Source organism: Dendropsophus ebraccatus, chromosome 5 (assembly GCF_027789765.1).
Source record: "Dendropsophus ebraccatus isolate aDenEbr1 chromosome 5, aDenEbr1.pat, whole genome shotgun sequence".
Classification (NCBI taxonomy): Eukaryota; Metazoa; Chordata; class Amphibia; order Anura; family Hylidae; genus Dendropsophus; species Dendropsophus ebraccatus.
In genome coordinates this window covers 65,480,341-65,552,429 of record NC_091458.1, presented here as the reverse complement: position 1 = coordinate 65,552,429, position 72,089 = coordinate 65,480,341, and the positions used below count along the sequence as shown (strand labels likewise).

Here is a 72,089-nt window from a genome sequence, read left to right as displayed (position 1 = left end):
GTACAGGGTTTGCTTAGTCTCTCACCGCTATGGAGGAATAATAAACTGCCAGAAGTTAATAAAATAGAGTTTCAGAGACGGTTATGGTGTGGTGGGATTCGCTCACTTGGGGATATATGGGGAGGAGGTCCTATTAAGAACTGGGATCAGGTAAAAAGAGAATATAATATCCCTGATTCAATGTGGCTTCAGTATGGGAGATTAAAAACTGCACTTGAAGCGGATATTGAATGGGCAAAGGTAGAAAACGGAGGTCAGGATTGGTTGATAAATAAAGTAAGAGATCAACAAATAAAAAAGAAAGAAATATCAACAGTCTATAAATATCTTGGACTGGAGAAAAAGATAGAGTTTATCTCCCAAAAGAAATGGGAAGAAGAGTTAGGAGGAAATCAAAAACTAGATTGGTTAGTGATATATAAAAATATAAGGAGAGTGTCAAAAGCAGGGAATCATAGGTTAATTCAATACAACATTGTGCATCGTCTGTACTACACCCCGTTGTTTCTTTGGAAAATTGGGAAATATACTCATGATAAATGTCCTAGATGTGGGGAGGAAAGAACGGATTTCATTCACTTACTATGGTCCTGCAATGAGCTTTTTAATTTCTGGTCTCAAGTTTATGGTAAAATAGAGGAGAGGACTGGATTTTGTATCCCTAGAGTGAGTTATCTGGCAGTACTGGGTGATACATCAGCGATTAAAACTTCTAAAGAAAATATCAATATTATAATAAGATGGTTGTTTTATGCCAAGTTGGTGATGGTCCGAAGATGGATCTCTAGGGAGACCCCTAGTGTAATGGATTGGGAGAGATCTGTATTAATATATCAACGGTTTTGGCAGTAAATTTGAGTAAAGAGTGTTGACTGGAGGATGGTTAGGTTTTTTTTTTTTTTTTTTTTGAGTTGTTTGAAGACCAGTGGATGGGGAGGAAGGGGGGGGGGGGATAAAGGAGGTTGTAACTTTGTCTCATTTATTTTCTTTTCCTTTCGCTGCCTTCCCTTCTTTATAAAACAAATCTTCAAAGAAAAATGATAACTAGTGGGGGGGGGGAAGGGGAAGAGAGAAATGTAACCTGTGGGGTACTTTCGGGGCGCCTGTAAGAACTTAATTATAATAGATGAATGGGTGGTTGAATGGGGTGGTCGGCTGGCTGCGTCCGCGTCCCTTCTGCGCTGGGGGGCGGGGGCTGGGGAGAGGGGTGTTCAGAACTACCTAATGTATTTATAGAAGAAGAGGAGTGTCATGAGGATGGCAGTGAGAGGGCCGGAAATCAAGACAATCGATTGGTAATTAAAAGAGAAGGTGTTGTATGGATGGGAGGTTGGAAGTGGAGGAGCCTGACCGCCCGGAAGTGGCTGCTGTTCATTATACGTGGGCGGTGGGACCTTTTGGACTGGTGGGGCCAGCTGCTCATGGGACCTGGGGGACCGGGTTCATGGGCAGTTGGGATGAATGAAATACAGCCTGCTCTTCCCTGGTGAAGCCCTTGACAGGGGTATATCTGGTGGAGGTAAAGAGCTAGAAGAGTGGATGAAATCAACACACTGAAATGGTAAATGCAAAGATTATTTTTTCTTTATTTATTTGTGTTATAGAATGGTGGCATTGGGTGGGGATGGATTTTGACCCGGCTTCGTGGCTCCTCGCCTCTCGGTGTCGGGGGGGGGGGGGGGGGGGGGGGGGGCGCGGCTGACCGGCGACCTGGGGGTGTGAATGGGATATAAGTGTTAGTATAAATTATAGAGGGTGGAGGGTAGGATATAGTTGATAGGAGTAGAAGTTAAAATAAAAGAATGGCGCCCTGCAGGTTTGACTCAACAGGAAAATAATGATATGTTGGAAGGGAAAGGGGGGGAGGGGTCAAGGGGGGAATGGGGTGGGAGATTGGTAAGGGAAAAATGATGTAATAAGTTGATAATTTGTTAATTTTGGTAATAATATATATTAATTATTAAAAACAAATTTAAAAAAAAAAAAAAAAAAAAGCACATTACAGAGTTATATAACTTTGTAATGTGCTTCAATTACTGGGAAAAAGGGTTTTCATGGCACTTGTCCTTTAACCCCATAAACTTGTATCTTGCTGAGTAATCAGATCACAGGATGTAAGGGGGGGGGGGAGCATTTGTCTGATAAGATAAATTACTAAATTTCTTATATTCATTCCAAATAATCAATCTATGCAAGGTTTGCTGAAACAACAGGGCTAATAATTTTATTGCTATACAGTGGTAAATGTTTTTTGTAAATAGTAAATGTAAGGTTCTTTTTACTACAAGCCCCATTCACATCATATTTATGGTCTCCACTAATGCTATTCTTTGCAATACCATCAAAGGTGTGTGTTTAAATGTGTGTCAGAGACTTGAATAGACCAAACATAGTGAACTAATACGTTTCCAGTGAAGGCAAAGCAGTCTGCACTACTTTTAGTATAACCCTCTATGCCCTGTGACCACTATCTGGCGTCTGCCAAGTGTTGTCCTGCGATGTGTGTTTGAATTCACTGGAAAAATTTGTTTGCAATAAAGAGTGGTTTAAGAAAACATTAGTGAGTTGCTGCTACACTCTTTTCTCTCTCATGTGGACTATAATGAACTAAGGGCCCTATTACACCAAAAGATTATCTGACAGATTTTTTTTAAGCCAAAGCCAGGAATGGATTTGAAAAGAGGAGAAATCTCAGTCTTTCCTTTGTTACCTGTTTTCTGTGTATAGTCCGTTCCGAGCTTTGGCTCAAAAAAATCTGTCAGATAATCTGTAGGTGTAATAGGGCCCTAATACACTGCTTTATGTTGGTATAAAGAGTTGAGTGAGCCTTTCAAACTGCTTGGGTTTGGCAATGTTCTCTGAACCTGATCAATCAGCATTTGATTCTCCATAGCTGCAGAAATTGGATAAAGTTCTAGGGGTGCCTGGAAAACATGGATCCAGCCAATGGCTATTTCCTGTTTTCCAAGACTGCTTAGGGTAGTATCAAACTTCTACAGTTGTGGAGAATCAAATGCTGAGCGATTGGGTTTGGAGAACATTGCCAAACCCAAGCAGTTTGACAGGTCCACTCCACACTTTTAGTATATGTTTTAGTCTACAAATGCACCAGATTCATCACAGTGGCTCATGCTTGGTGGTAAATTTGGCAAATATTTAGGCTTAGAGGCTTCAGCGTTTAAATCAGTGGCCTAGCTACCATGGAGACAGGGTAGGCAGTTGCTATGGGGCACGGGCCCCCCCTTGCAAAGCGTGACCTGTCTCCCCTGTCTCCATGGCGCTAAAGCCACTAGAGCCACTTCCCCTCCCCCTAACCAACACACACACACTGTCCGCCAGCCGCCTGAAGGGAGCAGGGTCAATCTCCCCTCTAGGCCCTCCCCCTCCCCTGGACACATTGTCCGACAGCCGCTGGCAGGGATGTCCCCTCTCCATAGTGTCAACAGTCCCAGGTAGGCCCCGGTAAGCCCCGCCCCCAGTGCTCACCACGGGGCTAACTAACCAGCAGAGTACACAGGGCCAGAGGAGGAGAGATGCTATGGACAACTGGAAGGATGGTAAGTGTAATGGGGTCACTCAGCTTCCCTGGCATCTTGTATAATGGGGTCACTCAGCTTTCCTAGCATCTTGTATAATGGGGTCACTCAGCTTTCCCAGCATCTTGTATAATGGAGTCACTCAGCTTCCCTAGCATCTCGTATTGTAAGAATAATGGGGTCACTCAGCTTCCCTAGCATCTTCTATAGTAAGTATAATGGGGTCACTCAGCTTCCCTAACATTTTGTATAATGAGGTCACTCAGCTTTCCTATCTTGTATAATTGGGTCACTCAGCTTTCCTAGCATCTTGTATAATGGGGTCACTCAGCTTTCCCCAGCATCTTGTATAATGGGGTCACTCAGTCTCCCTAGCATCTTGTATAATGGGATCACTCAGCTTTCTCAGCATCTTGTATAATGGGGTCACTCAGCCTCCCTAGCATCTTGTATAGTAAGTATAATGGGGTCACTCAGCTTCCCTAGTATCTTGTATAGTAAGTATAATGGGGTCACTCAGCTTCCCTAGCATCTTGTATAATGGGGTCACTCAGCTTTCCTAGTATCTTGTATAATGGGGTCACTCAGCTTTCCTAGTATCTTGTATAATGGAGGTCACTCAGTTATCCTAGCATCTTGTATAACAGTCGGTATAATGAGTGGCCCCCAGCGTTACCCTTCAGACTCAAAGGGGTCCCCACACCTGTAGGGATACAGAGCAGACCATAAATTCTGAGCAACCTGCTACTCCTCAGCTACCCTACCCTAGGGCACAGCGTCTCAGAACTGCCGCAGGGGGGCAGCTTCGGTACAGGTGAGCATGTTGGGGGGCCCCATACAGATCTTTTGCTATGGGGCCCCATAAATCCTAGTTACGCCCCTGGTTTAAGTTTACATCAAATATATAGATCAGTTGGCTTATTTTATGCAAAAATGTTATGACACAAATTTAGTGCAAGTAGTCACATGCAAGCCATGCCCCTTTCCCGTAAAGCAACACCCCTTTGCTAAGTAAGGCACAAATGTGCATTTAAAAACCTGTCCCATTTTCATGACACAATGTAAATCCAAAAGAAAATAAGCCTGTTTTAACATGGCAGCCAATGCCTACATGTTCCATCTGTATGAGATGTATGTCATGGGCAACAGATAGTTTATCCTGGGCTAACACACATATCAGCCAATACGTGATGTTTCAGCTGGAGGATCTGCAGGAGGCCGGCGGCTATTGGATGTAATTAAGGAAGAGCTACCCTATAGACAGGAGTGGAGCTAATTCTGGGAGAAGGCTGTGTTCACACAATGCGTATATCTGTTGCGTTTTAACATGCATTGTGATTGGTGAACTTATTAAGAGACTTGGGAGTTCACCGACCAAATTGTATCATAAATATCCAGGTAGGGATCCCCTTCTTCTCTATTCATTTCAGCAGCTTTATTAATAAAACTCTTTGGCAGCCCTTTCAACATACAATTACATCATATTGTCAGCAGTCTCCTTCATGTTACCAAATCACCGTATATAACCGTATACCAGTGGATTCTAGACCGAGTGACCGGAAATGCTGGGAATTGTAGTGTATAGAAATGTCTGTGAACTACAAGTGTCCCTCCAAAAAGGTGTGAGGTATGGAGAAAGGGCTGACTGCAAAGCATTATGGGGAAGCTTGATGCCATGTGTTTTCAGTCATCATTATCATGGGCACAAGTGTGTTTAGTGACCTCTGCAGTAAAGTGCATCACCAGTCATTAATGGGTTAATGCTCCAGTTGTGTTTACCTGCAGTAACCATGGCAACTGCGCATGCGCATGACAAGCGCTTATGTCATAAAAAAGGTTCCATAAAGCAATGTACCGCGCCCTGATCAGTGCCATCTTGGAGGTGCCAGAGGACCTTGAGCTTGACTACTTTACTGCCCCCTACCCTTGATGTAATTTGGAGGTTCTAGCAGGGGAAAAGGGGGTGGTCTGCTTTAGACTACCCCTTTATCAAGTCTCCATCTTCTTGAGAAGTGGACCTGGATCTATGAGGGAGAAGAGACACATCCGCCTAGGCATCAATAAGATGACAGATATTGCAGCTAGATTTCTCTCACATCAAGTTTATATTTATGGTATGGTATTACCCTCTAAGCCCAGGGCAGCTCTCCAGCCATGGCTCCCTCAAGGTTTCCCCCACAGGGGTTTTTTCCTCTCCTGAGTGCTGGAGGGTGACTCTTCATGAGTCGGGGGTCTGCCATTTGCAGTGTCATGTAATTTTAAATAAAATTGGGACCCTTTGACACCTGATTACAATGTGTTGTGTCTTTATTTCGCAATCTTTTGTTTAACTTATTATGCTTGGGAGTTGGGGGTCCATTACATATTGCAGAGTCATAAAGCCGGACATCTGCCTGCTACACAGATCTATCACCTGCACAATGAGCAGTATATAGTAGAACTCCTGCATGTATGTGCTTATCCCGGGATTAAAGGGAATTCAAATCTTGAAGTAAAAACATGCATTGCAAGGTTTATACCTACATATGCAAGGTTTATACCTACATCTGCAAAGTTTGTCAAAAGTTTTTTCAAGCAACAGGGTCACACCAATCATAGCATATCATAGCAACATGGACCCCACCATAAATATGTATATATCATATCATATATATGTTGCAGGGAAATGATGAAATCAGGAATTTGATTTGATCCCTAAGGATTTCATGTACATGGGTGTGTGTACTGTATATGCACATAGGTAATGTGCATTTTATTTTATATCTGTACTGTTTATGTCTGTATATATTGTGCATATTTGTATCTTATATGTATGTACACATTATGTTCAGTAAATTGTAGCTCCCCCTCCCATACCTAAACCTGCTGGGGACTGACAGATTCCCTAAAGGAGAAGTCCTGTGAAACTAACAAATGACAGGCAGCGTTGCTCTCGGGTCTCTCTCACAGCTGCCAGAAGTAATTTTCGCCCGGGTTCAGTGTACATCTCAGCCCTGGCTCCTCCAGCTGCAATGTCACGGAGCAGCTAATAGATATCTTGCTCAGACAGTCAGTGACTGCAGCGGTGTCCTGTCATAGTCACTGATTGGCTGAGCGGGCAATCTACTTTCAAGAAAATTAAGTGGCACACTATGCTGTTTGCATAGAGTGACTGACCAGTTACTAGCAGTGAGCTAGCATCGCTGGTCACATACACAGCTCTGTGCAAAGTCGCTATAGTAATGTGAAAGGTTTGACGCTGGTTACATCTGGTATATGTAGGGTGGGCCCCTAGAATTAAATTCCCTGGTGGGCCCAAGGTGCCCCAGTCCGACACTGCATACAGTCATCATGCCTTCCAAGTGTCCCTTAATAATAAACTGTTACCCAATAATCTGCCATCTGTGCTGCCCGCTTTTTCCCATGACTTCTGTGCCAGGTTGTTTAGTTATGCATTGAACCAGCCAGTTCAGTAAATAGAGAAGGAGAGCAAGGGGGAAACCAGCAAAAATAAGGCCACAGTAGACTGTCAGTGCTGTTCCAGGAGATGGGATTGTTTGCTGAAAAAAACATTCTTCAATGCTTACTGCCGGCCTCTGAGATCAAATCCCTGCACAGGAAGCTTTAGGGATTACCATTTTAGGGTCCATTTACACAGAAAGATTTTGCCAAAGATTTGAAGCCAAAGCCAAGAATGGACTATAAACAGAGATCAGGTAATAAAGGAAAGCCTGAGATTTCCGCTCTTTTCAAATCCATTCCTGGCTTTGGCTTCAAATCTTTGGCACAGAATCTGTGTAAATGGACCCTAAGAAACCTTGATTGAAGAACATTGTGCATGCATTATATTTGCATGCAAACTGCTCATCTGGGGGAATTTATCAATCCTGTGCTGAGGGGACAGCATACTGTATGACCTGCTCACCTGATGGGCAGGCAGGAGGGGCGCAGTAATGGTCCCTTTACACGGAGCGATAATTTGCGCACACTAACGACTTCGAAGTAACAATGTGTTTTTATAACGATCAGTGTTTAGATGGAACGATAAATCGTTTGAAAAATTCGTTATTACGATCGTTTTAAGATCGCTTAAGCCCATCACAAACATTGGATGAATCGTTGAAAGACTGTCTAGACCAAGCAATCTGCTAGTTTTCTGCGAACGACAATTTTAGAACACGTTTACATGATGAACAATTTATTGCTTGTCGCTTGATCACGCGCAGTGTTTACACGAGCCGATTATAGCTCAAATGCGATTGTTATCGGGAATATTTGAATGATAATCGCTCCCTGTAAAGGGACCATAGGTATGCAGAGGGTGTGGCCTCCACTATTATAAAAATCACGACTTCTTTCTAGCAAAAACAGCACTGCGCCTAAGCCTGGATAACCTCCTTTTACTCATGCTAGTAACTAAAAATCTACACCAGAGCTGGTGTGGATTTATGAGACGTGCAACTCTTACTAAATCTGGTGTAAGGCATGGGGTTAGGGATTTAGCTAACACTGGCATAGATGTACGCTGATAAATTCTTATTCTTATGTATGCTGATAAATTGATATGCTATATGTCTAAAATTGGTATTATGCTTATTATCTTAACTGAGGTACATGAACTCCTTCAGTGTGACAGTATTTCTTTTTTTCCTTTTTCATTAAGCTTCTACCAAATATTCTTAATTTTCCTCTCTTTCTGGATTTGCCATTAGGGAACTATCTGCCATAACTAAGGACTAGAGATGAGCGAACCGGGTTCGGGTTCGAGTCGATCTGAACCCGAACATTCGGCATTTGATTAGCTGGGGCTGCTGAACTTGGATAAAGCTCTAAGGTTGTCTGGAAAACATGGATACAGCCAATGACTATATCTATGATTTCCACATAGCCTTAGGGCTTTATCCAACTTCAGCAGCCACCGCTAATCAAATGCCAAAAGTTCGGGTTCGGATCGACTCGAGCATGCTTGAGGTTCGCTCATCTCTACTAAGGACATTTTTTTTAAACAAAATGAGCTAATATGTTAAAATAATAGTGCTGCATATGTCTATTTTACCTACCTGCACTAGTGCAGCTGCAGCAGGGTGTGTCTGCACTGGTGCTAAGAGGCCAGCACCAGCAAATCGAGTGGTTTATAGATAAACCTGGAAAGGATGGTAGGAGTTTTCCCTGTTATAAAAGGACACAGTCAAAGAGCAGCCAGGGATGGATGGTTGTGAAGATTTGTGCTGAGAACAGTTGGTCTGGAAACACACACAAAAGCTTTTGGAAACTGCAGTATTTGTGCTAAAACAAGAAGTGGATTAAAATGGAATGGAACATATAAAGGGAGGACTTGTACTTTTCTTTTCTATTGGATCCACTTTTGGTTTTGGCACAAAAACTGCACTGGCAGTTTTACCCAAAAGGTTGTGTGTGTTCAGTGTAGCAATGTCACACATAAGGGCTCTGGTAGGCCCCCTTCACATATCAGGCGGTCCGGTTATGTTGCCCTCCTATTAGCAAAGCTGATTGCTGGACAGCAGGAAAGAAGAAAGTATGTTGCAGTGTTCCGTCTGTCCTCTCCCACAACTGATGGTTAAAGGGGTTGTTGAGCAAAAAAATATTTCTTTCAAATCAACTAGTGTCAGAAAGTTATATAGATTTGTTATTTACTACTATATAAAAATCTCAAGTCTTCCAGTACTTATAAGTTGCTGTCTTTTTTTATTACTATATATGGATAGTTGACCTGTGGGTCTCTATGGGAAGTACTGTAGGATTTTTTCCTTTTGGACTAGCCTGTAGCAGAGTGAGGGAGCATATAGCTGTCCTTCACTGCGTACACTGCTACAAGCTGCTTCCCCAGTTTTGATGACCATGCTAATACTAAATAGATAACCCATTTAAAAGGGTGTACTCAGTATTAGAAAAAACATTGCTGCTTTCTTCCTGAAACAGCACCACTCTTGTCCTCAGTTTGAGTTTGTAAGTGGTATTGCAGTCACATCTATTAAAGTGCCACTGTAGTTTGTAAAAACCTTTAACATGCCATAGAGACATGTCAAAAGTTTTGATCGGTCTGGATCTAAGTGTTCAGACCTGTACCTAAGCGCAATCCTCTTCCAGCTGTGTGTCACGTGATCAGTCGGGCTCTATGGAGCCTGACTAATCAAAAAACACCAAGCAAGGAGAGGATTGCACTTGGCGTGGTCTTCTCCCAGCTCGTTCTCTCAACACTTGGACCCGGACCGGTCAACGTTTTTGACATGTCTCTATGACAAGTTGTAGTATCCCACAGTTAAGTGTCTTAGGCACCTGTCATAAAGTTCTCTCTTCCGTTTAGTAGTGATGAAGGTAGCATTCTATAGTTTCACCACTAGGTGTCAGTGTTACTTTTCAGTTCTGTTATGAATTGCACAGCTGTAGTTACTAAAGGGTTACTGTTCTTATTGTACCATGTGGTCTGTGCTGACCCATAGAAGATACTCTCTTTTCTCTTACCTATCCCTGCTCTCCACACATACACACAGCCCTGGGGAAGTAACTAGTAGCCCTGTGTGGACAGGAAGTCAGTTCAGAGTGTGTTAGTGAGTTGGTGAGAGACACACGTGTATGAAACAGCAAGAGACACTCAGCACTTCCAGTTTACCTATATCCATTATGCAGTGCTAGACACTAAAGGAGGAGGACAAGTCGGGGATCATCTCAGCCCACGCTGAGAACCACTCTACAAAGTGCAGGGCAGTATCCTAGTCTACAGAGGAACTAGCCTGGATAGGACAAAGCAACCAGAGGGTCTACGTATCCTAATTCGCAGTGCAGGTAACACCGGGGAACCTCGGACATTTAGCTTTGCCCAGGTAACCACAACTGGGACTTGTGTCTGGCTCGACACTGTAGGGCAGAAGGTGGTCAGACAACAGTCTAAAAATGGGCACAAGTAAACTTCTAACTCTCAAGTATCTCTCAAGTATTCTTCTAAAGTTCCGGCAGAGCACAGTACTCTATAAAGCAGGTATCATCATCACACCTGTGTGCTGTGCTAGCACTGGCGTCATGACATTTACACCTTTGGCTGCTCTGTATCAAGCACAACATCATCACGGTGGTGGCATGCCACAAAGTCAAAAGCTTTTACAAACCACAGTGACACTTTTAAATGGAGCTGATTTGTAATACCACACACAACCTGAGTATAGGTGTGGTGTTTTTTTTTTTTTTATAAACAAAGCGCCTATATTTTTCTAATTGTGGATGACCCCTTTAAAAATTCTTTTATCATTTTTTTCACACAGAGGTTGTCTGCTCAGTATCTTCCACCTCAAGGCTATGTTCACACAGAGTATTTTTGCTCAGTATTTTTAAACCAAAACCAGGAGGGGATTGAAAACACACAAAGGCTATGTGTGCACACACTGTTAAAATTTAGTGGATGGCCGCTATTTAACAGCAAATGATTGCAGTTATTTTAAAACAACGGCTGTTGTTTGTCATTAACAGAAAAAAATTCCCTGAAAAAATTCCATTAAGAACTACAGCACTCCTATACATAGACCTATACAAGGTCTTATTATCAAATAGTAATTGGATGCAAAATGTTACCAGCCCCCCTGTCTTCTGGAACTCCATGTGTATCAAAAAAGTTGAAATGGTAAAAGCATTCACATCAGGAAGTTATAGAATACAAAAGAGTTTTTTATTCCATCATGGCAACTGCAACGTTTCAAACAAACAAAAAAAAAAGACGTATTTTTGGATTAAACGTTGCTGTTGCTGAGATGGAATAAAACACTCTCTTGTATTCTATAACCGCCTGATGCGGATGCTGTTACCATTTGTACTTTTCTAAAAAAAAAATGGCAAAGAAAAAAACTTTGCGTGGGGATGGCATTTCATATTTCCCTATTGACTTCAGCTAATGTCTACCTGCAGTGTTTTTTGAGCCAAAATAAAGGCCATGCCCCAACCCAATTATAATGTTTCTTTTGGTATTTAACCCCTTCAAGACAGAGCCCTTTGATGCACAAAAGTCCAGGTCAGATTAATGCAATGTTCTTCCCCGCCGTTTAAGAGCCATGGCGCTTTTATTTTTCCACCTACAGGGCTGGTTGGGGTGTCATTTTTTGCACCATGATCTCTAGTTTCTATTAATATCACATTGGTGTAACAGAAAAATTTTGATCACTTACACACCAGTAAGCCCTGTCAGTGTAGGAATGTATACATACATTCCTACTGCACGGCCTATGTGCAGTAGGAACGTATATATACAGATTGCTGACGGGAAGGGGTTAAAAAACAAACAAACACCTAGTGTGATTCCACCCTTATGCAGGGAATAGCTTATGGTGCGTTTACACAGGCAGATTTATCTGACAGATTTTGGAAGCCAAAACCAAAAATGGATTTGAAAAGAGGAGAAATCTCAGTCTTTCCTTTATGACCCATTCCCTGTTTATGGTCTGTTCCTGGCTTTGGCTTCAAAAATCTGTCAGATAAATCTCTCTGTGTAAACGCACCATCAATCCTACGTGCCCAAAATTTTATCAGATGGTATTCTGTGTGGTTGGTTATAGTAGCTAGGAAGGTTTTGCATCATGCAAAGTCCACATTCGGGATTAAGGGGGGTAAGAAAGAGGTCAGATTTGCAGTTTGTAATGGGTCAGTAGAGATTAATCATATAGAGCTGGAATTGGCTTCCAGTTAAAATTTGAGAAATGATGATGTGCTATCAATGTGGGTATTAATGTTGCAGGAAGGTATAGAAAAGTCACTGGTTTTGTGACAGGCATCACATATGTAAGGGGTCACATATGTTTGCTGTATTGGAGGTGAAATGGATCATTTCAAGGTTAAGGCGTCTACTAAAGAGATATTTTGGAAGTAGATACCCTAGGCTTAAAAGGGCAGATAGTGAAATAGTAATGAATTAATAGTGCTAACGAGAGTTATGGTACCCTCAAGGCTTTCATTTGTACCTGAGGATAAAAGATGGTAGATATTTTTAATGGGCACTCTCATAAAAAAAAAAACTTTTGACATGTTTTATGGGCATGGCAAAAATTTTGATCGGTGAGCTCGCTGCTATAACCCCCATCAAGCAGAGGAACATGTAAGGGTGAAGTCCCCGGCTCTCAGCAATCTCCATCCTGGCAGTTTCATTTATAAGTCATTTATAAATATGGAGCTGCCTGGACTGAGATAATTGATAGGGGGAAAGTTTAGCATGGCGATGCATGCTGCTCACCGCTCATTCTCCTTAACAGAAGGGGTCTCATGTTCCTGTAACATGTCAAAAGGTTTTTTTCTTACAAGTACACTTCAGATTGCTTTCTAATGACAACAATTCAGACCTTTTAGTTTTTAGGGTACAAACCCACACACACCGTATACGCAGCAAATACGCAACAAATACGCAACAAATACGCAGCAAATACGCAGCAGTTGGATGGTGAAGATTTAATGCTGAGTTCAGTTATTTAGATCTAATCTGCTGCGTTTTTGTTGCGTATTTGTTGCTCTTTTGCTGCGTATTCGCTGCGTATCGCAGCAGTAAATACGCTGTGTATACGGTGTGTGGGTTTATACCCTTAAAGTATAACTAAACCATATTTCTGCATAGTTCATCCGCAACCCCTTAGTGATGCTGTGTACAATTTACTACAGGTAATATGAAAATAAGAAGAGTTGTAATGATGCAGTATATATTTTATACTCTGAGTTGATTTTTTGAAATACAAAGTAACAAGGTAAACACTATCTAAAGGCCAACAAAGATTATAGTTATCTGAAAGAACATGGGTAAACTCTGTATGTTCAAGGACCAAGTTCAAGGCTATACCACAAGGCTGTGTCTGGATGTATTTTACATTACCTTTTATATTTACATTACCTAGCAGTTTTGAAAAGTTAGCAAATTTGTAATTTAGAGGAACCTTTAAGGCTGTCAGTTTGTCATTATGTGGTGTCCCACTAGGGGTGTTACTGTTACATACACCCTTCGCAAAAGTCTGTTCTTTTTGTGGTCTTATTATGATGAATGTACTATTAAGAGTTGGCCACTAGATGCTGCTGTATTGTGTATTAGTGTATGGAAGCTGCACAGCTGAAGGATCGCAAAGGGTTATTGTGTTCATGTGTTACCAGAATCTGTAGACCAGAAGGATTTCTGCTTTCTTCTTTCCTATCACCTCTCCTCTCTGTTCTTCTATTGCACTCTTTTCACCCAATCACAGCGCACCCTACACGCTGTAGAGGAAGTTAGTCACATGGGTGGGGAAGGAGCAAGAGTCTTCTGTTCGGGACAGTGTGGAGAAAGGATGCAAACTAGACAGCTCTCAACAGTGGTCCTATCTGAGCCCTGGCCCTCTGCCAGGTCCCCAAGTAGTCAGTCTTAGCTAGTACCCCGCATAGGTAGGATGCAGGACAGTACACTGTCACCAACCTTCTCATAAGTACCTACACCAAGCACAATGCAGTGTTAAACCTCTTAGGAGAGGACTAGCCAAAAGATAACCTTAACCCACGCCGTGTACAAGGAGAAGTCACAGAGCAGGACAGTATCCACTATAGAGCCACAGAGCCAGGAACTGGTACGGGCAGAGCAAAGTTGCAGTAAGGCTATGAACTCTGCCTCGCAGCACAGGTGTCAGCAGGGAATCCTCAGCATCCCGCTCAACCTAGGTAACAAGGTCTGGGGCCTGTGTCACTTATTAGTACTGTTCGGCCAATGCTAGTGGGCATAAGGTGGTGTGAAGACTGAAGTCAAAGGTCAATACACAGGCACAGGTGTTCTTCTAAGTATTCTATCTCATCCTCCAACATCCCGGTAGAGCACATTACTACATGGGTTGAGACTCTGACGGTATCCTCCGCTCTGCTACTCTACCTCAACACAACTCTACCAACACGACTATCTCCTACACTGCACTTATCCCACAGATACGCTAAATTCTGGGCAACAGCCTGGTGGTCAAACTCAAGACAAAAGTGCTGACCCAGACCAAGATGGGCAAGGCACATGCGACCAAGGTCAAAGGCCTGAAGGTCACTTTGAAGGTCAAAGGCCTTGAAGAGTGTTCCCCTGCCAGTGCCTAGACTGGCCTGACCAGGGCTGGGGCATGACACCCCTGACTACCTTAGCAGTTGGGGTAATTTTACCAGTATCATGTCACTTTCTCCCCACCACTTCTGTTCTGGCGACCAAATTAAAAAAAATATAAATTCTATTTATTTTTTAAATTTGAATTATAATTTGATTTTGAGTTTGAATTCGAATTAGTTTAAATTTTGAGTTTGAAGTTTGATTTTTTTTTTATTCAAGTTTGTATCCAGCAATAACATGGTATGTAATGGACAATACAATCATCCAATAAAAAAAGCCAGATTATGGCTAGATTTAGGATCCACCATTTTCACTGTCTGTTCCTTTTAGCTGTGGCGTGTATCTTGGAGATACAATAGATGGCCTGACAGTCTGCAAAATCGCACTTGACTTGAAGTCTATTTGATTTGAAATTTGAAATCGAAGATTAAAAAGCAGCCCATAAAGTGGTCTTTACCGGCCTTTAGATAAGGCAGGCGTGGAACCTCCTCAAAATTATGCCTGACAGCATGGCGGTGAAAACTCAGTGAACAAGGTAGATGACACAGGCATTCAACCTCCCAAAAATTATGCCTGACACAGCATGGTGGTGAGAACTCAGTGAACAAGGTAGAGGTAAGGCAGCCTTTCAGCTTCTGCACCAGGACCTGTTGATATTGATTCACTCTAATACTCCGTTCCAAGAGTGGAAAAGTTCTGCTTGTACCGAGGGTCCAGGAGGGTGAACAGCCAGTAATCAGTGCTGTCAAATTTTTTTTTAACCCGAGGGTCACGGGAAGGACAGCCTAACATGAAGTCAGCCATGTGCGCCAGGTTCCCAACACGCAAGAATTCCCTCTCTTCAATAGGCTGACTCTGAATTTCTTCCTCCTCCACCACCAATTTTTCCTCTTCAGGCCATACACGCTCAACAGCTAAGGATTTAGCATGGGTACCCTGGGTGTTAGGGTACAAACCCACTTGACGTTTTTGCTGCGTGAATCAGTCTTAAAAATAAGCAGGCAAAACACAGGTTGGCTTTATACAATTGTTCTGCGTTAAAATACGCAATTGCATATTTTTGAAGCGTGAAGCTTGTTGTTAGCAAAGCATTAGTTGTTAACAACCTGTGCGAAAAACGCATGTAGCTTCACGCTTCAAAAATATGCAATTGCGTATTTTAACGCAGAACAATTGTATAAAGCCAACCTGCGTTTTGCCTGCTTATTTCTAAGACTGAGTCAAGTTGGTTTGTACCCTTAGATAAGTTACTGGACACATTATTCGCTATCCAAGTCATCACCTGTTTACACTGCTGCGGTTTCAATATACCCTAAGACCCCGTGAGTTGCGAGAATAAGGTAGGGAGTAAATGTCTGCGGTGTGCCACTGCTCCCTCCTCAAGGGGTTCTGTTACCCTGCCCAAAACCACGGCCTCTGCCCACTGCATCATTGGAACCCCACACCCTCGTCCTCGACCCTTACCACTTGGGTTCACCAGTGACAGCTGCACTACAGATCACAGCAAGCCAAGAAAATATATTACTCAGACTACTTTTGGAGGTAGTCGTATACAGTCTGTGTGTAAGTGGTGCTTTATGGTGTATGCCACCCCTTACACAGGACAATGAGCAGTGAGGTTAGATATGGCTGCACTTAAAAATGAAGCAACCCTGCAGACTGGCTGCAGATGACAAAAGATACTGGTCACACTAGTTTTTGGAGGTTGTCGTATAGTCTGTGTGTAAGCAGTGCTTTATGGTGTATGCCACCTCTTACACAGGACAATGAGCCGTAAGGTTAGATATGGCTGCACTTAAAAAGGAAGCAATCCTGCTGACTGGCTGCAGATGACAAAAGATACTGGTCACACTAGTTTTTGGAGGTTGTCGTATAGTCTGTGTGTAAGTGGTGCTATATGGTGTATGCCACCTCTTACACAGGACAATGAGCAGTGAGGTTCTATGCAGCTGTACTACAAATAACAGCAATACAATGTACAACAGCAGCAGCACCAGCCACAAAAAAATAATAGTACTGAGCACTTCTTTGGGGTCTGTATGTACCACCTGCTGCCCCCTTTCTGCCAGCAGTCGATCACCACAGTGTGCTGCTAAGATCGTGGTAGCTGCACTGCAAGTCCCAGCCAGCAGTCAGGAGTACTCAAAAAAAAACAAAAACATTTTAAGCCCTTATAAGGGCTGTTGGGTTCTTTCTCTAGTATCCCTGCCTACAGGAACGCTAATTCCCTCCCTAACTCTCTCCCTGACAATCAGCAGCTCTCTCCCTAATCACTTCCAGCATGCATGTGAGGCGAGCACCGCCGGCCCAGATTTTTATATGCCTGGGTCATCTGATTTGGCCAACCAATCGCTGCTATCGACATGTATGGGTCCCACGTCATCGCACAATGTACCAAAGAGTCTCCTGCATGTTGATTGGCTGAGAAATTGCGCCCAAACTTACAGGAAAAGGATGATGCTATTTTCTCGAGTATCGCGAGAAGCTCGTCTGAGCATTGAGTACCTTCGAATACCTTAATACTCAAACGAGTACCAAGCTCGGACGAGCATGCTCGTTCATCACTAGTGACAGCCCATTAAGGTCCGGCTGTATCTCAGCCATCCACTACAGGAGTGGTGTCACACTACAACACCTAGCAAGTGACTGGCCATGCCTCAGATATAACATCACACCGGGGGGCACACCACAATTAGACATATGGTCACAGAGCTAAAGGCATATTTGGTGCTTCATCAGTGATTTGTTTATTTGCAAAGAGTGTAGGGAGTGTGTTTTTTTTTTTTTTTTAATTTCAAATGCAGTCCCAAATTTCTGTTCAGGACTGTCAGATTCTTTTTCGTTCTGTCTGTGATGGGAATAAAAGGGAAAATTGTATAAAAAATAGGTAATGTTCTGATAAAACATTACCTTCAAGTTGCTTAGGCTATAGTGACAAATGTGGCAACTGTCATTCCAAACATGGAGACCAATGTGATACCATGCATCTACAAGAGCACAGGATGATTAGTTTGTAAAGTTTTTATATTGTCCGACTATGGAGTACATTAAAAAATCAGTTAAAGAAATGCACTGATAGATTCGGCTTGGACTGTATATGTTCTTATGCAAAAGACATTATGAAATTGCATCTCAAGCGCTGACATCTAGTGGGCAAACAAGCTACATTCCAGTTACCACCACACTATTTCAGGAGGGAGAATGATCATGCATGTCTTGCAGGGCCAATTCTAGTTTTCCTGCTGTCTCAGGTGGGAACCGGATTAGCACCCCCCTCCCAACACACAAAGCAAAACTGATCATACACCCATATACACGAGGGACAAATAATACAGCCAAATTCTGATCACATTACCACTGCCTAGTGAAAGTAAAATAACACCAATACTACTACTAAATAAAAACACTTTACAGAGTCCAACATTACCTCCATAGAGTGACAATATTGTGATAAGAGTGCAGTTACAGCCAGTGAGTTGTTCCTTTTCCTTTTCTTCTACATTCTGTCTGGGCTATCACAGAGTCTTCTGTCAGCCATGACTTGTCCTTGCAGCATCTATGTGAAAAACATTTTAGGCTCTACACTTTTCCAGCACCCTCCTCATTTCTATAGAATACCCCATTTATACTGCTCCAAATGGGAATAGTGCCCGATTTAAACCTCACACAGTAATTAGCCTGTCCGTGTCCCCAAATAGTATAATTCCCACCTCTGTGTCCCCAAGGAGTACAGTGTTACTTTCTGTATAATAATGCTACTATTTCTATACCCAAGTAATAATAATGCCCCTTTTCTGCCTACCATAGGGTAATAATGCCCTCTCTGTGCCCCCAAGTAGTATAATGCCCACTTATCCGTCCCTGGTAGTAATAATGCCTTTTCTTGTCCTCCAAATAGTATAATGCCACTTTCTGTGCTCCAAGTAGTATAATGACCCTTTCTGTGCCCCCAAGTTGAGATAATGCCCCTTTCTTTCTCACAAGTAGGTAATGCCCCCAAGTAGCATAATGCCCCTGTTCAGAGCCCCAAGTAATAAAATGACTCTGTCTGGTGCCCTCAAGTTATAATAATGCCCCTTGTGTGCTTCCAAGTAGTAATAATGCATTATTTTGTGCTGCCAAATAGTAATATTGTTTCAGTAAATATGTTTCAGGCCTAATACAGCCTACAGTCTAAAAGTAAAAGACAGTTTTGTGCTTCCTGTTAGCTGTATCTGTGTCCTTGCATCCTATGGACACAGACACAGTTGATAGCTACAGTACAGGGTGAGGGACTTCCGTCAGCATAGTGCATAACAAAATATGTGCACAGGAGCGGAAACTTTTGACTATTGTCAAGCTCCCTGCACTGCACTACAGTGAGTGGACATATATAGGATGTATTAATAGCAGCTCACTGTGCAGGGGCAGCCTCAAGGACTGTGTGTTCTGCCACCTGAGGTGAGATTCTTATCTTCCCTCATGCAGATGTGGCCCTTATGTCTTGTACTTCTTGCCCAAGATTAAAAAAGGAACAAAAAAGACAGCTGACTATAAAGTAATGGTGATCTGTGGTGGACACCTGTTCTCGGACATTACATATTGACGATTGATGATGCTTATAAAAGTTGCGCCAAGATCTTTTTTTTAATGCAAAAGCTGACCAAAAAAGTTAAAAAAAGCATCATGTCATGATCTCGCCTGAAAAAGCATCAGTGCCACACTCTGTTGCAAAGATTCGACCTCTGCGCCAAAGACTGCGCTTTTGGCATTAAGTCAGTGCCTGTTTTTTTTATGTTCTTTGCTTATGTCTTTTGTGATCCGGTCCATGTTTTCTTAGTTCTCCCTGCAGTTTCCTTGTTGTGGTCGTTTCACTTATTGTGTCTGCTGTGTTGTGATTGACAGGTCTCCTCACCTCTGGCTTTCTGTGTTTCTCTTGTGTGTGTCTCCTGCTCAGCCTATATGCTTGGAGTCCGGGACTTCTGCTCCCTTATAGGCTTATCCCTCCCTTCAGTCTGGGCTCTTGATAGCTTTGTCCAGCTAGTCCGTACAGCTAGATCCAGCCTTTGCTATACTGCCTGTTTCCTTGGTTTACTGATTAATTTGTCTGTTTCTCTCTAGTCTTTGTTTTTGGTTCAGTGTTCCTTGCTCTGTTCTCAGTTCATATTGTTTTTGTCTCTGGATTCTGTTTCACCGTTTACCTTGTCTACTGTCTGTTATAGTGCCTTGCCCTAGTATCTCCTTTCCATTTGTATTAGTGATTCTGACCTGGATTTCGTGACCTCGACCTTTCTTGTGGATTTTGCTTCTGTACTTCTGCTGCCCGTTTGTTGCCAACCTTGCCCCCACAAATATTCTTTTATTGTGTGAGTTTCGTCTTGTCTTATTTTGTGTTTGCACGTACTGCAGCGTAGGGAACGCCGCCCAGTTGCTCGCCGCCATCTTGGAGCGGATTGTGGCAAGTAGGTAGGGACAGCGTGGGGGGTTTTAGCTATAGGGCCCACTTGTCCTGTGTCTCTTTGTTCCCAGGGGCCCTGACACATAACCATTTTCTTCTGCCGGATAGAAAAACTGTGTATAGAGCAGTCAATACTCCCCACCAGTGGCGTAGCTACCATGAAGGCAGGGAAGGCAACTGCTATGGGGCCCCTGCAGGAAGGGGGCCCGAGGAAGCCTGTTCTGCCTTCATGGTAGGTACTGTATGCCACTGACAGCCAACCACATGTTTGTCCTGAATCTGACGAAGGGGAGCCATAGCCCTGAAACGTGTTATTGTTGGACTGAATAAATCGTGTTTTATGTGACCATCGGTTTCTACTACGTTGTTTGGTGGTGAGCGCAATCTCCAGGTCATTTTTTTTGTCATTTTTGGCACCTTTTGGTTTTACCAGCAATTAAACAAAGGATGACTTTACTTAGAAACTTCAGTGCAATACAGAGTAATTAGCGTACTAGGTGCAGGTACAGGTGTTGGTATTGCTTGAGGTAGAGAATAGAAGGTGATAGAAGAAGTGTTACTTGGCTTGAGAGCTGGTATAGGGGCTTTCATGTGGGCCTTGCCTAAATAGTACAGTACTCTGCAGGGGTGGTGTAGAGAGTGACTTGGTGTTGCAGAAGAAATCCTCATACTCACGGTTAAGAGACGTGAACTGAGGAAGATTGCCTTTTGCCGAATGAATCCAGAGACTGTCAGGTTTGGTAGAACAAGTCCCAGGCTTGAACTAGAAGAAGATTAAGCAGGTATCAATGGAATACTTCGGCTTAGGCCCTTTGTTCCACTGAGGGTCAATCCTTGACTTTAGATTGCCCTGACTTGTTAGAAGCATCGCAGGTGTAGGCAAGATTAAACCCAGGTGACAGATACCTTACCTTTGGGCTTATCTATGCATAGTTACTTGGCTCTCACAAACTCCAACAAACTGTGTCTCTGTCCTTCTCTAACTCCACAGCAGAAGACCCTCCCAGCAGGAACTAACTAGCTTATATAGGGGTGACTGGGCTTAACCTCCTATTGGTGGGGAACATCCTCAAAACAGGAGAAGGGAGAAGTGTAATAGGGGAAGAGTGTGTGTGGTACCTGCACAAGTGACTGGTCAGAACAGTGAACAAAAAACACAACAGTTAACCCTTTTCCGTCAGCTGTGCAAACAAACAGGGGAGCGTGAGACACCAAGTGGTGAAAGTGCAGAAAGGCACCTGTAATCCCAGAGTGTGACACCTGACCGTTACCTTTTGGCAGGTGACAGACAAGATTTAGAGTTACACCTGTGCTGGGACAATACAAAAAGATATTTGCTCTGAGAGTTTCATCTACTCACACCCTCCCCTCTTACAAGCTGTCAAAAATAGGTGGTGGATTGTACACTTCTTCCAATAGAGAGGCTTTGGAAAATAAAAATAAGCTGATCAGAGGGGGTCCTCATTTAATAAAGGGGCACTCAGGAAAAAGGTAAAAAATAGAGAGGGCAGGGATAGTGGGAACATAGTAATAATGTGATACTTACCCATCCATGTGCCCCTTCAGCCGCAGCGCCACTGCTCACTGCCGCCCTCCAGTCTCCTAAATCTCCTGGGTTCTGGTGACACCACAGGAAACACCTGCTCAGTCAGTCACTGACTGAGGAGGTGTCCCGCTTCAGTCACTGACTGGCTTAGTGGGCATTTTTGGCCAGGGCTGCAACATCACATGGCTGGGAGATATAGGAGGCCGTTGAGTGACTGAAAGCAGTGACGATGTGGGGAGCAATAGGACAGGTAAGTATCACTATTTTATTATGTTCCCATAGCATAGCAGATACTTTGAAGAATCACGTATAGAGGTGTTATTTTGTAGTAAGAAACAGGTACACCAGCATATATAGATATGGTTATAATGTAATGTATGGGCACATTTATTTATGAGAAATCTTTGCTAGCCTAGGAAATACATTAACAATGAGAAAATCAGTTATTACAGTAGGTAAGTAAGAAAGAGGAAGGTAAAGGAGTTTGGCATCCCATCCAGCAGAATAACGTGTCTTGGGTCGGACAGCAGTCAGAGCATGCTCCATGGCATCTGACACCAGTGACAATTTTGCGTTGGACGCCGACAAAGACAAGTCAACAGTTTTACAATCTGAATGTAGAAGCAAAAAACAAGACTTGTTACAAGTAATATTACACTCAGAGCATGTATAAAAAGGTCAATGTAGAAGAAAATTATTTAGAGCAAAACTGTAAGACACCTGTGGACTTGATAGCCGGGCTCAACATTACATGGCCTATGGTTCTTTTCTGGCTTTATAGTGCCTTTTACCCTCCCCCCTTATTGTTTTTGTATGTTAACCTAAATTCCCAATTTTAGTAGTTTATTTAGCACCTTCCGAACCCGCCCATTTATCAATTTTAGTCTCATCTTTTGTTCCTCCTCAACTTAGCTTATGGAGCTGTGTTATGGACTATTTCATTTAGCGCTGTGATTTTATCAATCCTGCTTGTGTAGATGTAAGTTCTTAATTTTAATTCCTTTTTTCTTTTCTTTTATAGCTTAATGCATTGTCATGAGACGGCTGTATCAGTAGTTCAGTCACACAAGCAACAAGTAAGGGCCTTGGACTGCCCTGACAGTCTGTTCTCAGAGATTACATTGTAGTAGCCCTTTACCAGAATGCATCTAACAACTGTCTGATTTGCTAGAATCTGGCTATTTTTTGTTTTAGGTGGGTACTGAGAGATGCTTGACACCTCCCCACATGTATGTACATAATATACATACAGATTGACTGTCTACATTAGGTATATTTCAGTTTCTACAAATATTTGGCAGCAAATATCCAAAAGTCTAATTGTAAAAATTTCCATAATTCCTTGGCTAATACACTCACATTGTTCATAGAATTTCTGTCCATAGCTCCTGTGGATTTCATCTGGTGCTCGACTCCAGGCTTTATTGATGCTGTCTTTGATCAGTTTTGCATCTGTTACTTGCGTTGCAAAGAAACCAGGTTCTATAATACAGACCTTCACCCCAAATGGCTTCATCTCGCGGCTGTAAAATGCAAATACAGTCATCTTGAATAAGGTTGTGGTACTAGAGTATCTCAAGTGCCACAGTGGTGCATAAGGCATTTTTGTACCTTTTTTGTGCCTCCAATCTTGATAAGGCATATAAGTGAGAATATCTCTGACATACTGCATAGGAGCATAGTTTGTCAGTGCCTGCATAGTACAGAGTTGTTTGGGATTAGGAGAAAGCCGGGGGGTGGAGGTAGGGGGGAAAGTATGGATGGGCAAAAAATCATTACAGGCAGGGGTTGGGGGGAAAAAAGAAAAGACAATATGCTGTCATTTTCTCATAGGTTCTTGGTATGTCACAACCCGGGTTAAACGTCACAGATGGGTGGGATTTAGCCCGCTCAGCTAATCATTGACTGCAGTGGTGTCCCGTCCCAGTCATTGACTGGCTGAGGGGGTCATCTGTCAGCTGGGTTGTGGCGTAGCCGCAGGGGAGCGCAGATGACAATGGTGGGGTCCAGGAACGGGGCGTGGCTCTGGTGGGAATCGGGACAGGTTACTGTTTCCCCCCCACCCCCTTCCCAAAATGATTCCCCCCCAAGCCGGACTTCTCCTTTAAGTAGACACTACAAAATTGTACAATGGGTGCTGTTAATGATGTCAGAAAGAAGAAAAAAAGGACACAGAAAATATCATATAAATAAAATATGTATCCTGTACTTTTCACCAGGATAATGCTCACCCATAGACAGCAAGGTTTTCCCAGGTATATTTTCACTAGATAGCAAAACTTCCTTAACTTATCAAATCACCAGATAAAACACTCATTGAGAATCAATTCATAAATCTACAAGTGACAGGATCTACAGGCCCAGCTGCAACTTCTGTGAGCAATTGTGCCGTAGGATACTATACAGAATCTGTATGACTCCATGCCCAACTGTACCTCAACTTGAATCCAGACTAGAGGTGGCTCAACAAGGTACTGGAGCCTGTTATCAATTGAACACTTTTCTCCAACAAACATATGCTTTTGATTCTAATATTACATATCATATACAGTATATCATCATTACATTCACACATAAAATTGTTTCAATGACAGCAAATATTCAGAAAAAGCTTTTTTTTAGATGGTGAACTTCAACAGAGCAAAATAAAAATAGAATAATAAGTATTGCTTACCGGAGACTATCGGAGAATGACTCCACTCCATATTTTGACATGCAGTATCCCCCTCCACAGATGGTTAGTCTACCAGCAATGCTTGCAACGTTCACTACACGTCCACGAGCTCTTCGAATCATAGGCAGCATTTTAAGAGTGACATCGATAACTCCCAAAAGATTCACATTCAGGATTTTACAAAAGTCTTCTTTAGTCAGCCATTCATTTGGGGCACTTGGAACAGAAATACCAGCATTGTTCACTACACCCCAGAGACCTACAATTAGAAAGTAGACATTGGATAGGTGAAAAACTTATATTTTGTTGTGATATGATTCATTTTATTTTTATCTTGTATTTTATGTTTGTTAGTTAAATTTGTCTGATTCATATAGATTTAGGGAGACATTTTATTAAGTCCGACGCTTTTTACGCCGGACTTAAAAATGTCCCTGCATCTCCGGCGCTATGGAGATTTATGTAGAGGCGGATTGTCTCTACATAAATCCTGTGCGCTCTGGTGCGCACAGCCGAAAACCTACGCCAGCTGAGGGCTGGAGTAGGTTTTCAGCGTATCTTTAAGTGAAAAAAATGCTGAATCGCGCGGACTATGAGTCCGCGCCCCCCATTCTGCCCCCTCCACACCCCCTCCCCGCCCCCCTGGCGTACCCGCCGAAAAGAGACGATTTGCAAATATTTTATTCGCAAAACGGCCGATTTGCGGATAAAATATTCGCAAATCTGCTCTTTCCGCTGAACAAAAAAGATACGCCACATGATACATGTCCCCCTTAATGTATACATTTTTAGTTTTCGAAATTCACTTTTAATGTCTAGGTAAATATCTGAAACATATTTTTTTCCCACTGGGCCACTGTGATCTTTTTTCATAAATTTGTTAAGCAATTACATTTATTGGAAATTGCTCTGTCGCTCATAAATTTGCGACTTTTGGGTGGGTTTACACCTTAGAAGAAGTGGACAGAGAACTTGGAAAGGGGACATGGCCTGACTTAAATCATAGCTGCTTTTAATCCAAGATCTGTCCTGCAAGCCGTTTGGCAGGTGATGCAGTTATTGTGCTAAAAAATTACTTTTAAACTGGCAGCCCTGTGCCCTACGGGAGTGGCCTACATTGTGTATGCATTAGGCTAGCACACCCTCTCTGTCCCTCTTCCCCGCCCTCCTTATCATTAGCAGTGCTCCAAGCAGATTGTCTCCTATTCATCAGCTGTGAGAGAATGGCACATGGGCTGGATCATTAAGACACCTGTGCAAATGTTCAGCATGGAGAAAATGTTCCAGTGGCATTTCTAATGATGAAGAGGGTGGGGAGGAGGGACGGAGGGGTGGTGCAAAGTTAGGGCACAGATACTCCCTTAGGGCTCGGGGCTGCCAGTTTAAAAGTTGTTTTTAGGACAATAACTGCATCACCCACCAAACGGACCGCAGGACAGATCTTGGATTAAAAGCATCTGTCTGAAGGTACAAGCAGTTTTGGGGGGTCAGATTGTGGGTACAGAGTTGCTTTAATTAAACATAATTCTACTCATACTGAAGGTCCTAAGGCCTACACACTGTAGAGTACAATTGTGAATATAGTCTAAATGTTAAAAAAATTAATACAATGTTTGAAAATATATAATGATTTTAATATAATAAGTTGAATAATAATAAATTTAAAGAGGAACTATCAGCAGGTTAGACAGATCTAACCTGCTGACAGCCCCCTATTGTGCACTGGGTGCAGGGGATGAAGGTATGTTTCTGTGCTATTAGCAGTGTAATCCATGGTCTGGAGCACTTCCCCGCCTCCATCTTGCAAGTTAGCCCGTCTGCTCCATTGATTGTAATTAGAAGGAGTGGGCCGGCTCACGTGATGGGAGAGGGGGGGGGCAATCATACTCCGCAAACCGCTGTGTCTAAACTCGATCCTAAAAGTTACTCTGTACTATCACTTTAACAACTGTTCTGTGAAGCATTCAAGTGGTTTAGTATTTAATTTTTCTAAAATTCCGACAGTGTGCCTAGCTAATGCTACTATTAAAAAGAGAGGTAAATGAACTGACCTTTCTCTCCTACAATAGCTGCAACCCATGCAGCGGCAGCATTCACACTTTCGCTGTCAGTGACATCAAGAATGACAGTCTGCAGCCTGCTAGATGTTTCCTTCTTCAGACTTTCAGCTCCTTTCTGTGTAAGACATGCTGCAAGTACATGCATGCCATGTTTGTCCAGCTGTTTGGCTGCTGTGTTTCCAAAGCCAGAGTCACATCCGGTGATCAGTACATATTTATCTAGGAGATTTGGTAGGATCAAATGTCTTTCGTTCCATCTGAAGAGGCAGAATAAGGCTATTGCGACAAGGAGCAGAAGCCACATGATGCAGGTCCTGAAAAGAAACAAATTACAAGTTATTAACAAAGAATTATTCTGACAGCATAGACCCTTTTCTTTCTCAGGGCTTCATTTACCAAAACTGCATGTCAGAACTTCTAAGACTCAGTTTAAGTTTTCAATACGGTAAATGTAAGGTAAATGTTTTGGCCTTCTGATGCCCCTCATAACAATAGTAGTAACTAGAGATCCTTTTTTTTTTTTTTTTTGCACTTGCTGCACATGTGGCAGGCTGTTCTCCCCTGTTCTGTCTGCAGAGAATGTATGAAACCCACACCATTTAATGGGTCAGACATAAGCCCTTTTATAACGGATAATGTCTGGTATTTACACCCTCCTGGACATACCTGTCCCTTCCTTGTATGTGACGCTTTGATTCCAGTTGCAAGACACTCCTCTCCCGGGTTTCCTCTCCCAGGTGTCTTATGCATTCCTGTTGCTAAGTAATGGTACTCACAAGACCAGTTGCCAGGGGCAGAGAGTGTCACATTCAGGCTGCATGTGTATCAAGGAAAATCTGCCACCAGGATTGTGATAGTGTGGTGGTTGTTTGTGTCAGCTCAACCGGTGATGTTAGTGTCGTGATGCCAGTGCTAGTCCAGCACACATCTGTGATGTTGGTACCTGTTTGTTTAGTATGGCTGGCTGTGTTCCCCAAATGGCCGTTAACCTGCCGCATTGTTGTAGGTCTCTTGGGCTCTTGTCACGGTAGTCCTGAGTGGCGACTGATCTACTGGGACTGTCGGTACCGCCACCCACAAAAGGGGGAAAAATAACCCCAGGTGTGCGGTTGTGTGTATAGGTGCAGATAGAAGATGACAGAGTCCCGGTAGTATAAAAATATAACAGCTTTACTGTAAGGCTTTTCAATATACCAGTACACGTTTTAACTCTTGGTACACGAGAGTGCTTGGCCTTTGTGCTTGGAGGAGGTGCTGTAGAGTAGCAAAAGAGAGAGGTAATTGTAGCAGTGCTTGTAGAGTAGAGGAGAGGAGTTTGCCAGAGGAGCCCTAACCCAGTGTAGCTATGTACTCTGCCGGAACCTGGAGATATCTTCAATAGTGAAGTATTACTTGTACTTGTGTATAGACTGTGTCTGACCACCTTCTGCCCCCTGGTATCGTAGAGCCTGTCCCAGTAGGGTAGTACAAGCCTCAGCCGTGGTTATCCAGGTGTAGCTAGGTATCCGAGGGTCCCAGTTACCTGAACTGCGCAATAGGATACGTAGGCCTTCTGTACTGGCTGCTTTGTCCTATCGAGGCCAGTTCCTCTCGTGTCAGGATACTGCCCTGCTCTTTCTACACATGTTCCTGGTGTGGGTCAGGGTGTTCCTTGGTTACTCCTCTCTCTTTTGTTTGCTTAGTACTGCATAGTAAAGTGGTGGTAGTAGTAAAAGATCTGTTGGTCTCTAACTGCATCTGTTCACTTTAGTTACTAGACTCAACTGACTTCTAACCCTGACAGGGGTCCTGGCACAAGCCAGGCCCTGGCTTGACTTCTGCAGGGGCTGTTGCTTTTCTGATAATCTAGTAAGAACTAACTGCACTTCCTCCATCAGTGAAACTCCTCCTACAGGGGCCTCTCTATGCCTGCCTGTGAATAGTGGGGATGAGAGTACGCAAGAGCAAGAAGAAAAGAGATAGGTTAGAAGAGAAGAGCACCTCCTATTGGTCAGCGATAAATACATGGTATACATAAACATTAACCCATGACTACCTTAAGCTGTGCTATACATATAAGGATAAAAACACTGGCACCTAGTTGGGAAACTTAATATCCTTCATCCACCACTTTTACCAGAGAGAAAAAGGCTTTTTTGACAGGTGCACAGGAGAAAGAAAAACACCAGTGGTGGGATACCACTGGGACCATGGATGGGGAAATAGTAGCAGGCCCCATCCAGTCCCTGCTTGCACTGTGTTTCAGAGCTGTAGTTCCTGTAAGACTTGCAGATTCATGTGCTGTGAGCAGAGATTAAGGGCAGATTCACACATCTGTGATATGCAGTCCTAAGTTGGCTGTATATCACACACTGAACTCTAACAGGTTTCCCTGCATCATAATTCATTGTTACAGCGAGCTCCAGAAAGGCTACAGCTGTATGCTACAGAAATGACATGGCTATGCCAGTACAACAGCGTAGTGTTTAAAGGGGTTATCCAGTGCTACAAAAACATGGCCACTTTCTTCCAGAGATAGCACCGTTCTTGTCTCCAGTTTAGGTGTTGGTTTTGTAACTCAGTTCTGTTGAAGTGAATGGAACCTAAATGCAAATCACACCTGAACTGGAGACAGGAATGGTGCTGTCTATAGAAGAAAGTGGCCATGTTTTTTTTGTAGCGCAGGATAACCCCTTTAAAGAGAACAAACCACTTAGATGATTGAAAAGTAGTGCAAATCTTGACAGTGCTGGCGCCATACATGCTGGTGACGCGGTCCATTTTTTAAAGCACCACCAGGTTCCTCCTGTCTGCGATGGTTTTTGTTATGCAAATAGGGGGCCGCTCTATCCATTGGAGGCAGGCCCGGTGTCCCCAGTGTATCAATCTCCCCTCCCCCAGTGATGCGGCCTCACTTGGTTCTTATGTAGGTGCAGGAAGTTCCATAGAGTTCAATCCGTGATATACAGCCAGCTTGCGGACCAAATGTCACGGATGTGTGAATCTGGTCTTTAATGGACTGAAAATCAGTGAGGTGCTGTGCAGAAACAGCAAGTTTAGCAGCCATAACACAAGCTAGATGGGAATCAAGAAGGCACTGGGAGACTTTGATTTACTTTTGGTGTATTGTAGAGACAATCTCTATTCCTCTGTCTGCATTTCAGGTCTTTTCTGCAGCTGTTGGAATTGGCAGATTCATTTGGCAGAAGGTACATCCTTTCCAAAAATGGTAGCCCCAACTACACTTTTATAATTTGCCAATGAGTCTTTCACTACAAAAACAAGGACAGAAGAGCAGCAGGCAATGCTTAGTAAGCTACACAGTGGTTGCAGCCTTAAAAGGGTAATTTAATTGATACGTATAGTTTATCATATAGGGCTTCCTTGAAGTGAACCTATTATTGGCTACTACTTACTAAGAAATTTTTCATATATCCCTAATTAGCTGATTTAAAGGGGTAGATCACTTTACAGTAAAATTGTTCAGTGTCCAGTATTATTAAATGTACTCACTGCACTTACTGACAGCAGCTCCCTTTACACCTCATAGAGCTAAAATCACACTCCCCCCCTCCAGGCTGTGCTGTCCTGCTCTGTGATGAGTCTGTCCGTAAGAAGGCCAACATAGAGGATAATGTGACCATACCCCATCCCTAGTGTCCACCACGGAGCCTGTATATGCCTATGGAGGAAACATAGGGAGGGGTATGGTCACATGCTCCTCCATGTCGGCCATGTTATGGACAGAATCACTGCCGAGCAGGACAGCACAGCCTGGAGGAGGGGAGTCTTATTTTAGCTCTGAGGTACACAGGGAGCTGCTGTCAGTAAGTGTTGTGAGTGCAGTGTCCCAGAACAGAGTAGTTATTTGTCACTTTGTCTTTACACTTTTAATATAACCAGTTCTGTTCTGGAAAGCTATGGTCCACTGCAAACGGTGTGTATTGTGTCACCCCCCTGCAGTATTCAGGTCTGCTATTCCATTCATTTTCTTGAATGTATATTTTGGTATCAGTGCCTAATGGTATTATGTCACCCCCCAGTGTTCAAGTATGGTACTTCTCATGTATATTTCACTGTATATGCCTAATGGTGTTGCTATGCCCTGGCCCCTAGGGGCCACTCCGCAGTATAGATGGTGCTAACAGGCAGGAACCGGGGCAGCTGTAGGATAATGTGGTCACGGTGTAGGCACGAGGGTGATACAGCTGGAAACCGGGCTCCTGACCATGCGGGAATACTGGGCATGCGATTCTTCGTTGTCCTTAGTCAGGGCACCAATTATCACACCAATGCCAAGGTTCAGAAACAACGGTAGTTGTATATTTATTGTATCGGTGGTAACTAGTAGCAGCAGTCTCTCCGGATGCAAACGGGAATAAGGCAATCTTGAATAAAGCAGAGTAATGGGTGATGCTGCAATAGGCTGTGAGAGTAGCGTGCTGAATGATGGGAGTAGTAGTGATACTGAAGTTGAGATGCTGGGTGGAAGGAGACTTGAATTAAATACTTGCTGTTGATGATTAGAGAAGATGATGAGAGGAACTGAAGAATGACTGAAGAATCGACACCCAGATGAGAATCTTGAGACTTGAGACAGAAACACAGCCAGTGGACTGGAGCAGCAGAGCACATGCAGGCCTCTCTCTTAGCAGGGAGAGAGGACAGACACACAACCTATTCCCTTGATGGTAGGGAATAGATTCCGGTAGAACAGGAAGTCACATGGTAACCCCAGCCAAAACTCGATGACCATTGGTGTTACCATGGAAGCAGGGCACAGTCACGTGACATCCAGCCATTGCATCACCACACCATTAGGCATATACAGAAAAATATACATGAGAAGTACCATACTTGAACACTAGGAGGCGACATAATACCATTAGGCACTGATACCTGAATATACATGCAATAAATGAATGGAATAGCAGACCTGAATACTGCAGGGGTGACACAATACACGCAGTTTGCAGTGGACCATAGCTTTCCAGAACAGAACTGGTTATAATAAAAGTATGAGCATAAGAAGGGCTGTTCTGGGACACTGCAGTGTGATGATGCAATGGCTGGATGTCACGTGACTGTGCCCTGTTGCCATGGTATCCCCAATGGTCATCGAGCTTTGGCTGGGGTTACCATGTCACTTCCTGTTCTACCTAAGTCTTGTTCTCCACCTTCAGGGGACAAGTTGTGTGTCTGTTCTCTCTCCCCTGTCAAGAGAGAGAGGCCTGCGTGTGCTCTGCTGCTCCAGTCCACTGGCTGTGTTTCTGTCTCAAGATTCTCATCTGGGTGTCGATTCTTCAGTCATTTCTCTCATCATCTTCTCTAATCATCAACAGCAAGTATTTCATTCAAGTCTAATTCCACCCAGCATCTCAACTTCAGTTTCACTACTACTCCCATCATTCAGCACGCTACTCTCACAGCCTATTGCAGCATCACCCATTACTCTGCCTTATTCAAGTCTGCCTTATACCCGGTTGCATCCGCAGAGACTGTTGCTACTAGTTACCACCGTTACAATAAATATACAACTACCTATTGGTGCCCTGACTAAGGACAACGAAGAATCGCATGCCCAGTATCCCCGCATGGTCAGGAGCCCGGTTTCCAGCTGTATCACCCTCATGCCTACACCGTGACCACATTATCCTACAGCTGCCCCGATTCCTGCCTGTTAGCACCATCTATACTGCGGAGTGGCCCCTAGGGGCCAGGGCATCGCATGAGTACATCTACTAGTACTGTACAATGAACAATTTTACTAATAAGTGGCCAACCGCTTTAAATTGCAATGCGGGGAGATATGGAGGCAAAGAGCATTTTCACAGAACACTGTGTAGAAGTAAGAATTTGTGTACTTACACTTTGCTTTTACAGCCATGGCGGACATCAAGAGCTCTCTGTACTTAAAATGCCAGGATTTCCCCTTAGCCAGCATGAGTTGGCAGCATGCCACTTTATGTGGAAACCTCCCAAAATACATGGTGTAGCAGAGAGAAGTACAAACTCAAGGAAAAGTGAAGTGAAACTCTCCAGGAGCAAACAGAGAATGGTTTCTAGGTGCACTGGTGCCCACAATGGACCCAGAAAAATGCCCCCCCCCCCCCAAACTAACAGTTTATCAGTTGCAGCACACTGCAAGTGCTGGAAACTAGGAGACCAGTGTATTCATCTGCTGCAAACTCCTCTCGCTTCCTGCTGCTGAGACAGTGTTCTCCCTATTATTGACTGGGTGGAGGGGGCCCGCAGCTCTTTAACATACCACACTCCTAGTTCACAGTGCTCTCAGTACATTGCAAATAAAACACTGTGAATTAAGGCAGAATAAAGTATACATTATGTCCACCCACATAGGTGACACATGGCTATTATGATTGCGCCTGCCACCACTGTATGCCGCACTGTATGGTTTAGGCCATAGGTTAGAAAAGGCCTATGCTCTCCTCATTGTGGGAGAGGGATTGGATGTGTATTTTTTTGCTACTGGGAGGTGCATTTACTGTATGGAGACACCTCATTTCTGTAGGGGCAATACAAATGTGATGGGGTAGTAAGGGGAAACTGTTAATAGCAAGAGAACTCTAAGTGGACACTTAGGAACCTTTTACATGTACAGATAAATTGTTTAAGCCATCGTTTAGCGAACGACAAGCATTGTTTTTATTTTTTATTTTTGATAGATGTTGTTAAGATCATAATTGCGGCCGTATATATACCATGAATGTTCATAATTGTGTTCGTATCTATGTGTTTATGCCATGGCTCAGGGCGCTAGATACTGGTATTGTACCAGCCGGTGGGCTCTGGTTTTTTGGCGCGACTGGTCACGGTGGCCAGGAGGGGTAATACCCACCCCCAGAAACACAGGCACCGAGCCTTCGGTAGGAATAGTGTGAGGTGCAGGTGTAACTGCAGGGGCGTTGATAAAGATGACTTAACCAGACGTTAACTTTAGTGCAATACAAAAATGATCAATACTGCTCACAAGTGCTAGTGCAAATATATAGTATATAACATGCAGGTGCATAGTTAATGTTTCGTGGGCCCTGGTGAGAGAGGTCAACTTGCCCCCCCCCCCCCCTTTCATGACCAAGTGATGCTATTGGTATATATATGTATGTATGTGTATATATATATATATATATATATATATATATATATATGTATGTGTATATACATATATGTGTATATATGTGTCAAATATTATCACCATACATATTACCGCCATACTCTAACTGACCAAATACTGTATACTAAGACCAATATTACCAGTATATAGGAAGGAAATATTACCGCCACACCACAACCACTACCATCACCACCATGTTGTTACTGACCAAATCCTGTATACAAAGACCAATAAAAAACACAGTACCAGATAACAAGTAACAAATAATTCCACCACATACTGGCTAACACCACCGCTGCTACTGACGAACACCACCACATACTGACGAACACCACCACATACTGATGAACACCGCCACATACTTACTAACACCAACGCTGCTACAAATACCACCACATACTAACACCACCGTTGCTACTGACTAACACCACCACATACTGACTAACACCACCGCTGCTACTGAATAACATCCATTGTACACAGATCACTATCACCTCATCCAGTCATATAGAGGCTGACCCAGCCCTACATAGGCTCTGTACACCATATACATTACAGTGCAGTCATATCAGGTGACTCACAGGGGACGTCTTCTCCATCTGCCCTGGGCCATTATGAGAACTTCTCGGAGCCACAAATCCACAGAGTCTGCCAGAGAAACATATTAGGCTCCTCACTCTGGCACCATCCTCATCTCTCTACAAACTGCACATCTGTACTGGCACTTTTGGCCCTCATTTAGTAGGTAGGCTGACTTATAGATGCCCCCTCTGTGTATCCCCTCTTATAGATGGCCCCCTCTCCCCCTATGGTACCCCCCCTTATAGATGGCCCCCTCTCCCCCCCTTAGAGATGGCCCCCTATCCCACCTCCTATAGATGGCCCTCTCTCCCCCTCCCTAAAGATGGCCCCCTCTTCTCCCCACCTTATAGATGGCCCCCTCTCCCACCCCCTATAGATGGCCCCCTCTTCTTCCCCCTTATAGATGGCCCCCTCTCCCACCCCCTATAGATGGCCCTCTTTTCCCCTCCCTCCTATAGATGGCCCCCCTCTCTTCCCCCCTTTATATATGGCCCCGCCTCTCTTCCTCCCTTTATAGATGGCACCCCTCTCTCCCCCCCTTATAGATGGCCCCCCTCTCTCCTCCCCCTTATAAATGGCCCCCCTCTCCCTCCTATAGATAGAACCCTCTCCCCCTTATCCTATAGATGAGCCCCCTCTCCCCCTCCTCCTATAGATGGCCCCGTGCAAGCAAATAAAAAAATACACACAACTCACCTAACACGCTCTCCTGTTGATCCTCTATCCTTCTTCAGCCTCCGTCTCCCCCCGGCTGATGCGTGGCTGCCGGGGGTGTCGCGTCCTATCCCCGGCAGCACGCGCATCATAGAGATCCCTGTGGCTGGGACTTCCTGCACAGGGAGCGCACGTTAGAGACGCTCCCTGTGCAGGAAGTCCCAGCCACAGGGATCTCTATGATGCGCGAGCTGCCGGGGATAGGACGCGACACCCCAGGCAGCCACTCATCAGCCGGGGGCAGACAGAGTCAGCCTCTTGTGACCGCAAGCAAAAAAATGCTTGCGGTCACAAGAGTGGTTGATGGGGGGCCCTGCGGGCCCCGCGGGTCCCCCCTTGTGGTCCCCCCCCCGTTAACCCCCCAGCTGCCAGAGTGTATACTTCACCTGGTCCCCGCTCCATCTTGCTTCGCGGCTTCCAGCACATCCCACGCGGCCAGTCAGTGCGCTGCCCCGCCGCAGCACACTGGCTGACCGGGATGTGAAGATGTCGGAAGCCCCGAAGCAAGCCGAAACGGGGACCAGGTGAAGTATACGCTCTGGCGGCTGGGGGGTTAATGGGGCGGGCTGCTGACAACCTCACAGCGGGATGCATCCCGCTGCGAGTTTGTCTGCCCATAAGTGAACAGGGCAGGGATCCACAGCGGATCTTGCTGCTAATTCACAGCGAGAAATCCGCTGTGGATCCATTACATGTGAACGCACCCTGAAGGCACAGTTAGGCAGACATTACACATAAACTGCAGCTGTGCACAGGGGGACTGAGACACCTAGTGGCGGAAGTAGGGCACAGCATTAACTGCACTAGCTTTGGCACCTGAGTGAACTAGTTTTACCTGGGCATGTAAGAATAAAAGAACCACCGTAGTGGGACTCTACGTTAATACTGAAAGACTTTCAAACAATTAATGATTTTGAGGTCAGCTCAAAAGATGTGAGCAACAACATACAAATTTTCATTTGCTGTTTGATCATTACCGCATTTACACCAGAAGATTATCACTTACATTAAACAGTTTAACGATTTTTGCGTGATCGGCCCGTGTAAAAGGAGTCATACATAAGAGGCATTCTCTCTTTGTGGTAGCATTATTACTTTACATGTGCCCTAGGGGGGGCACTATTACTATATAGTGCCTACACAAATATTGTGTAGGGACAAAAAGGGGGAACTACTACTGTAACAAACAAAATGGGCACTATTATGTGCAGACACAAAGAAGAAAGATAGTAATGTGTGGGGCAAAAATGGGGCACTATTATTGTGCAAGGTACAATTACCATTTAGGGTATGGTCTATTTGCCATTCGACCCATGACTTATAGTTATATCAAGGATTTAAAAGGGTTAATGTAAAGCCACATAGACACCATACTGTATGTAGCCTAACAGTCTGAATGCACACAGCATTGCTGTCTATCTGACTCCTGAAGCAGTAAGGCTAGTGTCACACATTATATTCGTTAATATTTGTTCCTCATTATGGATTTAAAGGGAACCAATCACGGCAAAAATGCCCCTAAAGATAAGGAAACATGCTGGTACATCACCCAGCACGCTTCCCAAACATACCCCTGTACCCTCTGTGCTCTCCTTGATTACACCGCAATCTTACATTTTTGAGGTCCCGCGCTGTATGGTAATTAGGTGTAGTCACGGTGGGCTGATCTAGTCACGGTCCTGGGCGTAGCTAGGCAGGGTCCTGGGCTCGGGACTTCAGAAATGTAAGATTACGGTGTAATCAAGGAGGGCACAGAGGGTACAGGAGTGTTGTGTTTGGGAAGTGTGCTGGGTGATGTACCAGCCCGTTTCTTTATCATTAGGGGCATTTTCGCCGTTATTGGTTCCCTTTAATTTTTTGCCAAAGCCAGGAGTGGCATTGACACAGAAGAAATCTATAAAGGAGTCTTTTTCCGTCTCTTCATTTTTTACAGAGGTTAAGGGCAGCTTCACACGTACAGGATCTGCAGCGGATTTCATGCTGCATGTTCCGCAGCGAAATTTCCCTGCGATCCTGTGTACTGTAATTTTCTATGGTTTTACATACTCGCAGGTACGAGTATGCTAAGCCCCTTCCCACTTAACCCTGCGTTGCCCAGCTAAAACATTATCTGGCTGCGCTCCTGCTTGCTTCTTATGCTCCCGATGTAACAGGCCAGAGTATACCCCCAGCCCAGACTATACCCGGGTTTAAAATGTCCTAGGCTAGATTATACCCCGGGTATATTTTAGCCTAGGCTATTTTATACCCCGGGGTATATTTCGGCCTAGGCCAATTCATACCCCCTCAGGCCATTTTATACCCCCATGAAATCAGTAGCAATGATTTATATACACAATAAATACTTAATCTTTCAACATTTTATTGGGGATTCGGCTTTGTCTGCTGAGTTAAGTGAGAAGCTACTGATGGAAATCTTAAAAATCTAAACAAAAAGGGGAGATTTATCAAACTTGGGGGAAGATTTATCAAACATGGTGTAAAGTGAAACTGGCTCAGTCGCCCCTAGCAACCAATCAGATTCCACCTTTTATTCCTCACAGATTCTTTGGAAAATGAAAGGTGGAATCTGATTGGTTTCTAGGGGCAACTGAGCCAGTTTCACCTTACACCATGTTTGATAAATCTCCCCCAAGGTTCCCAAATATGACTACAAGGACAGCTGTATAAAACATATTTGACAGGGAGAACAAACAACAAATGTTTTTTGCCAATTCCTTCAGTTGCCCCTAGAAAAGAGTCTGTGAGGAATAAAAAGGTAGAATCTGATTGATTGCCTCCCCATAGGCCCCATTCACACTGAGCAAGAACGTCGGAATTTCGCGGCGAAGCGCTCCGCCGCGGAATTTTGACATTCTTGCTCAGTGTGAACTGGGCCATAGGGGACATTTATCATTATGTTTTCTTTTTTTTTTTTGGGGGGGGGGGGGGGGGGGGGGGCGCGGCGGGTGGCTAATAAGCCACTTCATAAATACCTGTCCAAGACTTATTAAAGGGGTATTCCCCCCAAGAGCTAAAAAAATGTAATGCTCCCAAACCTAGCTGGCCTTACTCACCAGGTCCCTCTGAGTATTTTGAGCCATCTCCCATCTTTCTAGCTGCTGCCGTTCCTCAGTTACAAGTTTTTCTAAAAGCCGATCTATATCCAAGATAGGAAACTACATTTCCCATCATGCAATGCTTCTGCCTGATGATGGTGAAGTAGCAGAGCTGAGACAATGAAGGAGATGATGACAATGTAGCAGAGCTGAGATGGCGGTGTCGGTGTAGCAAAGCTGAGTTGAAAGTGACGGTGTAGCAGAGCTGAGTTGGGGATGACAATGTAGCAGAGCTGAGTTGGTGGGGACGGTGTAGCAGAGCTGAGTTGGGGATGACAATGTAGCAGAGCTGAATTGGTGGTGACGGTGTAGCAGAGCTGAGTTGGGGATGACAGTGTAGCAGAGCTGAGTTGGCGGTGACTGTGTAGCAGAGCTCAGTTGGGGATGACGGTGTAGCAGAGCTGAGTTGGGGATGACGGTGTAGCAAAGCTGAGATGGCGGTGTAGCAAAGCTGAGTTGGAAGTGATGGTGTAGCAGAGCTGAGTTGGGGATGACAATGTAGCAGAGCTGAGTTAGCGGTGATGGTGTAGCAGAACTGAGTTGGGGGTAACGGTGTAGCAGAGCTGAGTTGGTGGTGACGGTGTAGCAGAGCTGAGGTGACGGTGTAGCAGAGCTGAGTTGGGGATGACTGGGTAGCAGAGCTGAGTTGGGGGGGACGGTGTAGCAGAGCTGAGTTGGGGGGGACGGTGTAGCAGAGCTGAGTTGGGGGAAAGGTGTAGCAGAGCTGAGTTGGGGGAAAGGTGTAGCAGAGCTGAGATGGCACTGACCGAGTAGCAGAGCTGAGATGGTGAGTGCCGCGGGTGAAGGTGGTGCCCCATGGCTGATCACGAAGGGGGGGTGCCACTTGGTGATCGTGCGTTGGAGGGGTTGGGCGGTGATCGCGGGGTCGGGTGCCGCTGGTGATAGGGGGCGGAGCTTGACGTGGGCGATCGCAAGGGTGCGTAGAGCTTGTCGTGGGCAATTGCGGGGGGGCAGAGCTTGCCGGGGGGCGGGGGGCCGAGGGTAAGTGCGGAGGCTATGCTGCGGGTAAGTGAGGGATGCCACGGGTGATGGGGGGGGGCTGTTGGTTGTGGGGCGGGGGGCTGTGTGCTGTGGGTGAGTGCTGGACGGTGCATCGGAGGCTCTGCACACAGGGGGTGAGCTCTGGGCTGGGGGTGACCAGGTGGCTGCTGTTAGAGAGGGAGACAGTGACAGCTGCGCTGATGACTGTCTCCCTCTCTAACAGCAGCCACCCCATCAGTGTTCTCAGTCACTTCACTGTGCTGGGACTGAGGACACCTGATGCCGTCTCGGAGGGTCGGGGCCAGGAATGTCGGTGTGGACTGAGGTCTGATGATTCTATGCATTCCATGGGGATGAATGCAGCTGGATAACAGCAAAACTGTGCAGAATCCTTAATACATTGATATTGGAAAGATGGAAAGCTACGGGTGGGCAACATATTAATGCAAAAATAATTTTGGGGGGAATACCCCTTTAAGGGTTTTGTGCTATTTTACATCAGTTTTTAATGCCTGCACCTTTTTTCAATTTATGCAAGGGGGAGGGGGGTTGTCCTATTAACTAGTTTTCATTAGAAAATCCTACCCTAGCATAGCTTTGTAGCCAAACTGTTTTAGACTGGGTTCGCAGTTTCCTTATTTGTTTTTTTTTGCAAAATGGATGAGTAAAAAGGAAGTGTTTGAGTGCCTCCAGTCTTTCCATTAATCAGTTTTCCTTTCCATAATAAAAAACGGATAAAAATGCATCCTTTTTTTAGCGTAAACAAATACTGTGGTTGACCGCATTTTTGTGTACACTAAAAACAATGCGTTTTGATCCGTTTTCAATAAATTTCCTTTTGTTGCCAAAAGCGATGAGAAAAAACGGACTGCAAAAAACGCATAAATTGTGCAATAAATAGATGTTTCAAGGCACTTGCGTCTAATGATGATTTTTGCGCAACAACCGTAAAATTTTGCACAGCCTATAAAAACCTCCACCTGCTTAAACAGTGCAGATGATGCTGTGATGGGACAGCGCCACCTACTGTCAGTTCCATGTAAGCACTGTACTGTATTTATCAACTAGAGGAAACAGCTGTGTGTCCGAGTATGATAAAAAAAATAAAATATCTGCAGACTTTTCTACAAATTAGAGATAAAGGGAAAAAAACTGTGAAGCGATAACATTATGGCCTTAAGGGATATATTCGTGCCTAGGCTATTTTACACCCCCTGGTATAGAATATATCCCCTGGGGTATACTGTAGCCTGGGTCAGAACTGAGAAAAACAGTGACTTGCAGGGATATATTGTGGCCTGGGCTAGACTGTCCCCAGGTTTATAGCATGGCCTTGGCTATATTACACCCCTCGGTATGAAAATATATGCCCTGGTGTATACTGCTGCCTGGGCCAGGGGTGAGAAAACCAGTGAAGTAATAACAGTATGGCCCGGAGAGATATAGCATGGCCTAGGCTGTTTTACACCCCCAGGTGTAGGGTTTATCCCTAGGGGTATACTGTGGCCTGGTTCGACATTAGATGGATATATTCTGGCCTGGATGGGTATACTCTGGGTATACACCCCAGGGTATAGTTTGGTCTAGGCTATTTTACACACCGGGGTATACTCTGGCCTAGGCCATTTTATACCCTGGGGTATACTCTGGCCTAGGCCATTTTATACCCCAGGGTATACTCTGGCCTAGGCCATTTTATACCCCGGGGTATACTCTGGCCTAGGCCATTTTATACCCCGCGGTATACTCTGGCCTAGGCCATTTTATACCCCGCGGTATACTCTGGCCTACGCCATTTTATACCCCGGGGTATACTCTGGCCTAGGCCATTTTATACCCCGGGGTATACTCTGGCCTAGGCCATTTTATACCCCGCGGTATACTCTGGCCTAGGCCATTTTATACCCCGGGGTATACTCTGGCCTAGGCCATTTTATACCCCAGGGTATATTCTGGCCTGGAGGGGTATAGTTTGGCCTAGGCTACTTTATACCCCGGGGTATACTTTGGCCTAGGCTATTTTATACCCCGGGGTATACTCTGGCCTAGGCTATTTTATACCCCGGGGTATACTCTGGCCTAGGCCATTTTATACCTGGGTATAATCTGGATGGGGGTTAATCTGGCCTGCTACACCGGCACCCTGGTGTCCTGCTCAGCTAATTAGTGGCTGTGGCGGGACAGCGCATTGTAGGTTGAGTTATTTTGGATGACATATGAGGCATATGTCAATATTTATTCTCTTAATTAGGTTGAATTGAACAGCTTATGGCTGTGTTCACACATGCAGAAATGCAATGTGAAAGCACAATTTAATTGCAGTAATTGATCATTGCAGTGTTGCATCATTTCATTGTGTTACTGCATGAATCACTTTGTTGCAGTAATTAACCATTTAATTGCCATGAAGCCATCCTTTATTGCGTTAACGCAATGAAACTCCAATGTGTGTGTACATAGCCTATAAATGATCAACCTCATCAGAGATCACTGATTAATTTGTTAAGCCATACACATCATTATTGTGTTCGCCAGTGGTGAACATTCCATGCAAAAATGTTGTCCTCACTGTTATCTTGTTGGACTTAAAGGGGTGGTGCCATGAAGCAAAGACGGTAGGATCAGATGTGTATCACATACATATATGTCAAGGAGAACAGATGCTGTTTTTAGTCATTTACATCTCTGTACCATTTTCCATCCCTGGTTTCCTCTCTGATCTGTGACCCTGCTATTGCCATGCAACAACGCAGACACTTTCTTATAACCCCTTGCTTACATGTTACGTGAAAATAATATGCCAGGACTAATGGGACAGATGTGTTGACTGCGATTGAGCAAGAGTGACCCAACCTAGTGGGTGCCTGGTAGGGCTTAACCAAGGCAACAGGTTATCAAACAATGCAGGCACATGGGGCCATTAGTGACTCTATATCTTTTAAATGATATTTTAAGAAATGATTGTATGTTGGAAATATGTTTCAATTAACATAATGCATCAGTATAGATGTAGTTTTCTTTGTGACACAACATCTTTAAGGAATTTACTGTTTGTGTTAGCATTTACCTTATTAAATGTGCAGTAATTTATTTTACTGAATGGCAGTTACACCAAATCTCTGGGCAGCTGTCTCCTAGCCTTGTTCCCTGTACACTAACCAATCCCTCCCCAATAATTTTCCATTCAGTCCTGTTGCCACAGGTGTGTGAAATCTATCAACCATCAAGCAACCATGATATTATCTTTTGCCTCCGCAGTGTCCTCAGTTTCTTCTAGCCCAGGCATGTCCAAAGTCCGTCCGGAGGGCCATTTGCGGCCCGCGTTCCGAACTTTTACGGCCCCCCAGGTATCCAGCTTGCTATTATCTGCCTGTGTTATAAAGCATATAGCATGTAGCATGTAAAATGGTCGGCCCTCGCACATGTTCACTTCATCAAATTTGGCACTCTTTGAAAAAAGTTTGGACATGCCTGTTCTAGCCTCTGCACAGTTATCAAAAAGAAAGAAAGATTGGATGCTTAAATATAAAATCTCAACCTCTTTATGTTCTTGTGTGAAAAACCAAATTTAAAATGAAAAGTTGTAGGGGGGAAAAGGGCGGAGAGAACTGTAAAGTAGGTGGGATGTCAAAAAGGGGAGGATTCAGGTTCAGCACTGCAAAGTATGTTATTGGAGCAGAGTGTTATATATTCCACTGTCACGTTCAGAGCAGCAACCAGAGCCAGTTCTGTGTAATCTGTGAATGCTGACGTATACTGTAGCTCTGTCTATGTTCACTTAATTAACTAGTTAATATCTAATTTACTAGAATGTGACTATTTTAAAAAGACAAATGCATCATAAAAAAGGAGTTATAATATTAACCAAACAGGTAGAAGCAGAGAATCTATGTTTAAAATATTACGTTCAGCCCAGGATGCACTGAGCTTGACATGAATTAGTCTATGGCTTGCTCTATTAGGCAAATTCTATGGAAAATTAGGGTTAGAAATACATTTGCATGCGGTTTCTTACTTGTACCTCTCAGCTCACAGCCGAAGGAAGGAACTGATGGGAATCTACACTTTGTAAGAAGGAAATGGCTCCTGACGGGACTAATGTCACAGGCTGCTTTTGGACATGGATATGGACTTTATGACTGCTATCAGATCCCCCTCCTTCTGTGTAAAATAAACAGATAAGGACCAAAGGGCAGTATACACAACATTAGAAGAAAGCACTGTGTAAGGTTCAGAGTTATGTGGTAGCCACTCCTCTTCAGTACACAGGATGGGGGTGGGGGTGCACTATGAACAGACAGGAAGAACTAGTCATAAGACAGGCACGAGATGTGTGAAAGCATAGATGAGACAGCAGACATATCACAGAGCTGCTTCTACAGTGCAACGTGCTGTTCTGGTGTTCAACAGAATTTAACAAAGTATATCCTATCTGTTTTCTCCTTCTTTTGGGACCTTGAGCAGGTGATAGTGTAGACACTAGCGTTTCTTTTTCCTCCCTTCCTGGGCAATTTGAGATAAGCAATAACACAAGACAATTCTTTATGCCCACAACAAAACACAACAAAGGTGCAAAGAGACACCGATCACTTGTAATCTTCAATAAGAAGTTGTATAATTGTATAAGCACATTACAGTTCCATAACACACTTTCTTGAGGTTGCTTGCACAGTAAGGTGATTGTGTTTATAAGACTTCACACAAAGCAGTGTGGTAACCCAGGGGTGCTAGTTGTTACCTGCAAGGCCTAGGTGTTGCGGTACTGCTGCAACACGTGTCACAGGGCTTGGAGTGGTATATGCCCTCCCTGGGTCCCAACACATGCTTGTTAAAGGATTAGTCTCTGTGTTCCTGTAGTGTGATGGTGCAAGACTAGAATACCCCAGAGTCCAGAGAACTTTAACAAGTTAACGTTTTACTTGTAGTTAAAGGTGCAGTACAAAAAATACACAGTTTCTTTGTATGTAAGGTGCAGAAATAGTAGCTGAAGAGTTGGCATGGCAGGATTCCTATTAACATTTAGGTTGCTTCTTCAGCAGTTATGCTAAAAATAGGGTTTAGGATTTCTGACAGTCTCTTATAGGAAGTTACTTGTTGTTAGGTTGTAGACTTGTTACTTGAGAGTAAAGGAGGCTATCGATATAATATTGTACTCAGCTTGAAGGGCTATAACCACTTTAGTGTCAGTAGTTATAAACTTTGAAGAATACCGAGTGACACATCCAGTAGTGCAGGCCCCACTTAAGGGTAAGCCAGCCATTGGGGTTTCCTATTAGGTCCTGTCAAGTTGCAGTGGGGTAATGCTGCGTTTACACAGACAGATTTATCTGACAGATCTTTGAAGCCAAAGCCAGGAACAGACTATAAACAGAGAATGGGTCATAAAGAAAAGCCTGAGATTTCTCCTCTTTTCAAATCCATTCCTGGCTTTGGTTTCCAAAATCTGTCAGATAAATCTCTCTGTGTAAATGGACCCTTAGTCAGCGTAGTTGCTCTTTCCCAATCCGCTGTCTAGACTGAATCTCCTTTAGAAACATAAATGCAAGCTGTAGAGTCACGGCACTATCTCCCCACCTTACTGCAGTCAAATGGATTCGGCTCACCTGGAAACCTCCCGTGGATATCGCGTTGCTCAGCATACACAGAGTAAAGAGTTCATCATACATCTGCAAGAATACATATGATGCGGCACTCGCTTCAATTCCAGTTCACTTTATTTAGCCATACATGATACAACAATGCACATGAATAAAGTAGGCCTTTAGAAGTTGCACGGCTTAAAGAGAAGAAGTTTATGATAGCCCCTCAGTCCCATTGGTATCCCCACCCTAGGAGTACTAGCCAGACATGGCTAGAATGCAGGAACGGTTGAAGAAACACGGACAGGAACAGTTAGTGGAACCTGGCTGGGGGCCCTGGTAGCTGGCTAGCCAGGCCCAGGAAAGTCACTCTGCAGGAACCAGCTTTTTTTTTCCTCTTACTAGAATGGTACTTACCTGGAACTCTGCCTTTCCAGAGGTTGCTAATTGGTGGAGAGGACATGGTGAAAGAAGGCAGATCAGGAGCTTGGGAAAGCCTCTTTGACACTTTGCACTGGAGAATAAACCAATTTTTCCATTTTATAGAAGCACAGCTGGATATATAAAAGGCACTTTGTGTTTGGAACATGAATTGCAGATGACAGATTCATTTGAATTTTGTAAAGGGATTGTATGCTTATCATCATTAGCAGTTCAGGTTTTTTTTTCTTTCCCCTGCGGCAGGCTCATGCATATACAGAACTTACCAATGATGATCGGTGTCCTGGGGGCTGCTTTGTTCTGGTCGGATCTTGCTGGCGGTGACGTTACAGCTCTTTTGACCACTCTTCTTTCTATAGGTCTACTGAAGACCAGAAGTTAGGGTCTTCAATGCATCTCTAAAGAGCACTCTCGTAGAGATGCATTGGAGACCCTGACTTCCAGCCTCCTGAGCTGCAGCGTTAAAACTAAAGAGGTCACATCGGCACCCGCAGGATCCAAGCGGCGACATAGGACCGCAATAAAGTATCGCGCAGGACACTTGGACTGCTTCTTTAAAGGTTTAGTCTTGTCTCTGACAACTATCTTATAATAATGCAAATTTTTATTAAGTCCTATAGCGTGAGCATTTTCTGCAATATTTTACATTTCGGAAGGTACAAGTGTAAGGGTATAAGAAATATGATTATCGACAATATTAATATTAAAGCATAATAATACTGAAAAATAATCTTCCCACATAAATTCTAGGGGGTGGTCAGTGAAGAAAGCAAACAACAACTCATATAAACAGAAGGAATTTTATTATACACAAATACAAGTGGACTGTGTGAAAGAGAAAAGAAACAAAACTTACAAATAAATTCTACAAAGGTATAATAACACATAATCCCACCACAAATCCTAAAAAAGAACACAAACTAATAATAATAAAAAAAAAAAATCAGACAAACAACCCAAAATAATCAACAGTCATCGAGACTATCACAGTTGCAACAACAAACTATCTACCATGACCAGAATACAATAATATAATAATGAATAGCCAGCAATATAGCTACAAAGTCCAAACTCTGATCCTCCAGGCCAGGATAACCCTTGATGTGGCAAAGGTCTCCACCCCAGGTATCGCTCCAAGAGATCTTAGCACTCTAAGTGCTCCCGTCTCACACAGGCATTTTCAAGCTCATATCCCCAAGTGATAATCAAACTTTTATATCAAACAAGTGACTAAAATTGACATTCCATTGGTTGTTTCAGGTGTCCATCTTTTTCAAGTGTTCTCTGATAGGAGGCAATCAAAGTCCACCTGTGCCATTGTGTTTTAGTGAGTTCTTTGTAAGGCAATGTGCAGTGTTAACCCTTTTTGTGCTAAAGTGAGTGACTGCTTGAAATTACCCACTTGCAAGTTCCTCATAATAAAGGTAATTAGAAATACAAAGTAATTAATAAAATAAGTCCATCATAAGTGTAGCAACGAAGAAGGATAGACAGCACTATGTTAACCACATCATTTGGATCTTTTCAGAGCATGACTCATAGCCATGAGATATATGTTGCTGTAAGGTAGTGTTCACATTGTGCTGACCAATGTTGCATTCTGCATACTCTAGTTCGCCAATCCGGGGTCATTCAGCCTTCAACTCCATCAGATCTCTCCAAGTGAGGTACAGCTTCACTTCCCCAGGTGCCGTTCAGACCACTTCTGGCCACTCTAGGGTATATTGCAAAAGCTGCCAAAGTCTTGTTCACATGAAGCGTATGTTCCCAATCTCCTTTGTTGTGGTGAAAGGTGCTAGATTTATACATCCAACCACTAAAGAAGAATTTGAGATTAAACACTACCTAACATGCGACTCGGATTTTTTTATTTATGTTTTATGGTGCCCTTGTGGACTAATCTATGTGGGTGAAACCACCTATGATATAAAAACAAGATTAACGTAATATAGGTATACAATCCGCAGACAAAAACAGGACTTACCAGTGTCTAAACACTTTATGGAAAAGGGTCACATGGAAAAGGATATGAGGTTTATGATAATAGACAGAGTTGCCCCACAAAAAAGAGGAGGGGATAGACAAGCCCTGCTAAAAAGGAAAGAATTACAGTGGATCTTTCGTTTGAACGCATTGAGTCCGGCTGGACTTAATGTGGAGTATAAAACACCAAGTACAATTTTTAGGTAGTAATTTCCTCCTTTTCGACCCCTTGGATGAGTGTTCAATAATCCTTAGTGTATACCAAGTGGTAACATATTTGTATATATTGTATATATGTAGTCAATATAAAGACGTCATAAAAAGGTTTAACTAATATGTTATATTTCACTTTCTCATAGGTCAGAGGCACGAAGAAGGACGCATCTTATTTGGATCACTATAGGAGCATGACAAGAAAAATAAATATATATTATATAAGTATCCCATGCAGTTTTTTTCCAAGACCTGGAGAGGTCAGCAGAGCAGAGGATCTAAAGGCTGTACCTTCCGTGGAGAGATCCAAGGAAGTCGAACGCCGGAGGACCCAAAGCCACAACAAAGGAGATTGGGAACATACGCTACATGTGAACAAGACCTTGGCAGCTTTTGCAATATACCCTAGAGTGGCCAGAAGTGGTCTGAACGGCACCTGGGGAAGTGAAGCTGTACCTCACTTGGAGAGATCTGATAGAGTTGAAGGCTGAATGACCCCGGATTTGCCGAACTACAGTATGCATTCAATGCAACATTGGTCAGCACAATGTGAACAGTACCTTACAGCAACATATATCTCATGGCTATGAATCATGCTCTGAAAAGATCCAAATGATGTGGTTAACATAGTGCTGTCTGTTTTTTTGATGTGATTGAATAAATATTTCATGATTTTGAAAATATCAGAAAGTGCTGTTGGAATTTTTCGAATATATCTATCTATCTCGTGGTGCCCTGGATTACGAGCATAATTCGTTTCAGGGCTGTGCTTGTAATCCAAATAACTCTAAAATCAAAGCAAATTTTCCCATAAGTAATTATTGATATGAATATAATTAATTATTAATATATATTATTGATATAGGAAAAAAAAATAAAACCTTTAGAAACAGCTGAATATGTCATATTTTAAGTTACTCTCAAGTATAGCAATCAGCATATATATACTATAAACCTGAAAAAACAGCAGCAGTTTATGGATACAGGAGAGGAGACCTTGTGGCCGAAATTCATTAAGACCTTTGAAAACACCAGTTACTTATTCAAATCAGGAAAAAATGCCCATCTGCCAAGTCTGATGCCAGTTTATACAACTAGGATCACTTTGGGCGAGGCTGGACTCTTTCGGGTGTGATGCTGGGCATCCCTCTCTGTGTATTATCAATGTGAGATCAGTGGCCCAAACTCAGTAAACTCTTTGAAAACAACTGTTACTTATTCAGATCAAGAAAAGATGCCCATCTGCCCACTCTGATGCCAGTTTTTACACCCAGAACCCCTATGGCCAGGTTGGACTCTTTGGGAATCATGTGGGGCATCCCTCTCTGTGTGTTGACAGTGTGGGATCAGTAGCCCTAAGTCAATTTTTTTTAATTTACTGTTTTTCTGCCAACCATTGGGTACTTTGGCCATTTTTAACTCCCTTCCTCTCGAGGAACTTCACTTATGGGTAAGTTATGATAATTATAATTTTTCTGTAAGATTAATGAATAACTTCAACATTGTTGTGTGCATGAGTAAAGGGCAGTGCTGTGTATACATTGGAGAGCTGTGTATATGATGCAGAGGTGTGTGTATATGTCTACATTGCAGAGCTGGATGTGAATGGTGCAGGGGTGTATGTGTATGAAGCAGTGCTGTATGTGTTTGGTGTAGAGCTGTATCTGTATGGTGCAAAGGTGTGGGTATATATCTAAATTGCAGAGCTGTTTATCTAAGGTTGCCTGCTCATAAGGACATGAGTTCCTGCAAAATACAAAACCATACCTCTCAACATTTTGGACGGCCAAAGGGGGACAGTTGTGGTTCATGCTAGGAAAATTTTGCAGGCATTTCTTTTTATTTAAGAATGCATTTACACATCCAGGATCTGCTGCAGATTGATGCATTTAGTTACATCGATATCTGCAAATCTGCAGCAGATCCTGTATGTGTGACTGCATCCTTAGGTCGCATTCACACATCAGTAATGCTGTCTGTAATTGCGGACCCAAAACTGCGGACAGGATTACAAATGTGTTTCAGTTCCTGTCCGCATTTGCAGGAACCCACTGTCATATAGGTGACATGGACGCACAATGGCTTCATCGTTTTGTTGCAGCATGGATCATATCCCCAAATGGATCAGAAACACCTACAGATGTGTGTATAGGGCCATAGAACTCAATGAGTCTGCATGTGTGACAGGGGCCATAATGTCACATGATTCATGTGAGCATAAAAATTTTTAGGATCCAGCTTGCACCACATAATACAACAATATGCAAGTTTGGGTCACTTTCTAGAGCAACATTGAAGGTTTATTAATGCAACTCTAATTCCTAGGTCAAAAAGAGGGACATGTAAGGGGCAAAGAAGGACAGAGGGACATGGGTCAAAAGAAGGAACTGTCCCTCCAAAAGAGGGACACTTGGGAGGTATGCACAACCCCTCTGACAGCTTGAAGAGTCTTACTCCTCCCTCATAACATGGGTTTCACCAATGTAAAATATGTACAATTTTCTGTTTCTAAGAACATTTATAAATTTAACAAGGACTGAAAATACAATGACTGTGCATGAATGTGCACTTACAGTCTGGGCTTTTTACAAAATTGCCTGACTGATGTATGTTCTGTAAGTTGTTGTTAACACTATTTTTGTAAATAGAAAAAATCTGCTATTGCAGTTGGGCAGTATGAAAGAGGTATTAAAAGGAGTTTGGCATCCAAACCAGCAGAATAGCGTGTTTGTGGATAGACAGCAGTCAGGGCATGTTCTATACAGTCTGTAACTTGGTGAAGCTTCGGGTTGATATTTGAAAGGCCTTCAAATGACTTGCAATCTGTGTAAACAAAAGGTAGTTTAATAATGAGTCAGTTACTGTAGTGACTCCCAAGTGCAGTGTCCCAGAGCCCATGTGCCACTGCAGTTCTGTCTATCTCGGTTGGCACTGAAGGTATATGTATTATTGGGTATTCTATGGTAAAGGTCCTATTGCATTATGGTCACTAGATATAACTGTCTCCTATGGTTACAAATAGTTACATAGTTAATACGGTTAAAAAGACACATGTCAATCAAGTTCAACCAAGGAGGGGATGGATGCAGGGAAGGGGGATATACAAGGAGGGGATGGATACAGGGAAGGGGGATGGGTAGGTGCTATACATATGCATTTATGTTATTTTGGTCTAAGAACTTGTCAAAGGGTAAATTCACAAGGATGATCCACAGCGTATTTTACGCTGTGAATTCGAAGCAAAATTCACTGCGGATCCTATGACAATTACTTTCAATGAGGCTACATACTCGCAGCGGGATTTAAATGCCGCTGGGAGTATGTATGTGAAAGCGCTATTAACACCCCGCCAGCCGGAGCATACTTTACCTCCTCCCCGCTTCGGCTTGCTTTGGGGGTTCTCGGCTTGACATCCCGCTCAGCCAATCAATACCCTGCCCCGCCGCAGCCACTGATTGGCTGAACGGGATGTGAAGGCGCCGGGAGCCTCGAAGCAAGTCAGAGCGGCGAGGGGTTAATGTCGCTTTCACGTACATACTCCCAGCGTGATGTAAATCCTGCTGCGAGTATGTAGCCTCATTGAAAGTAATCGGCATAGGATCCGTCATTGGATCTGTCATTGAAAGTAATCCGCATCGGTTCCGTCCGTGTGAATTTACCCTAAGGGCAGCTTCACACGTACAGTATTGCAGCGAATTTTATGCTGCGGATCCGCAGCAGATTTGACTAAATGAATGAACACAGCATCAAATCTGCACCATCAAATTTGGCAGTGCAGATTTAATGCTGTGTTTATTCATTTAGTCAAACCTGTTCCTGTGTATTGACCTTTCTAGAGTCTTCACACCACCTTATGCCCACTAGAGTTGGCTGAACCATACTAATAGGTGACACAGGCCCCAGACCTTGTTACCTGGGATGAGCAGAGTGCTAAGGGTTCCCTGGCTGACACTCGCGCTGCAAGATGGAGTTTATAGACTTTTACAGTTCCACCGGGATCAGTTCCCAGCTCTTTGGCACTGTTGTTTCTCCTAGTCCATGGCGTGGATTGAGGTAATCTGTTGGCTAGTCCTCACCTGAGGGGTTTAACACTGCATCATATGGGGTATAGGCACTGAGAGAGAAGTTTGTAGCAGAGCACTGTCCTGCGTCCTACTCATGCAGGGCACTAAGACTACTCCTCTTCCTCACGGGGGGACCTAGCAGAGGGCCAGGGCCCAGGTAGGACCACTGTAGAGAGCAATCTGGTCTGCGTCCTTCCTCCACAGAATCCCCACTAAGACTCCTCCTTCACCCAAGGGACTAACTTCCAATCCGGCGTGTGGTTGGGTGAAAAGAGTGCAACAGAAGAACAGAGAGAAGAGGTGATAGTACAGAAGAAAGTGAAGATCCTACTGGTCCACAGATTCTGGTCCACACAAACACAATACCCTTTTAGACACTTCAGCTGTGCAGCTTCTACACTTCAATACATAATATAGCGATATCTAGTGGTCATCTCTTAATACTACTTTGGCTGCAATAAAACAACAAATAGTACAGACTTTTGTAAAGGATGTAAACAATAGTTTACAACCCTAGTGGGACACCACAATACTAACTTCTGATGTTGGCTTTTAATGAAGATAAACAAGCTTTAGTATCAACCATGGGTGTGATGTGCAGCCATTTCTGTTCTCCAGGCTTGTGCATTTACCTGGAAAATCTTTTCCCCATATTTCTTGTAGGGGCCATTTATATATTCAGGGGGCGTTCACACGTACAGGATCTGCAGCAGATTTGATGGCACAGATTTGAATCTGCAGCAGATCTGCAGTAGATCCGCAGCAGATTTGATGCCCAGAATTCATTTGCTTTGAATCTGCAGCTTCAAATCTGCACCATCAAATCTGCTGCAGTTCTATGTGTGAACGCAGCCTTAAATAAATTAATAATATCTCCCCTTATACGTCTTTTCTCAAGACTAAACAAATTTAATTCTATTAATCTATCCTCATAAGTCAGATGCTCTATCCCCCTTATTAGTTTAGTTGCCCGCCTTTGTCCCTTTCCAGCTCTAGGACGTCATTTTTATCGGGTTCCAAAACTGGACAGCATACTCCAGATGATGCCGCACCAAAGCTTTATAAAGCGGTAACATTATATCCCTGTCCTGAGAGTCCAGGCCTGTTTTAATGCATGACAATATCTGCCTCTACATAAATCCCCTGAACTCCCGAGCTGCGGGGACATTTGTAAGCCCGGTGTAAAAAAACACCAGACTTCATAACTGTACTGTACTACAAAGCTTGGTGTCATCTGCAAAGATAAAAGCATTGCTGCTAATTCCATTCTCAAAATCATTAATAAACAAGTTAAACAAAAGGGGGCCCAGTACTCACCCTTGGGGTACACCACTTATTTCCAGGGACCATTCAGAGTAGGAATCATTGACTATCACTCTAATGGTAATGGTATTATTGTAAAGTACGCCTCAAGAATTGTAACACAGGGTTAATTGTGTATGTGACTAAGCTCATGTCTGCCGCCAGAGTTGGCTTTTTGACCAATCCCTGAAAAGTTCACCCAAAAGTGATACTTTCCTGTCTCCTCTGGTTCCTTTTCACCAATAGCTTACCTGCTTAAAGTCTGTAAGTAGAGGTGGAGTTGGCCATGTGCTGAGATTAGTACAAGTTGGTTCCTGCTGAGTGTCATTCTGGTGTAACAGGCCAGAGTATACCCCCAGCCCAGACTTTACCCGGGGGTTAAAATGGCCTAGGCTAGATTGCACCCTGGGGTATATTTTGGCCTAGGCCAATTCATACCCCCTCTATTTTATACCCTCATGAAATTAATAGCATTGAGTGATGCAGGGGCGTAGCAGGGATTCATGGGGCCCCATAGCAAAAAAACTGTATGGGGCCCCCCTCCCATATATATTTACTCGGTGATGTGGCAAAAAAAAAAAAATTCTCTTGTGGCCGGAGGAAGAATCCTGCGTGCAGCCACAACAGTGACTGGCAGAGGAGAAAGCCAATGTCTGCTTGTTCTGTCCACTGTATATAACTATAACAGCATATTAGGAGCCTCATTGTTCTGTCCGTCCACTGTATTTAACTATAACAGCCTATTAGGAGCCTCATGGTTATAAACATAGGTTCAGGAGCAGACTACCTTTTGCTTAACCCCTTATTTACTGCAGTGTGTAAGTGACCCAGTCTTCTCTTACATGCTGCAACACAAAGGGTTAATGCAGGAGACAATTAGCTCTCTCCTTTGCTACTCCTGCACTGATAACCCCTGACTTCTGCAGGAGCTCAGCGGTCAGAGGTTATCAGAGAGCTAATTGTCTTGAGCTTATTACCCTTTTTTGTGTTGCAGCATGTAAGAGAACACTGGGTCACTTACACACTGCAGTACATAAGGGGTTAAGCAAAAGGACACAGGAGGCTCTTATCTTCCCTGGGCCCCCTCCCTCCACGGGCCCCATAGCAACCGCCTTCCCTGCCTCTATGGTAGCTACACAAGAATTACTTAAAGCGACTCTGTACCCACAATCTGACCCCCCCAAACCACTTGTACCTTCGAATAGCTGCTTTTAATACAAGATCTGTCCTGGGGACTGTTCGGCAGGTGATGCAGTCCTAAAAACAACTTTTAAACTTGCAGCCCATGCCAAACGAGAGTAGCTGTGCCCTAACGTTGCACCACCCTTTCGTCCCTCCTCCCCACCTTCTACATCATTAGGAATGGCACTGAAACATTTTCTCCTGTCTGAACATTGCACAGGTGTCTTAACGATCCAGCCCATGTGCCAGGCTGACACAGATGGGGAATAGGAGACAATCTGCCTGGAACTTTCCTAATGATGAGGAGGGTGGGGAGGAGGGACAGAGAGGTTGTGCCAGTCTAATGCATGCACAATCTAGGCCACGCCTGTTGGGTACGGGGCTGCAAATTTAAAAGTTGTTTTTTTAGGACAATAACTGCATCACCTGCCGAAAGGACCCCAGGACAGATCTTGGATTAAAAGCAGCTATCCGAAGGTACAAGTGGTTTGGGGGGGTCAGATTGTGGGTACAGAGTCGCTTTAATTTTTCAACATTTTATTGGGAATTCGGCTTGTCTGCTGAGTTAAGTGAGAAGCTGATTTATATAAATCTTAAAAATCTGAACACATAAGGGGGAGATTTATCAAACATGGTGTAAAGTGAAACTGGCTCAGTTGCCCCTAGCAACAATCAGATTCCACCTTTCATTTTCCAAAGAGTCTGTGAGGAATAAAAAGGGGAATCTGATTGGTTGCTAGCTGAGCCAGTTTCACTTTACACCATGTTTGATAAATCTCCCCATAATAAGGGACATTTATCCTCGTGTTTGTACATTTTTTTTCTTTTTTGGAATTTTTTGAGATTTTGTGCACTACATAAATATCTGTGCAAGACTTATTAAGGTTTTTGCACTATTTTAAATCAGTTTCCAATGCCTGCACCTCTTTTTTTAATGTTTGCAAGGGGTGGTGGGGGGGGGGGGGGTGGCTCGTTCTATTATTTTCATTAGATTTATCATGTGAAAATTCTAATTTTTTGAGCAAAATCCTACCCTAGTGTAGCTTTGTAGCCAAGTTGTTTTAGGCTGGGTTCACACTGTGTTTTTGCAGTCTGTTTCTTTTTCCATCCGTTTTTTGCAAAATGGATGAATAAAGGAAAGCATTTGTGTGCCTCTATTTTCATGTGTTTTCCATTAACTTCCATAAAAAAAGGATAAAAATTCATGTTTTTTTAGTGCACTCAAAAAACGTGGTTGACCGCGTTTTTGTGTACACTAAAAAAAGATGCGTTTTGATCAAAAATGCAGTGTGAACCCAGCCTTAGGCATACATTGTGGAATAAATTGTGCAAGATGTATCAAGGCACTTGCGTCTAATGATGATTTTTGCGCAAAAAACGTAAAATTTTGCGCAGCCCATAATAACCTCCTCTTGCTCAAAATAATAGTGCAGATGATGCACTGATGGGACAGCCCAAACTACTGTCAGTTTAATGTAAGCACTGCACTGTATTTCCCAACAAGAGGAAGCAGCTTTTAATCCGAAAATGATTAAAAAAAAACAAAGATCTGCACACTTTTTCCCCTGTGGACAGTAACCTGCCAAGCTGTTTGGGGGTCCCTTGGGCAATTATCACTGTGGTCCGGAGTGGAGTAGTGACCCACCCGGACTATTGGCACTGCCACTCACAGAAAGGGGAGATAACCCAAGGAAGCTGTGATTACTGTGTAGGTGCTTGGTGAAGAACCACAGAGTCAAGTTAAAATAAATATACTCGTTTACTGTGAAGATACTTGATACAGGAAAATACAGTGTACTGAAAATAGACCAACAAAACACAGAAATGTATCAATGGAGACTCTTCAGTGAGTACTCCATTTGATATTTTTGTTGCTGATCTCCCTGAGCTTAGCGATTGCTGTGTTTTGTTGGTCTATTTTTCATTGCCCCTGTTAGCCAGAATCCTACTCCACACTGATGAGGGGCAACTACCCCGAAACGGCCGTCTGTGAATGGATGCCTGCCTTGATAAACCCTTGTCATGTCGCAATACTCGTCACAGAGTTAGACTTTGACGCAAAAAGGGGCCTTCCTGGTATTTCCCTATTTATGTTCCAATACTGGCAACCGAGTGAGACTTAAGGTACTACGTATCAGGGTGGTTTGGTAATCTCCCCACTGGGAGTCACCCCCCTGGCAATAGGCTTCCCTCCCCTGGAGGGATATCTGGCTATTCCCGTGTTTTGAGACTCGTAACTGAGGCTCCAAAGACCCCTTTTTTGCAGGGGTAGAATGCTTGAAAGTAGAGAGAATACTTGTGCCTGTGTTTTGACTCCTTGGAGGACTGTGCATCTTAGTGAGGATACCGCTGTCCCTATGTGTGGTATATGTGTGTGTCTATACATAAGCATACATGAATAGCTTTAGACTTAAATACTTCCAAACTGAAAAACAGTCTTTTAATAGACTGATGACTGATAATCGTTGCTCCACTAGCACAAAAATATATTTTTAATTGATAGCAATTGGTCATTTATGGAACATTTTAACCTCTTTTACAGTCTGTCCTGAGCTGCTCTTGGGTAAATGACCATGAGGAATGCAGATACACAAAAATATTATCTTTCATAAAACCTTATTTCGTAAGCAAAAATACTAAAATATAAAAAACCTAGGTTGTGTGTGGTATTACACTTCAGCTCCATTCAGTTTAATAGAACTGAGCTGTACACCCAAACTGAGGACAAAGCGGCCATGTATTTGTAAGCCTAGATAACCTCTTTAGTGTGCCTTCACAAGTACAGTATTGCAGCTTATTTCACGCTGCGATCCTGTGTACTGTCATTCTCTAAGGCACTACATTCTCACTGTGGATTTTCACTGTGAGAATGCCCCCTTAACCCACTGCTGCTCGGTTAATTTATTAACTGACCACTCTCTGGCCTGACACTGCCGGAGAAGCAAGCTAAAGCGTGGGCAGGTATTTTATTAACTGGGCTCTGATGTGTTAAGGGGGCTGTATGAAATCTGCGATACTGTACGTGTGAAGGGACCCTTAGGTTACAAACCCACTTGCCGGATCTGCAGCGAGTCTCCTTGCTGCGTTTTTGCAGCGAGACTCGCTGCAGATCCTGGCCCAGATCCTGGCCGGGGGCTGCGGGGCTGGGGGCTGCGGGCGATCATGTGGCCGGGGGCTGCGGAGCTGCGGGCGATCGTGCGGCCGGGGGCTGGGGGGCTGCAGGCGATCGTGCGGCCGGGGGCTGGGGGGCTGCAGGCGATCGTGCGGCCGGGGGCTGGGGGCCATCGTGCGGCCGGGGGCTGCGGGGCGATCGGGGCTGCAGGGGGGCGGGCAGGATATACATTACCAGGTCCCTGCTCCTGCTTGCTTCGGCGGCTCCCGGAACGTTCCGCCCGGCCAATCAGTGCGCTGCCCCGCCGCAGCGCACTGATTGGCCGGGCGGGCCGTGAAGACACCGGGAGCCCCGAAGCAAGCAGGAACGGGGACCCGGTAATGTATAATGTCCGGCGGCCGGGGGGGTTAATGGGGCGGGCTGCAGACAAAATCGCAGCAGGGATGTACATCCCTGCTGCGAGTTTCTCTGCTATTGAAAGTATAGGGCCAGGATCTGCAGCGAGTCTCGCTGCAAAAACGCAGCAAGGAGACTAACTGCAGATCCGGCAAGTGGGTTTGTAACCTTAAAGGGAATTTAGTTTTGTCACTGTGGTGTTAAAATAGACTTAAATGTGTGTGCTGACCTACCATGACAGTGTGAGATCATGGAGGGTTTAACTGCTGGACCTCTTGTAATCTCCAGAGCAAGGCCTTGATGTACAAGTGCATCTCAATAAATTAGAATTTGTTTTTTTTAGTCACTCCGCTCAAAAAGTAAAACACCTATATTATATATACACTACATTACAAAGAGAGTAAATGCTTTCTAGTGTTTATTTCTGTTAATGTTGATGACTATGGCCTACAGCCAAGGAAAAAAAACAATTCATTATCTCAGAAAATTAGAATACTATACACCCAAAGAAAATTAGAATTTTACACACACACACACACACACACATTTGGACAGGCCTCCCTTTGCATGAATGACTGCATCAATGCGGTGTGGCATGGAGGCGATCAGCTGATGGCACTGCAGAGGTGCGGAAGCCCAGATTGCTTTGATAGAAGCCTTCATCTTGTCTGCATTGTTGGGTCTGATGTCTCTCCTCTTGACAATAGCCTATAGATTTTCTATGGGTTAAGGTTAGATGATTTGCTGGCCAATCAAGCACAGTGATGCTGTGGTTATTAAAATGAGTATTAGTACTTTTGGCAGTGTGGACAGGTCCCAAGTTCTACTGGAAAATGTAATTTCCATCTCCAAAAAGCTTGTCGGCAGAGGGAAGCATGAAGTGCTGGTAGATGGCTGTGCTGACTTTGGTCTTGATAAAACACAGTGGACCTACCCCAGCAGATGACATGGCTCCCCAGACCATCACTGATTGTGGAAACTTCACACTAGACCTCAAGCAGCTTGGATTGTGTGCCTCTCCACTCTTCCTCCAGACTCTGGGACCTTAATTTCCAAATGAAATGCAAAATATACCTTCATCTAAAAACAATACTTTTGACCACTGAGCGCAAGTCCAGTTCTTTCTCTCCTTGGCCCAGGTAAGACGCTTCTGGTGTTGTCTATTGGTCATGAGTGGTCTGACACATTGAATATGACTCTTGTAGCCCATGTCCTAGATACGTCTGTGTGTGGTGGCTCTTGAAGCACTAACTACAACAGCAGTCAACCCTTGTGAATCTCCCCCGAATTTTTGAATGGCTTTTTCTTAACAATCCTATCAAAGCTGTTTTCCCAGTTGCTTGTGCTCCTTTTTCTACTACACTTTTTTTTCTTCCACTCAACTTTCCATTATTATGCTTTGAGCAGTCTGTGAACAGCCAGCTTCTTTAGCAATGACCTTTTGGGGGTTACCCTTGTGGAGTGTATCAATGACTGCCTTTTGAACTTCTGTCAAGTCAGCAGTCTTCTCCATGATCGTGTCGCCTACTGAACCAGACTCAGGGACCTTTTTAAACGCCTAAGAAACCTTTGCAGGTGTTTTGGGTTATTCTAATTTTCTGAGCTAATGTTAGGTTTTCCTCAGCTGTAAGCAATAATCATTCACAATAATAAAGCTAAACAGTAGAAAACTTCCTTCTGTTTGTTATGACACTATAATATAGGTGTTCCACTTTTTCAACTGAATTACTGAAAAGAATACTTTGTTGATGGAATGGGATGGGATATATTTATTACTCTAGACTCACCCCAGTTTTTGCTGGGTAAAAAAATTAGTTCAAACCTGTTCTAGAAATTTCTGCATGTTAAAGCATCACTGGGTGTGGTGCAAGTGGATGAGGGTCAACCTGATAGTTCCTTAGTTAACAGTTACATTATAAAACATACCACAAGGTGGTAGTAGTGCATATATATATATATATATATATATATATATATATATATATATATATATATTATGTTACACTAAAACCATGCAAATTGTTACTATCTCCACAGGTAAATTTGGCTGTGGACATGGTTCAGCATAGGCACTTTGATATTTCTATCCTTTGTAGCTTAAACTGTGTTCTGGCACCATTCTATTATAGCCATCATAATTCTTTTTAGCAATTTGCTCTACAGTAGCTCTTCTGTGACTTCAGACCCAATGGGCTAGCCTTTCATCCCCACACATCAATGATCTGTGAGTACACATGACTAGTGATGAGCAAACTTGCCAAACTTTTGGCATTGGACTGAAATCCTAGCGGTTGCAGGCAAGTGTCAGCTGTAACAAACAGCTGGTACTCACTATATACGACCATTGAGCCAACATAAAATTGGCAGTTGTTAAGGTTAAAAACTACTTACAGTTTTCAAAATACTGCTGGCCATAAGCAGTACGAATTTCTTCTGAGGTCTTCTCCCAAAGGTCATGTAATTTTTCAATATGTAATTCTGGATTACTAATCAATGTTTTGAAGTAACCAGGCTCTATGATGCTAACTTTCACACCAAATCTGCTCATTTCACGTCTGTAAGATACAGAAATACATGGACAGATTATTTACATACAACGTTCCATACTTACTAACGTGTCAAAATATTTTATTTTAGTGGTAAAAGAACATAAAAAAACACAGAACAACTGTATAAAGGAACCCAATGCAGGGGGACAACGTAGAGAGAATACAATCGGGTAAATACAAAATAATTGGTCCCTGAAACAGAACTTCAGATAATCTCTTTAAGGAGAAAGTACAAGATTAGGTAACTTCAATAACATTAGTGCAATGAAGACATACAATCTAGGAGATAATAAAAAAGACAAACCTGGAAGGCGTCTTTAAATAGTAAACTAAAAAAGTTACAAGGATCAGAAAATGATAATGCCAAACAATACATTTTTTTTATAGTATTAAACATAATACAAACTAAATAATGTCTGTAATTGTACTAACCTGCAGTGAATGTCTTCTTTTTTAATTTTTTTACCATAGACGGTGAACTACACCCACCTTATGCTGGTTTCGCACTGCCTCTGTAGTTTTTGTGTCAAAGCCAGAAGTGTATTTGAATGGGATGGAAAATATTAAGAGAAGACTTGTGCTTCTGTTTGTTTCCTGTCTGATCCTCTTCTGGTTTTGGCACAAAAACTGCCATGTGTGGAACCAGTGTGTGTGTGTATATATATATATATATATATATATATATAAATATATATATATACTGTGTGTATATACACTCACCGGCCACTTTATTAGGTACACCTGTCCAACTGCACGTTACCACTTAATTTCTAATCAGCCAATCACATGGCGGCAACTCAGTGCATTTAGGCATGTAGACATGGTAAAGACAATCTCCTGCAGTTCAAACCGAGCATCAGTATGGGGAAGAAAGGTGATTTGAGTGCCTTTGAACGTGGCATGGTTGTTGGTGCCAGAAGGGCTGGTCTGAGTATTTCAGAAACTGCTGATCTACTGGGATTTTTACGCACAACCATCTCTAGGGTTTACAGAAAATGGTACGAAAAAGAAAAAACATCCAGTGAGCGGCAGTTCTGTGGGCGGAAATGCCTTGTTGATGCCAGAGGTCAGAGGAGAATAGGCAGACTGGTTTGAGCTGATAGAAAGGCAACAGTGACTCAAATAGCCAACCGTTACAACCAAGGTAGGCAGAAGAGCATCTCTGAACGCACAGTACGTCGCTCTTAGAGGTAGATGGGCTACAGCAGCAGAAGACCACACCGGGTGCCACTCCTTTCAGCTAAGAACAGGAAACTGAGGCTACAATTTGCACAAGCTCATCGAAATTGGACAGTAGAAGATTGGAAAAACGTTGCCTGGTCTGATGAGTCTCGATTTCTGCTGCGACATTCGGATGGTAGGGTCAGAATTTGGCGTCAACAACATGAAAGCATGGATCCATCCTGCCTTGTATCAACGGTTCAGGCTGGTGGTGGTGGTGTCATGGTGTGGGGAATATTTTCTTGGCACTCTTTGGGCCCCTTGGTACCAATTGAGCATCGTTGCAACGCCACAGCCTACCTGAGTATTGTTGCTGACCATGTCCATCCCTTTATGACCACAATGTACCCAACATCTGATGGCTACTTTCAGCAGGATAATGAGCCATGTCATAAAGCTAGAATCATCTCAGACTGGTTTCTTGAACATGACAATGAGTTCACTGTACTCAAATGGCCTCCACAGTCACCAGATCTCATTCCAATAGAGCATCTTTGGGATGTGGTGGAACGGGAGATTCCCATCATGGATGTTCAGCCGACAAATCTGCCGCAACTGTGTGATGCCATCATGTCAATATGGACCAAAATCTCTGCGGAATTCTTCCAGCACCTTGTTGTATCTATGCCACGAAGAATTGAGGCAGTTCTGAAGGCAAAAGGGGGTCCAACCCGTTACTAGCATGGTGTACCTAATAAAGTGGCCGGTGAGTGTATGTATATATATATATATATATATATATATATATGTGTATAAAAATTTATTTATTTATTTTTCCATTTTCCAGTAAAATGAACGTAAATTCTATTTATTTTACACAAGCCTGTACTAGATTACACATATATATATATATATATATATATATATATATATATATGTGTATAAAAATTTATTTATTTATTTTTCCATTTTCCAGTAAAATGAACGTAAATTCTATTTATTTTACACAAGCCTGTACTAGATTACACATTTTTGTTAGCAGTTATTTGTGGTAAACTTTCTGGTCACCTCCCCCCCCCCCCCCCCCCAAAAAAAAAAAAAAGCTAGCTAGGTAATAACATTCTGCTTACCTAAGACTATCCGAGAAGGATTCCACCCCGTATTTTGATAGGCAATATCCTCCTCCACAGAGAGTTATTCTTCCAGCAACACTTGCAATGTTAACAACACGACCCTGAGCTCTTCGAATCGCAGGCAGCATTTTGAGTGTAACATCAATGAGCCCCAGAAGATTTACATTTAAAATTTTGGCAAAGTCATCTTTTGTCAGCCATTCATTTACAGCAGTGGGAATGGATATTCCAGCATTATTCACCAGGCCCCAGAGACCTGTAAAAAAAATGACACGCTAAGAATTGAGATATAAAGAAACGAAGCTAAGTCTCTTGTGTATTATTCATATATGATAACAATTGTAATAATATCAAAAGAAGAAAAAGCTGTATGTCATAAATGGAAGGCACATCTAAATATACTGTATACTAATATAACTGTATTAGACAACAACATCCAGAACAAACACAAAAAGTGCAGAGACGCAGCTGGACCCATACCTCTGACCGCAACTGCCCCCACTCCTCTTTCCCTGAGGCTCTGGCGGAAGCTATGTCCCTGATGCCGGGATAAGTCCTTCATCACTAACCCAGCCATGCTCCTGCTCTCACTCACCATCACTGGTGTGCGTGTCCCTGCCTCCTAGGGCGCACTTGTGTCGGCTCAGTACGATTTAAAGGGGCAGTACGCCCTTAATCAGTTGATTGCACCTAAGCATTGCCCTATAAATGTGTGCACATGCCTGACCCCCCTCTTGGAGCCCTTAGCATTGTGGTCTTAGCTTTCCTGCTTATGAATCCTGTCCGTGACTCTTGGTTTCTTTCCGTAAGTTCTGCCTGAGATTCCTGGTGTGTACCTGGCTGCTGTCCTGCTGCGAAGACCAGTGGGCAATTAGACTTAGCTCCCTGGGGCGGTAGCCCGGGGCCCTAAGCTCCTGGGGGCCTATGGCCACCCAAACAGACTCATACTTTTGGTGGTTTATTATCTCCTGGCTACAGTTCTCCCATGATTTGCAAAAAATTGCTGCATTTCTACATCAATTTTGCACAAATAAAGGCATCCTGACATTATCTATCCTGTGCTATGAATACCACGCTAGTGCTGCCATAGTTACAGTGGGCTGGGGGAGCGCAGGCTTGGTGAACAGCCCGGGGCCTATGGTAAAGTTAATCCGCCCCTGGTCTCTGTCCTGTGGATATGGGATGAGTATTTTTAAAAACCCCTTTAACCTCTTAACGACGCATGACGGGTATACCCGTCATGCGGCTGTTAAGAGTAAACAGAGAGGGCTCCCGGCGTGAGCCCTCTCTGCAGCGCGCGGTCCCCGGTTGCTAAGTGCAGCCAGGGAACGCGTGTATTAGCCGGCACGGCCGATCGCCGCGGCCGGCTAATTAACTATTCAAATGCCGCTGTCAAAGCTGACAGCTGCATTTGAATAGCAGCTGTGCCCCCTCTCCCTGGTGTCTAGTGGGGGATCTCTTTTACCCCCCCCCACGATGCGATCGCGTAGGGGAGATCCGTTCTAATGAGCCGGCCAGGGCTCAGCGTCGGAATGACGCTGATCCCGGCTCAGCAATCTATTCAGATGGTCTGCAGCAGACCATTATAATAGAGCATCGATCTGATGGATCATTGCTCTATTATATACACAGGATTGATCTCAATGGGAGATCAGTTCTGTGTATATAGAAGTCCCCCAGGGGGCTTCATATTACTGTAAGTGAAAGTTAAAAAAGTGTTTTTATTAATAAAAAATCCCCTCCACTAATAAAAGTCTGAATCACCCCCCTTTTCCCATTTTACAAATAAAAATAAATAAATAAACATGTTTGCTATCGCCGCGTGCGTAATCGCCCAAACTATTAATTAATCACATTCCTGATCTTGCACGGTAAACGGTGTAAGCGCAAAAAAATCCCAAAGTGCAAAATTGCGCATTTTTGGTCGCATCAAATCCAGAAAAAATGTAATATAAAGCGATCAAAAAGTCGCATATGCGCAATCAAGGTACCGATAGAAAGAACACATCATGGTGCAAGAAATGACACCTGACACAGCCCCATAGACCAAAGGATAAAAGCGCTATAAGCCTGGGAATAGAGCGATTTTAAGGAACGTATATTTGTTAACAATGGTTTTAATTTTTTACAGACCATCCGATACAATATAAGTTATACATGTTATATGTCGTTGTAATCGTAATGACTTGAGGAACATATATAACAACTAAGTTTTTCCATAGGACACACGGCGTAAAAATGAAGCCCCCCCAAAGAAAAATAATTGCGTTTTTTTTCAATTTCACTGCGCATATAATTTTTTTCTGGTTTCGCAGCATATTTTATGGAAAAATTTAGCCTGTCATTGCGAAGTACAATTAGTGACGCAAATAATAAGGGCTCATGTGGGTCTGTAGGTGTAAAATGCAAGTGCTATGGCCTTTTAAGCACATGGAGGAAAAAACGAAAACGCAAAAACGAAAGTTAGCACGGCCCTTAAAGGGTTAATGGTGTTGCAGCCTCAGGGGCCTTTCAGAAAAGGGGTGTATATTCTGATAGATCATGTGAAAATTAGATTTTCAAAGAGATGGACCTGATTTCACTAAGCACGTGACTTCTTAAGGAAATTGGTTACAAATTTTTCATTTCCAACCTTTTTTAATGTATATTTTTCTCTTTTCGCTTTCACAACTTAAACTATTTTGAACGGATGCATCATATACAAGTCAGATTAAAATAATTTTTAACACAGGTTGTTAAGTAACAAAACAGGCAAAAAGGGGGTAAATACTTTTGCAATCCACTGTATGTACCTTACCTTTATCATCAACAATATCATTAACCCACTCTGCAGCAGCAATGACACTCTGGCTGTTGGTAACATCTAGGTGTATTGTCTGCAGTCTAGTTGATGTCTCTTTCTTAAGTTCCTCTGCCCCATGATCAGTCAGACAAGCTGCCAGAACCTTCATTCCACGCTTGTCCATTTGTTTTGCCAGCAGATTTCCAAATCCTGAATCACAACCAGTGATGAAAATATATTTGTCTGTGAGATTGTCCAGGATCAGATGATATCTGTATTGTCTGTATAGGAAGATGAGACCCAAGAGCACAACCAGAAGGAGCCACATGATGATGTTCCTATATCAAATCATTACAATGAGTTTTCTACTTATATATGTCAATATACAGTATGAATTAGCTGTACAATTATATGTAAATTTCTTCTCTTGTTACGGCATCTAAAGGAGTATTACTATTTTAAAAATGATGGCATATTCTATGGTATCAGAGCCAAAGAATCAAGATAGAGAGGCCTATTTAGAATTTTTCCCTCATTTCTGGATGTCTGTCTAGGTCTGCCATAAGCAAGTTTTACCATCTGCTTAGACACTTTTCTATAATGGACAATTCCCTATCACTTGTCATTTGTTTGCTGAATATAAAGCATTTATGAAGTGTAAGGGTCTTTAATTGGAAAATGTGTGATTTTTTTTTTAACCCTTTCACCCCTTGCTAACATCTACTGTATATGTTACATCTAATGATGGTCATTTAACCCCCTAGATACCTCAGTCAATGGCAACTGTGGTATCTAGGTGGCTAGCGGTCAGATGCAGATAACTCACATTCCAGGGCCATAGATGGACATATTAATACAAACGGTGAAGGTAAACTGCAATACATTCAGTAATTATGCCAGTGTATTGTATAAGGGCAACAAAAATGAACTAAAAAGAGGTAAAAATTTACTGTATCCGTGATTTCCAGGCAGTCTCGGGCGGTATCCTCCCTTTGCACAGAGCTGGCAGCCTGAGGGATATAAGCACTTCAGACAAAGCAAAACGAATCTGCTTTGCTCATCTCTAATCTCCAACCTCACTGCTCTCAATTCTTTGAGGTTTGAAGAGAAGGTCTTTTCCCAGGGTGGCCATTTCTTTTGCACCAATTGCTTATTTTTACCATGGCACTTCAACCAGAGGCTGAGGTGTCTGTGGTGAATGATACTTTGTAGGTTGGAGTTAGATTCTCCCCTGCTTTGAGGTGACCTTCGAAGGTTGTTTGACCATTCCAGGCTTCCTTAGGAGACGTGGAATCTGAATGACTGTATTCAAAGTTCTGCAGTGGGAGAGAGGAGCGTTACCGGCCAGAACGCGACCCCCCCCCTTATACTATATTTTCGAGGACTCAGACAGCCGAATACTACTCGGATATTTGGGAGCTGATTTCACCCAATGTGGAGAACATTAAGACAAACCACACTGCTGGGTAAGTGATACCCATATATCGTATTATTTTTAAACACTGACCATCACTGCGTGGATACAAACAGGGCAGAGGAACGTTTTGGACTGCTTGAAAGTCCACTTGCATATATATCATCACATAACATAGGAAAAGGGCCAGCAAACATAGAGAGACATTAGTGTATACTAATACAACTGTTTGTTTCATCCGGCTAGACAGGGTATCCATCTAGCAGAGTAATCTATTCCTCTAGTTGCTGCACTCACACAGGAGCGCCATCAGCCACATTTCTACACAGATTATCTCCAATTTACTGATTACAGGTAACAGTAATCTGACACGCAGCTCCAACAACCTAAATTAACATCTATATTGGGTTGTGCAAACAATATAATATAGGCAGCGCTTTTTAAGTACAAAAAAACCTAATTAACCATTTTAATGTCGCTGTCAAAACTGACAGAGGCCTTTTAATAGCCCATCCCCGGTGGTTTAAAGGCAGATTGGCTTCTCACAATATGATCATGAGAAACCAATCTATTATACGTACCTGGCTTGCTTCAGCAACGTAATGATGCTGGTTCCGGATAAGCAGCCCCTAGTAATTGAGTACAGCTTACATAGATCAATGCAGTACATATGTACTCTATTCACCCCTATGAGCAATCATGACAATTCTCATAGGGGTTGCATTTATAAATGAAAAAAACAACAACAACAACCCCCCCCCCCAAACATATTTGCGATCCCCGTGTGCATTATTGCACAGAATATAAATGATCACATTCCTTATTTCACACAGTAAACAATGTAATTGCAAAAAAAAAGCAAAATTGCTGATTTTTTGGCACATCAAATTCAGATAAATTTAAATAAAAAGTTGCATGATCCTGGTGCAAAAAATGATGCTACAAAAAATAAAAGCATTATAAGGATCATAATAGAGCAATTTTAAACACTTTGGGGGAGATTTATCAAATCTGGTGTAAAGTAGAATTGTGTTAGTTGCCCCTAGCAACCAATCAGATTCCATCTTTCATTTTTCAAAGTATCTGTGAGGAATGAAAGGTGAAATCTGATTGGTTGCTAGGGGCAACTAAGAAAATTCTACTTTGCACCAGTTTGATAAATCTCCCCCTTAGTTTTTTAAAAAAAGGTTTTTTATTTTTTTTAAAAGCATTCAAATAAAACTAACATCTTAAGGACAGAGGCAATTTTAGTTTCTTCACTTTTGCTTTTTTCTCTTCATGTTTAAAAGGCCATAGCAAATTTTTTCACGTACAGACCCACATGAGCCCTTTTTTTTGAGACACCAATTGTGCTTTGCAAAGATAGTCTTAGCAATGATAATTTTTTGAGGAATGAAACACCATTTTTTTTTTTATTTGGTGTGTGTGTCTGTGTGTGTGTGTGTGGGGGGGTGTTTACGCTGCTATCTATGTTCCTGAAGACAATATGATTACGATAGACAACTTAAAAATTTTTTATTTTATTTGACTGCTTTTAAAAAATTCAAAAATTTTTTGTGTGTTTGAAATTGCTCTATTACTACCCTTATAACACTTTTCATTTTTGCTCTATGGGTCTTTGTGAGGTGTCATTCATGATCTGTACTTTCTATCAGTAGCTTGCTTGCATATATGCCACTTTTTAAACACTTTTTATTACAGTTTTCTGGATTTGATGTGACCAAAAATTGTCAGTTTTGCATTTTGGCGGGTATGTGCACGTATGCCATTTACCATGCGAGAGCAGGAATGTGATCATTTTTATAGCTTTCCGATTCCGTACACGGTGATGCCAAATATGTTTATTTATTTATTTTTATTTATACAATGGGAAAAGGGGGACAATTTAAACTTTTATTATGGAATGGGATTTTTATTAATGATAAAAAAATTTCATCGATAATTTGTGGTCCCACTGGGGGACTTCTATGATGACTGCACTGATCTCTCATAGAGATCTATGCAGTACATACGCACTGCATTGATGTCTGAGATCAGTGCTCAATTACCATGGCCTACTGGAGCCCGTAGTAATCGAGTGCCAAGCTGGGGACCTCCCACTGGGTCCCTCTTTATTCACTAACCTATCAGAGGTTAGATTCAGTATCTCCTGAGGTATTTTTGCCCAATCAGACAGCTATATATAGGGTATATAAAGGTAGAGCAGGTTTGGGCTGGTCTATTTCAGTATTGTGTCAGGAAAAGAGCAAAGAGTTCCTGCTGCCGTATTTTTCAGGGCCAGGACCAATGGACCAATGGATTTATTAAAAAAATATATATAACATTAGAGAATCAGTGTAAACCTGCATATGGTTGTGTTCGGGCATGCCTATAGAATAATGGTATCATGTCGCTTTTACCATATAGTGCATTAGGTAGACACAGGAACCCCCCAAAAGTTACCATATTGCATTCTTTTATTACGATTTCACCTATTTATATCTTCATAAATAATATTTTTGGGGTTCAATCATACATGTTATGGTAGAATGAAAGATGCCATTACAAAGTATAACTACTCCTGTAAAAAACAAGCCTCCACATGGCCCTGATGATAGAAAAATAAAAGTGCTAGAGCTCTTAGAAGGGGAGGAGGTTCTGAAAGGGTTAATGCACTTCTGTCTCTTAAAATAAATAAATAAATAAATAAATAAAAGATATATAATTGGATCCCACCAATTGCTGCCTATAGTCAGAAGAATGTGTATAAGTTTGCTACACCCTACTAAATGGCGCGGAAAACCACTACGAGTGCACTACTATCTCTGCGCCCAGGGACTGTATACAATGTATAGTAGTGAGTAGGCTCTCAAGAAGTGTGTATAATGGTAAAGAATGAGGGAATAGGTTCTATGAGATGAGTAATAGAGTATATATTATATGGTTTTAATATGCAACAAAACGTAGCAATAAAATTCATAAGATAGAAGCATCCTATTAAAAAACATAAAGTTCAAGAATATATACATAAATTCATATAATATTAAAATCCTAAATTCATATGTAGCCAAAGGTTGCTATCCGTGCAGGGCCCTTTGCACTGGCTGCTGAAGTCACAGGAATCATATTTGTCTATATCGATCCAATGTGCAAATGTAGCCTGTATTTCCTTGTTTAACATCTGCACATAGTTCGTTGTGATGATAGTTCACTTAGTGAGTGTGTACCAGTAGGATGATTTTGTAACCTTCCGGCAGATGATAGTCTGTAGATATAGGTAACTATAAGTAAGGATTTTTGTATCTGAATTGTAGCAGTGGATAATCCATCTCTCAACCAAATTCTGGCAGATTTGTCAGTCCGGCAAGGAGCTAGTAGCTGGGTGTAAGGCTCGTCCTTCCGGTTGTGAGATTATCCTGTACTTGATGTATCACTTTTCAGGTCCATGCTGTCTGCATTTCCTGTCTTAGGTGGAATCACTTCAGAGCTGTCACATGACGGGGAGCACGCGCTCATTCAAATTTCAGTTACAAAACCGTGCTGGTAAGGGTATGGCTACTATTGGAATATTTGTCTATTTAGTCTTGTTATCTTTTTTTAGATGCGTTTCAGGAGCCTGCTCGCTCCTTTCCTCAGTAAAATATGGATAACTGTAGTGGGTGCACTACAGTTATCCATATTTTACTGAGGAAAGAAGTGAGCAGGCTCCTGAAATGCGTCTAAAAGAGGATAACAAGGAAATACAGGCTACATTTGCACATTGGATCGATATAGACAAAAACGACCCCTATGACTTCAGCTGCCAGTGCAAAGGGCCCTGCACGGACAGCGACTTTGGCTACATATGAATTTAGGATTTTAATATTATATGAATTTATGTATATATATTTTTGAACTTTATGTTTTTTAATAGGATGCTTGTTGCATATTAAAACCATACAATATATACTCTATTTCTCATCTCATAGAACCTATTCCCTCATTCTTTACCATTATACCCACTTCTTGAGAGCCTACTCACTACTGTACTATAGTCAGGGCTCTGCCCTGATTTCACTGGCTTGCTGCTCGATTCAACAAGCTCCATAGGCTTACAATAGAGCTCATCTTCTGTGAGATGGATTGAGGGGTGAGCCAGGGATTGAAGACCTGGTATATGTAAGAATTGGTGGGGTTGCAGCACTGAGACCCTGACTGATCAAAATCTTGAACAATTTGACAATAAACAACTATTACATGGCTGCATGATTGTAAGACACCAATATTTACACAACTTGCTAGGCACAACTGCAAAAAAAAAGAAAAGAAAAGCAGGCTTCTCTCTTCCACCTGTCTGTTATGTACATATTGTACTTGTTTTTGCTATGTTATTCATTCCAGGGCACCTTTTCCAGTATCCTGGAATCTATGGCACTTCAGAATAAACAATTATTTCATCATAAGGCTTCTCACTTACCTGTGTGTTAAGTGTGAACAGCTATACCGACTAAGAGAATAAAGTAATGAAATGGCGGAAGTCGGCTGTTTTAATTCTGACCCTCCCTTGGCACTGGTTAATGGTTTTGCAATCCTCTTTTTTTCTGGAAAAGCTGCCAGTGTCTTCATGTGTAATTGAGTCATATGCTGCACAACAGATTGAACAACTTAAAGTGTAAATTCCTTCGTTAAAGGGATATTCCCATCTCGACTAACATAAAGTTGGGGGGGGGGGGGATTTATAATCCCTCTTCCTGGCATAAATAGTCCAAAAGCCAATGTACGCTCTGCTTTCCTGTGTCCAATTTTATGGAGTGGTCCAACAATAGGAATGAAGGAGCAGTGTATGAGGAGAATTAGGAATCAGGAGATTTACAAAAACATTTAACTTGGTGAATCCTATAGATTTATTATATAAGTTGAGATGAGAATACCCCTTCTAACTGTTCTTGAAGGTATGGCGAAGTTAACACTGGCTTATGTGGTGTCCTATTCACACCCTTTACACTAAAACCGTTATAAGCGTCACAATTCAATGTGTTGCCAAGGGCAAAATATCTTAATTTCCCCAAAAGTAAAACTTTACTTTTATTAGAGATGTATTAAAAATGTATCACCAGTGTGCAACATATTTACAGCGCTCTTCATGAAAATAGGTGTCACCATTGTTGAGCTACTACTATGTTCTGGATGATATTGGGTTAATGAGCCAGTGCAATGAGAGGTTTTGCTTTGTTACTTATTGTTCACTGGGGTTAACATCACCTCCAGTTAATCACGGCTATGCTGTATGTCGGTGTGTGCTAATCTAGCTCATGCACTTTTGCTATCAGTCCTATCAATAGTGTGTAACTCTCTGCGGTGACTCCGCAATCTCCGAGATTAAACAACACTAGTAGGGCTACAAGCGTACGGGAGTAGCGTTGATAGCCCACCGCAGGCTCTGAGTGCGGGTGGTAGAGCTTATATGCCGTCCCAATACTCGGGTGGAGCCGCTAAAGTTATTGCAACCACAACGCCTCAAGTGGGTTCAAACTAATCCCTGTGCTCAATATTGCTCAAACCAATACTTATAGTATCGGTAATGTAATGTAGCCAACAATGTCCACCTAATCTAAAAATGCCATGCCTACTTTCCTGACTAGTTTCGTCAGATACTCTGACGTTCTCAAAGTTATCGGCAATGGCGGGCGGGCGGACGGAAAAATGGTCTTTTTATACTCTCATCACCCGTGGTCAGAGTAGCCAATAGGGTAGTGTGCTGGTGTGAGATTCTTGATGGATGTGATTGTAAGCACTGTCATTGGTGGGATGAAGGTTATGTTCAAAACTGAAGTGGCGGGTGTACCGCCTTATTCCCGTTTCGGTAACGCCTCCGACCGTTGGAGCCGAGAGTGCATGAATATGGACTTGGTCTCAGAGGCATCGGGCGCTAGTGCGCATGATCTTGCACTTAGTTTATATGATTGAACTTGTGCGGTTATAGTGCGCGTGT

The 72,089-nt window shown here is 43.1% G+C and overlaps 2 protein-coding genes across 9 annotated transcripts; both read right to left on the bottom strand.

The window, feature by feature from the left end:
- Positions 1-21,936: 21,936 nt before the first annotated feature.
- On the bottom strand, positions 21,937-42,946 carry LOC138793627 (retinol dehydrogenase 7-like). 4 transcript variants are annotated; one of them, XM_069972286.1, is made up of 5 exons: positions 42,844-42,946; positions 26,310-26,632; positions 24,259-24,517; positions 22,944-23,107; positions 21,937-22,195 (listed from the first exon to the last, which is right to left on the bottom strand). In XM_069972286.1, exons 2-5 carry the CDS (start codon positions 26,620-26,622, stop codon positions 21,972-21,974), a joined length of 960 nt encoding a protein of 319 aa, XP_069828387.1. In that variant the 5' UTR covers positions 26,623-26,632; positions 42,844-42,946; the 3' UTR covers positions 21,937-21,971. The 4 variants fall into 4 exon arrangements, with proteins under 4 accessions (XP_069828387.1, XP_069828386.1, XP_069828385.1 ...); XM_069972285.1 differs by having other exon boundaries at positions 42,850-42,946; XM_069972284.1 differs by having other exon boundaries at positions 42,824-42,904.
- Positions 42,947-47,982: 5,036 nt separating this feature from the next.
- LOC138792701 (retinol dehydrogenase 16-like) lies at positions 47,983-70,648 on the bottom strand. 5 transcript variants are annotated; one of them, XM_069970417.1, is made up of 6 exons: positions 70,575-70,600; positions 66,721-66,768; positions 64,741-65,063; positions 61,941-62,199; positions 59,492-59,655; positions 47,983-49,867 (listed from the first exon to the last, which is right to left on the bottom strand). In XM_069970417.1, the coding sequence occupies exons 3-6, from the start codon at positions 65,051-65,053 to the stop codon at positions 49,677-49,679; spliced, it is 927 nt and encodes a 308-aa protein (XP_069826518.1). In that variant the 5' UTR covers positions 65,054-65,063; positions 66,721-66,768; positions 70,575-70,600; the 3' UTR covers positions 47,983-49,676. The 5 variants fall into 5 exon arrangements, with proteins under 5 accessions (XP_069826518.1, XP_069826517.1, XP_069826521.1 ...); XM_069970416.1 differs by lacking the exon at positions 66,721-66,768 and having other exon boundaries at positions 70,575-70,648; XM_069970420.1 differs by lacking the exon at positions 66,721-66,768 and having other exon boundaries at positions 64,741-64,935; positions 70,575-70,632.
- Positions 70,649-72,089: the final 1,441 nt, after the last annotated feature.

What these genes read in the sequence shown, in the direction of transcription:
- LOC138793627 (XM_069972284.1), bottom strand. An exon ending in TCATTCTCCGATAGTCTCCG is followed by an intron (nt 23,108 to 24,258) that starts GTAAGCAATACT and finishes TGCATTTTACAG; the next exon opens with CCGCGAGATGAAGCCATTTG. An exon ending in ACAGAAATTCTATGAACAAT is followed by an intron (nt 22,196 to 22,943) that starts GTGAGTGTATTA and finishes TTCTACATTCAG; the next exon opens with ATTGTAAAACTGTTGACTTG.
- LOC138792701 (XM_069970416.1), bottom strand. Translation starts at nt 65,053, where the DNA reads ATGTGGCTCCTTCTGGTTGTGCTCTTGGGTCTCATCTTCCTATACAGA. An exon ending in TGATATTGTTGATGATAAAG is followed by an intron (nt 62,200 to 64,740) that starts GTAAGGTACATA and finishes TTTTTTTTACAG; the next exon opens with GTCTCTGGGGCCTGGTGAAT. An exon ending in TCCTTCTCGGATAGTCTTAG is followed by an intron (nt 59,656 to 61,940) that starts GTAAGCAGAATG and finishes TGTATCTTACAG; the next exon opens with ACGTGAAATGAGCAGATTTG.